The sequence below is a fragment of the Nycticebus coucang genome, chromosome 9, assembly GCF_027406575.1.
Source record: "Nycticebus coucang isolate mNycCou1 chromosome 9, mNycCou1.pri, whole genome shotgun sequence".
Taxonomy (NCBI): Eukaryota; Metazoa; Chordata; class Mammalia; order Primates; family Lorisidae; genus Nycticebus; species Nycticebus coucang.
Genome location: NC_069788.1, coordinates 5,604,605 through 5,676,693, shown reverse-complemented (window position 1 = coordinate 5,676,693; position 72,089 = coordinate 5,604,605). Strand labels below are relative to the sequence as shown.

General features: G+C 38.4%; 1 protein-coding gene and 1 non-coding gene across 2 annotated transcripts; one reads left to right on the top strand and one right to left on the bottom strand.

The window, feature by feature from the left end:
- Positions 1–14,336: 14,336 nt before the first annotated feature.
- On the bottom strand, positions 14,337–53,695 carry LCA5 (lebercilin LCA5). Its single transcript, XM_053603742.1, has 7 exons — positions 53,326–53,695; positions 48,585–49,117; positions 22,853–22,990; positions 21,822–21,918; positions 20,681–20,823; positions 18,496–18,628; positions 14,337–17,129 (listed from the first exon to the last, which is right to left on the bottom strand). Exons 1-7 carry the CDS (start codon positions 53,516–53,518, stop codon positions 16,291–16,293), a joined length of 2,076 nt encoding a protein of 691 aa, XP_053459717.1. The 5' UTR covers positions 53,519–53,695; the 3' UTR covers positions 14,337–16,290.
- Positions 53,696–64,541: 10,846 nt separating this feature from the next.
- LOC128595205 (small nucleolar RNA SNORA15) lies at positions 64,542–64,667 on the top strand. Its single transcript, XR_008382854.1, has one exon. It is a non-coding gene; the product is annotated as a small nucleolar RNA SNORA15 (small nucleolar RNA).
- The last annotated feature ends 7,422 nt before the right edge of the window (positions 64,668–72,089 follow it).

Sequence of the window (72,089 nt, the reverse complement as noted above, 5' to 3'; positions counted from 1 at the left end):
CCCCATGGAACATTCTCCAAAATTGATCATATCCTGGGACACAAAACAAGTATCAACAGAATCAAAAGAATTGAAATCTTACCTTGTATCTTCTCAGACCATAAGGCACTAAAGGTGGAACTCAACTCTAACAAAAACGCTTGACCCCTCACAAAGGCATGGAAATTAAACAATCTTCTGTTGAATAACAGATGGGAGCAGGAAGAAATAAAACAGGAAATCATTAACTTCCTTGAGCATAACAACAATGAAGACACAAGCTACCAAAACCTGTGGGATACTGCAAAAGCAGTTTTGAGAGGAAAATTCATTGCTTTAGATGCCTACATTCGAAAAACAGAAAGAGAGCGCATCAACAATCTCACAAGAGATCTTATGGAATTGGAAAAAGAAGAACAATCTAAGCCTAAACTCAGCAGAAGAAAAGAAATATCCAAAATCAAATCAGAGATCAATGAAATTGAAAACAAAAGAATCATTCAGAAAATTAATGCAACAAGGAGTTGGTTTTTTGAAAAAATAAATAAAATAGATAAACCATTGGCCAGACGACCGAGGAATAGAAAAGTAAAATTTCTAGTAACCTCAATCAGAAATGATAAAGGGGAAATAACAACTGATCCCACAGAGATACAAGAGATCATCTCTGAATACTACCAGAAACTCTATGCCCAGAAATTTGACAATGTGAAGGAAATGCATCAATATTTGGAATCACACCCTCTCCCTAGACTCAGCCAGGAAGAAATAGAGCTCCTGAACAGACCAATTTCAAGCACTGAGATCAAAGAAACAATAAAAAATCTTCCAACCAAAAAATGCCCTGGTCCAGATGGCTTCACTCCAGAATTCTATCAAACCTTCAAGGAAGAGCTTATTCCTGTACTGCAGAAATTATTCCAAAAAATTGAGGAAGAAGGAATCTTCCCCAACACATTCTATGAAGCAAACATCAACCTAATACCAAAACCAGGAAAAGACCCAAACAAAAAGGAGAATTTCAGACCAATCTTACTCATGAATATAGATGCAAAAATTCTCAACAAAATCCTAGCCAATAGATTACAGCTTATCATCAAAAAAGTCATTCATCATGATCAAGTAGGCTTCATCCCAGGGATGCAAGGCTGGTTTAACATATGCAAGTCCATAAACGTTATCCACCATATTAACAGAGGCAAAAATAAAGATCACATGATCCTCTCAATAGATACAGAAAAAGCATTTGATAAAATCCAGCATCCTTTTCTAATTAGAACACTGAAGAGTATAGGCATAGGTGGCACATTTCTAAAACTGATTGAAGCTATCTATGACAAACCCACAGCCAATATTTTACTGAATGGAGTAAAACTGAAAGCTTTTCCTCTTAGAACTGGAACCAGACAAGGTTGTCCTCTGTCACCTTTACTATTCAACATAGTGCTGGAAGTTCTAGCCAATACAATTAGGCAAGACAAGGAAATAAAGGGAATCCATATGGGAGCAGAGGAGGTCAAACTCTCACTCTTTGCTGACGACATGATCTTATACTTAGAGAACCCCAAAGACTCAACCACAAGACTCCTAGAAGTCATCAAAAAATACAGTAATGTTTCAGGATATAAAATCAGTGTCCACAAGTCAGTCGCCTTTGTATACACCAATAACAGTCAAGATGAGAAGCTAATTAAGGACACAACTCCCTTCACCATAGTCTCAAAGAAAATGAAATACCTAGGAATATACCTAATGAAGGAGGTGAAGGACCTCTATAAATAAAATTATGAAATCCTCAGAAAGGAAACAGCAGAGGATATTAACAAATGGAAGAACATACCATGTTCATGGATGGGAAGAATCAACATTGTTAAAATGTCTATACTTCTCAAAGCAATCTACCTATTCAATGCCATTCCTATCAAAATACCAACATCGTACTTTCAAGATTTGGAGAAAATGATTCTGCGTTTTGTATGGAACCGGAAAAAACCCCGTATAGCTAAGGCAGTTCTTAGTAATAAAAATAAAGCTGGGGGCATCAGCATACCAGATATTAGGCTGTACTACAAAGCCATAGTGGTCAAGACAGCATGGTACTGGCACAAAAACAGAGACATAGACACTTGGAATCAAATTGAAGACCAAGAAATGAAACTAACATCTTACAACCACCTAATCTTCGATAAACCAAACAAGAACATACCTTGGGGGGAAAGACTCCCTATTCAATAAATGGTATTGGGAGAACTGGATGTCTACATGTAAAAGACTGAAACTGGACCCACACCTTTCCCCACTCACAAAAATTGATTCAAGATGGATAAAGGACTTAAATTTAAGGCATGAAACAATAAAAATCCTTCAAAGAAAGCATAGGAAAAACACTGGAAGATATTGGCCTAGGGAAAGACTTCATGAAGAAGACTGCCATGGCAATTGCAACAACAACAAAAATAAACAAATGGGACTTCATTAAACTGAAAAGCTTCTGTACAGCTAAGGAGACAATAACCAAAGCAAAGAGACAACCTACACAATGGGAAAGGATATTTGCATATTTTCAATCAGACAAAAGCTTGATAACTAGGATCTATAGAGAACTCAAATTAATCCACATGAAAAAAGCCAACAGTCCCATATATCAATGGGCAAGAGACATGAATAGAACTTTCTCTAAAGATGACAGATGAATGGCTAACAAACACATGAAAAAATGTTCATCATCTCTATATATTAGAGAAATGCAAATCAAAACAACCCTGAGATATCATCTAACCCCAGTGAGAATGGCCCACATCACAAAATCTCAAAACTGCAGATGCTGGCGTGGATGTGGAGAGAAGGGAACACTTTTACACTGCTGGTGGGACTGCAAACTAGTACAACCTTTCTGGAAGGAAGTATGGAGAAACCTCAAAGCACTCAAGCTAGACCTCCCATTTGATCCTGCAATCCCATTACTGGGCATCTACCCAGAAGGAAAAAAATCCTTTTATCATAAGGACACTTGTACTAGACTGCTTATTGCAGCTCAATTTAAAATCGCCAAAATGTGGAAACAGCCTAAATGCCCACCAACCCAGGAATGGATTAACAAGCTGTGGTATATGTACACCATGGAATACTATTCAGCCATTAAAAAAAATGGGGACTTTACATCCTTCGTATTAACCTGGATGGAAGTGGAAGACATTATTCTTAGTAAAGCATCACAAGAATAGAGAAGCATGAATCCTATGTACTCAATTTTGATATGAGGACTATTAATGACAATTAAGGTTATGGGGGGGAAGCAGAAAGAGGGACGGAGGGAGGGGGTGGGGCCTTGGTGTGTGTCACACTTTATGGGGCAAGACATGATTGCAAGAGAGACTTTACCTAACAATTGCAATCAGTGTAACCTGGCTTATTGTACCCTCAATGAATCCCCAAGAATAATAAAAAAAAAAAAAACAGAAAAGAAAAATGGGTATAAACAGCCAGTTCAGAAATGTATGGCTCTCAGGGCAATCTCAATTAAAGGAAATGTGAATTTCCTTACAAATACAATATAACCTCTAAAAGTTGACCACCTAAGGGACAACAATGGGGGTCAACATACGGAGGGGTCAACGTAAGGAGCGAGGCCTACTGTGCTGATACACACGTGTGGTGCGTGTCGGGTCCATAAAATTAGCTCACCTTAAGGAGATGGTCAGCGTAGGGAGGTGGTCAGCTATGGGGGTCCTTCTGTATTATCTGTCTGAAGGGCAAAGCAGGTACTTATATTGCTGAGGAGCATGTAAATTGGTTAAAACCATCAGGGATAAAATTGTAACATCTACTAAAATAACAAATGGGCTGGACTCCCATAGCTCAGTGGTTATAGCACCCGCCCGGTGCACCATGGGTGACAGGTTTGAACTTGGCCTGGACCTGCTTAACAAAAATAAATAAATAAAATAACAAATGATGTACTTTCCAACCCTTCGGTTCCACTTCTAAGAATCTGTCCTACAATTGTACATGTGAGAAACTGATACACAAAGTCATTCAATGAGATATTGTTTGTAAATAGCAAAGATTGACAGCAACCTAAATACCCATCGAAGAAGAACTGGGGAACCAACTCTGGTATATCCATAGAAATGAAATACTATGAAGTTGTTTTAAAAAAGTGGAGACGCTTTGTGTGGAATGACATAAAAAGATCAATGTATTCGTTTTCTAGGGCTGCGGTAACAAATTACCACCAACAGGGTGGCTTTAAAACAACAGGTATTAGAATATTCTCTCACGGGTCTGGAGACTGAAGTCTGAGATCAAGTTGTTGGCAGAGCCACGATCCCTCTGAAGGCTGAGGAAGGACTATTCCAGGCTTCTCATTTAGCTTCTGGTGGTCACTGGAATCCCCCCCGTGTCCCTAGTGTGTGGTCGACACACTCCACTGTCTGCACCCTCACACAGCCTTCTCCAGAATAGCGTTTGGTTAGAGAACTGGGTACTATACCTGGCCAAATTGACCTGTAAAACTAACCATCACAATAAGGAATATGGTAAATAAAACATAAATCAAGGCATACAATAGTGTGTAAAATATGCCATCTTTTATTTACAAAATGGGAAGAATAAGAGTTCATAGTGTTTGTAGAAATTCTGGAGGGATTCCCAAGAAACCAATGAAAAGAGCTCTTTTTAAAAAAAATATGGGCATTTGTAATTGGTTCCATTAGGGACAAGAAAAGGAATAAGAATTTACTGTATAATTTTGATTTTTGAACCATGGAATATATTGCCTAGGAAAAATGTTTAATTAAAAACAGAAAGATACAATGGTTAAGATCTGTTGTACTGGGGCAGGAAAAGGAGGTCATGGGAATAAGCCATAAGGTCTAAAGAGAGAGACACAGTGGCTGTCGGTGTCCGTGAGTTGGTAGAACTGTAGGTTAATTTTGCCTCCTTTCACTTATCTGCACTGTCCATATTCCTTTTGCAGCAACAGAAAAACAACTTTAAATGTCTTTAATTCTTTTTATCAAGTTTTAGCAGAGGTGAACAATTAAGGACCAAAGCCTTCTGAGAATCAAAAGAACTCTTCTTCCTAACAATGTTTAAACGCTGACAGCCTCTCCTATTAAACAAAGGAAGAAAAAGAAAGAAAAGAAGAAGATACTGTTTTTGTTTTTTGTTTTTACTTTGAAGGATTTGAAGAGAAGAAGGAACGGAGAAAGGCCAGCGACTTCGTTAACTGTATTTGTAAAACTCAGACTTAACAGGGAGAAGTGATCTTTATTAAACCTTTGCTGAAACTGCTTGCGCACCAGCAACTCGTTGCAGGAACACCGTGTCCAGAGTGGAAGCTGTTTCCCACCACGTGTCTTTGCTGTTCCTGACTTGTTTGCATTCGTGCCTGGCGCAGACCCACGGCGACAGGTCACACCCGGAGACCAGCGCGGTCCCCCTGGCGCTCCTGCACCTGTCGGCGCGGAAGGCCCACGAGAAACCCGGCGGACGTCTTCAAACCCGGCTCGTCCTCGCCGCCTGCTCCCCAACCTGCTTTTCTCAGGATCCCCATGTCTCCAGTGCCACCGTCGTGTCCTCCGTTACTGGGGACGCTTCTTCCTCTCTCCCATGTCCAATTGATTACCAAGAGCTGTCAATTCTCTCTCAGAAACACCTCTGTGATTTACTCTACACAGAACTCCCCCACTCTCATTATTTCTTATCTGCAACTCCTGAATGGTTTAATCCGTCTTCCACATCAGTACAGAAGTGACTGTTCCTTATGTCATGTTGCCATCTAGAACTCCTCTTATGGCTTCCAGTAAATTGCATCACACATCTAATAGGAGCTCCAGCAATAGGTGATAATGAACGAGGCAGCGCGCCCGCATGGTGCGCAGAAAGTAGACTCCGGCGCCCTTCTTTCTCATCCTCATCAGCCATAAAACAACGGGTAGGAGCAACGCCACCCCGCTGGAGCCATTGGCTAGTCCTGATCCTGGGAAATAACTGTCCAGATCACACCAAACCGTTACAGATGAAGCTCTGTTGTCTTTTTTTTTTTTTTTATGATTATTTTATTAAATAAAGCAGGGAGAATGATTTCAATGTATATGAAATTTTGGAATTGAATACACCAATAAATAATAATCACAATAGGCTTTCCACAGGACTGTAGATACAACTGAGATGTCCATCTACATCAAGCAACCCAGAGGAATGTTTTCCCTAAAATAAAAATGACTAATTCTCATCCACTAAATTGTCATTCAAAACACATTCTTTGTAAGTATACCTAAACCCATTTCTGTAATGCTATAAGCATCCAGAGATAGATAGCAGCACTCATCTTGCTATAAATTTAAATGCAATCCTGACCTGTATTTTTATGAATTAATAAAAATGTTACTTGGGCAATCTGGTTTTTGCAGTTAATCAAGAGAATGGTATCTTTAAGAGAGTATCCTAGCAACCTCTCAGCAGCTCAGGAAAACCCCACTGACAACATATACCGATTTAATTATGCTGTTGGCCTCCATCAAACTTTGCAGTTAATCAAAAAGATACTTAAAAACAGAAATAAAAATTAAGCTACAGGTGAAAATGGGAACTACTCATGAAGGGGGCTGATGGGAGAATTTCATAAGCAAATGAGAACTAATTCTTTACTGTGGAACATGTTTATCAATAAGCAGAGTAGCTAAAATAACTGATAAAGTTATGATTCTAGTAGGTGAGTCGGATCAGATTCAATATGTGAATTACCCTAAGAGACTGCTAGTCCCAGGGCCAAAGTTATATTTGGGTGATCATGGCTTTATAGACAGAGATATTCAAATCTTGCAACCCCCGTCACATTTTCATTGGCCTGTCCACAGGTACATTCCCTAGTGGTGATGTGTTTTAGGGGACTTGATCCCAGGAGAAATATGCTTCTCTCTTTTACGTTTGAAACTATAGTTATTTTCATCACCATCATCAGGCCCTCCCCATCATCAATACCAATATTTCATATGGTCGGATACTTAGCACCTGCACGGATTACACAGAAACAATCTGCCCCAGATAAAAGAGGTTCTGGTTTCTGTTCTTGTGATAGACACAAAAATCAAAGCAGCCAGAGAACGATATGTAGACTCTGTGTAGCAAAGAAAACCCAAACTCAGGAAACAACACGATCGACTTTGTTAGCAAAATAAACAGTTCCTCTGGATGTGAGGAAATTCTTGTTTATAGGCTCATCTTCTTCACAAACGCTGAGGGCTGGACACACGAGAAATCTGAATACTGAACTCTAATTTTTTAATTTAAAACATTCCCGGTATGTATGCTAATTTCTTTTAGATCATTTTAATATTTCTTAAACCTTAAGCACACAGAATACATGCCTGGACCATTAAGTACACACACACACACACACACACATATACACATACACACCATACAGATACACACACACATACACACACGTATACACAAAAAAACACACACACACATACACATACACACACGTATACACACATACACACACATATATACACAACACAGGTACACGCACATACATACCACACAGATACACATACACACACACACATATACACACACTTATACACAAAACACACACATACACACACGTACACATACACATACACACACATATATACAACACAGGTACACACACATACACACCTACACACATATACACACATACACTCGCACACACATATACACATGCACACACACTTATACACAACTACACACATACACACACTTATACACACACACATTTTTTTCAAACTTCCCCAAACCTGAGATTTTAAGGAAAGTATTGCTATAACAAAATTTGTAACACATCCATAAAGAACATAGAATTTAAATCACATTGATTAGTTACTCTTGAGGGAATGCTCCAAGGACAATGTTTTATAGGTTTTTTTCTGGAAGTCTGAGGATCACAAATTATACCAGAAGAATGCCATGTGTCTTTGTGATGTTGGTCATTCCAATGGAATTTTTTTCCTGACTAGTTCAAATTTTCTGATACATTAACCACAGAAAGCGAACAGATCGCACCTGTTTGTGGTCATAAAATTATCTTAAAGTCATCGGGATCACTGAGAGGGTTCAAATACAGATTGCTCCCCCCACCCCGCCCCCACAGTTGCCAGTGTAGTAGTCTGGATGGGAGCCTGATAACTGATGTTTCTATCAAGTTCCCAGAGGACACTTGTGTGGCTCTGGAGGATGTACTCTGAAAACTATCGCCTAAGTATAAAGCGAATTTGTCTACTTAAACAATGCTGGATCTGTTCTTCAAGAGGAAAATAGTGATTATTTTCCAGGGAAACACCAGTATTTCCTGGCTAGCGTGAGGGACAGTGTGATATTTATTCTACGTGGTAAAACTATTACTTCGGAGTTATGGGCTCCGCTGTTCTGTATTCTGGCCCCCAGTCATAATGTGTGAGGCAGTAACAGGTTTTCCTGGCCTCTGTTCTTTACTTCTACTGATTCCATTTCTCTACCAATAATTGTTTTAGATACAGAGCGTGCAGGCTCGTGCTGACTTGCTTGAAGGAGCTTCTCTCTGTGTGTCTAGGCGAGTGCAATATTGTATATGTCACACAGATCACAAGCAAATAATAGGCTGGGCTCAGTAGCTCATGCCTATAACCCCAGCCCTCTGGGAGGCCAAGGCAGGAGGATCACCTGAGCTCAGGAGTCAGCTTGAGCAAGAGTGAGACCCGGTCTCTGCTGAAAAAAAACAAAAATAGAAAAACTAGCCAGGCATCGTGGTGGGCACCTGTAGTCTCAGCTATTGAGGGGGCTGAGGCAAGAGGATCGCGTGAGACCAGGAGTTTGAAGTGAGCTATGATGATGTCACAGCACTCTAGCCTGGGCAACAGCGTGAGACTCTGTCTTAAAAGAAAAAACTAGAAGCAAATAGTGACGTTAAATTTAAGACTTGGGGGAAAATTCTTATAGAAGAGGAAAACAAAGACTTCTAGATGTACCAAGAAGTGTTCAGTATCCATGACCGTCTGTGTCTCGGGTTCCTTAGGGGAGGTTAACACATATATGTACAGATAGGACACCCATGACGTTCTGTTACCGCGTGTGTGAAGAGCAGGCCTAACCTGGATCCATGTGAATGGGACAGGAAATCTGAAGTGTGATATTCAGGCCGGTTAAAAAGAAAAGATAGAGAGTGGCCCTTGTGCAAAGTCACTAGGGCTCTCCCATGGCTGTGCTGCCAGAGAGAGTGGTGGCTCCTGCTGCCCTTCCCCCGACCGGGGCCTGGGCTCTGATTCTCTCCTACAGGCGGCTGGTCCAGAGAAGCAGCAACGCGCCTTCTACGGAAGACAGTAGCCTCTGAATGGGTCTGTAACAAACGGGCCCAATACCATCAAAGATGACAGACTACACGTTCAGTTTTTTTTTTTTTTTTTGTAGAGACAGAGTCTCACTTTATGGCCCTTGGTAGAGTGCCATGGCATCACACAGCTCACAGCAACCTCCAACTCCTGGGCTTAAGTGATTCTCTTGCCTCAGCCTCCCGAGTAGCTGGGACTACAGGCGCCCGCCACAACGCCCGTTCAGTTTTTAAGATTCCATATTGACAAGCGTCTCTCGTTAAAACAAAATTGTGGGGTGTGGATACAGAATTTTTGTAAATGTCTCCCTCTACTGATAATGCCCCATTACACTACCTACTCTCTTCTCTCAACATCTACCGCATCTAGTCCGCACAGTATCCTTGGAAGATATGATCAGCCCCATTCCACTTCTGAAGAACGTTAAGAAAAGTTCAGCATTTGACTAACGTAATTGGTAAGGGGCAAATTCCATCCTAACTCCTGACCCCAAATCAGTGTTGTTTCTTCTCCAGTCTGGCTGCTCGGATCCAGTTTTTATTTTAGATTGAAGTAGCACATACTAGCTTATATATGGATATGCATTTCACAAATGTACAGCTACTATGGGAAAGTACGTATCTGAGTCCTAAACCTTTTCTATGAACTCTGAAATGCAAATCTCTTGCAAATCGATCTTTTAATAATCACTGAACTTTCTAATGCAACACCATGGCTGTAATCGCATCTTATTACTGAAACATCTTGTTATTACCTTAGAATAATGAGCGTGGATTACAAGTAACTAATGTTTATTCCATTAAAAGCCTTTTAATGTTTATTCTGTAAGGGCTATTAGCTTAAAATTTTTAATTAAAAAACGTATTTTTTGTACATCCAGAATTCCTTCATCAGAGGGGCCATCTCTCCTGTTCCACAGAAATCCTGTTAATTCCATGAAGAGGGTTAAGAGCGGGAAGCCCGTCCTTGCCCTGCACAAGACCACCCGCCCTGACGGGGGACACACAGTCTAAAGTGGGCCAATCAGACTCCGCCAGAGCCATAGGAGAGATTTCGGGGGATGCCAACTGAAGGGACCATGTGGGTTTGAGGCTACCCATGGCAGTATTATTACCAAATGTGAAGTGTATCTGAAAACAGACACCCAGCAAGGCCAAAAGGTGTACAGAATAAGCACTGTGAATTGAATCTCCAGATCTAAGCACACTTCCTTGAGCTTTCCAGATTGAAACAAGAGACATTTCCTTGTTTTGCTTAAGTTAGTTTGATTTCAATTTCTGTCACCACTTTTAAAGTACTAATACAAAACTCTTTCTAAAATATTTTTTCAGACTTTCTTTATTGAGACTATTGGATGCAATCCACTGTGTAGCCTAAGGTGTAATCTATCCCTTACGCATTACAATGTATTAGCCTTCGCTGTAAAATGAGAATAACAGAGGATCTACTTCAGTGGTTCTCTACCTCCCTAATGCCGCGACCCTTTAATCCAGTTCCGTGGGCCGTGACCCACAGGTTGAGAACCGCTGATCTACTTGGACACAGCTTTGTGGAGAATAACAGTGCTACTGCACATAAAACACCAGCTACTGTGCCCCACATGCAATAAACACAACTGGTCTCCCCTTTTCTCAATTGTCTTCCAAAGCAATAATGGTGGGCAATATTTGAGCGCTCCCAGTTCTAAGCATTTTTCATGTTTTAGCTCATTTAATGCACGCGACAGCCATGAGTAAGGTGCTCCAATTAGCTTCAGCTTACAGAGGAAGAACAGGGAGTACAATGAGTTTTTGTGACTCATCCAAAGAGACATTCAGGACAGCTGCTGTATAAATGATCATATCACGCAGCCCCCCTTCATATCACTTGAAATTGCTTTCCTTTTATTATTAGCATTTTTATCACACTTTTTTTATCATATTACTAAAAGCTTTTACAGACAGATTCTTTCTTGACATGAAAAGTCCCGTGTTTTCTGGATTCTGTTTTCTCTTTTGCTGTGAGGCTGTTTAACTCTGACCTGTCCTTGGGTCACTGAACCTATCTTCAGAAAATCCTTCCAAGGTTTATTTTTCTACTCTTCTGTGGAATATGAAACAAGTTCATCAGTCTTACTGCACATTTAATACTGAATAAAGTTAGGAAAGTTCTAAGTGCAGAACTAAGAGGCATAATATATTTAATACAATCATTTTATGACAATTTGGAGGAAAAGTTTTTTCTGCTTACGTCTTGTGCAAAGTATATCAATGTATTATTTCTACAGACCTACATTCTATTTTTTTAATTATTCCCTAAAACGAACTTCTATGAAAAACCCTTTAAAAGAAAAACACAAAGTAGATAGTGCTGAACATTTTAGCTCATGGAAGGAGGCTGGGCTGGCTGGGAGTAGGAGTCCCCAAACCACTGTTGCAGTAGTGGGGTGAGTGGAGTTTGGTGAAGTGATACTTCAGGTTTGAGATGGGATTGGATGAGCAAGGCAGGATCCTCTGCCTCTTGCACAGACCTTCTCCCTTCCCTGAGCTCTCACATCCCACCTGTCACAGGGCTGTTGAGGAGGCGCTGAGGGTACCGGGAAACCAACTCACTTGGCAGTCAGAGCCTCATGCTCTGAGGTTCAAGGTGCTCAGGTGGGGAGGGGGGACGCCATTCCAGAGGGAGAGCCACAAAATACCTTAATTCGAGCCCTTACCTACCCCTGCTGATGATTGACTTGAGTGTTGGTTTTCTTTCTTGTCCTTCCCTCCCTTCTATCCTTCCATGAGTGGGGGAAAGGGTGTTTGTGGTACAGCTTGGTTTCCAAAGCATCTGGCTTCTTCACTTCACATTCTCAAGTGGCAGTGTCATTATCTAGAATGCAAGGTGGAACATCTTTGGGATATCTTTTTCTATATATTTCCTAAAGCTTTGCATATGAGAGGGCGTAGGGAGGTGTCTGTAAAACACCTTAGAACCTTTTCCCCTAATTATCAGAAAGCAAAAACATAAGACTACAGTTGAGATTCGCCTTTTAAACCCTCAGGTTTGCCTCTGATCCGGCAACCCTGGTCACTGCCAGAGTACTGAAATGCCGGAAGCAGGAGACCTGGTTCCTTTTTGTGTGTTTGTTCTGGACTCTTGGAGTGGAAATGAGAATGAGCTTATTCCTACTGAGGCCGAGTCTTCCCAAAAGCCCTAGTGCCTCTTGATAATGGCCAGTCTCTCCCAAAGGAAACTTACTCCAAATACTTACCTTTCCCCCGGAGTTCTACACATAAAATGGAACTCTGGTTCATACTGTGGTCCCTTTTGCAACCTCAGGTCTTTAATGTTATCATTTTCATATTTAAAAGATTCAAGGTAGAAATTTTTATTTTATTTTATTTTTATTTATTTATTTTTTTTGCAGTTTTTGGCAGGGGCTGGGTTTGAACCCACCACCTCCAGTATATGGGGCCGGCGCCCTACTCCTTGAGACATAGGTGCTGCCCGGAAATTTTTATTTTTTAAATCAGACAGAGTCACTCTCTCACTCCAGATAGACTACCTAGAGTGCTGTAAGGTCATAGCTCACAACAACCTCAACTCCTGGGCTCAAATGATCCTCTTATCTCAGCCTCCCGAGTAGCTATGACTATGGGTGCCCACAATGCCTGGCTAGTTTTTCTATGTTTAGTAAAGACGGGGGTTGGGGGGGGGTCTCGCTCTTGCTCAGGCTGGTCTCGAACTCCTGAGCCCAAGCGATCCACCTGCCTCAGCCTCCCAGAGTGCTGGGATTAGTGCTGGAGCCGCTATGCTTGGCCTCCAGGTGGAAATATTTTTACTATGCTGATAATTATTCTACTAAATAGCTGAATTCTTAACATTATTATGTTTCAGTATAAGTTGGCTTTATCTTTTGACATCTTTAATCTGTTTTTATCCCTCTAATCAGCAGCCTGGTGTGAGAGTTTTGGGAGGGTGGGAATAATATGTGGGTCTATACATACATGTTTCTCAGCATGCTGTTATTTTGGAAAAATAAGAGGAGGGAGCTTGAGAGATTGGAGGACATAGATGAAGACCTAATCTCCCTTTTTTTCAGTGAATAAATGAAACACCATTTCTAGAAAGAAAGAAAAGGAAGACAAGAAACTCATCCATAATTAGCCATGAGAACAGCACTACTGTTGACCGAATGCTTACAATGTGCCCTGCACCCTGCCACACATTCACCTGAGAATTGCATTACTCATAATCACCACAAGTAGCTTAAAAGACCACAAGGGCCAAGGATGCTGTAGCCCAAGAACGCACAGGATGGGCAGGAGGGTGGGAGGGACCCATGAGCTCTTCACACACTCCGCTTCCTCTCCAAGCCTCCTGCCTCCTCACACAGCTCAGGACACCCAGGAAGCCCACAAATATTTAAGAAATTTTCTTTAGTAAAAGAATAAGTTGAAGTGGTACAAAAGGAGACTTTAACATGGGAGGGGCAGATATTGCGTAGAAGGGGAACAGCTTTTAAAGGCCGATTCCTTCTTGACAATTCATGGTAACTTTAAAAAATCCATATTGTCACTTGGATACAAATTCCCCTTCCTCTTTCATCAGGCTGATTTACGTGTCATAGTCAACTGAAAACCAGCCAGGGATACCAGAGGTTTACCTCCAAAAATGAGATGAAGAGGGTGATCAGAAAAACAGCAGGTCAGCCACAAAATAACTTTATGTTTGTTTTATAATTTGATGGAATCCCCTTGACCCTGACCTTTATTTGGATAAATATTATGAGCAATATGTGCCATTACAATAGCTATTAAGGGTGAGCAGATTAATTAAACTACAATTATCTGATAAGACTAGCGTACTGACTACCCCAAGTTAGGGCAAATTCATCTAATTCAACTAAAAATGCTAGACAGAAAAAAAAAAGGTGAATAAATAAAAATAGGTGAACAATAACATTACAGGTCTTGTTTTCACTATGTATTTTCTAAGTAACCCAAAGTATGAAAACAAAAGAGTCAGTGTGTTTTTAATTTTTATTAGTAAGAGTTCTAAATACAAATAAATTTGACATTTAGAAAAAGATTCACTGTTTTGTTCATAACGAAAAACATGTTCTGTACATTTTAACCTCCAATTTTAGTGCTTAACACCATAATGATTTGAAGAATATAACTTAATTCTAGGCTTAATTTTAATAATTCTGTCTTGTTGCATCTGGCTAAAGAGACCATCAGGTAGAAAAAAAGCAAAAGACTAACTAAAATGACCCGAATAAAAAACCTTACTAAAAAGATTTTTTAAATGCCTCTATAACAACCTGAAAATTAAAATACTTTTGTCAGAAAAATTAGCAACTACGAACAAAATTAACGTTACATAATATTTTATCCAAAACTACATTAAAAATATTGTGTTTTACATATATTAGAATGATTTATAACATAGTACATGCTTACTCATATCAAAAGCATAAAAATCTTTTTACTAAGTAAACTTTTTAATATGGTTTAGCACTTACTTTGGGGAGATTCTGTTTCCAGTAAATGACAGGAACACAATTTAGAAAATGAAGATGATAAGTGGCGCATCTTTAACTAGAGACCTAATGAAGTCAGTCTTGTCTGATAGTCACGCAATGAAAGTCAACACTCAGCATTTACGAGCCCTTGGCATGAAACGGCGCCTCTCCTCATCCGTGTGTGCGCTCGGCATCAGAAACCGCACTACCAACAGATACACAGCAAACTATGTTTTTAAAAAAGCTCACTTGAGAATAAGAGCCAACCTGAATGTTTTATTCTTCCCAGCACACTATCTCTGCCTCTCTTCATTTTAATAGTGTTTTCTCCTTGGTCGGTGGTGCGTTTCTGCTTCGTAAAGACCAATCACAACCAGCATAATCCAAGATCACTAGCTTGTCTACAGGTCGACCGAACGACAAATAGCCGATGCATCTCAACCGAAAGAAAACTGTCCACTCCACTCAGCAAGGCAGAAGCCCCATCTCTAAAGAACTTTTATCCAAAATTACTTTAAAACGAGTCCTGTAAGTCCAATAGTATCACATCATTGCTGTCTCCTTGGTTTGAGGAAAAGTTCAAATCTTAAAAGTACATGTTAAAATTCCCAAATTATATTACTCTGGAAACATAATTGAATTGAAAAATCTTTCTAAATGGGGATAAAGTTTCTTCTATTCCTTGCATTTGCTATGAAATCTTACAGCCAGTCACTGAGACACAAGGGGTGTAGGAGAACAGGAGAAGGATTTCCCTGCACCCCAACTTCTGAGAGCCACAACTCACAGACGGATTCATGGAGGAACTGTCCACGCAAACAGAGAAATGTCTTCTGAATTCAACCTAATATCCTAACAGAGTTATAGGTAAGTGATTTTGGGGAAATTGTAATTAGGAAACGAACCGTATTCAACTGGGGATACTTCCAGGGGAATGGGAAATCCCAAGGCCATGACCACTACTACCCCAGAGCAGCTCAGCCTTGCCTCATCCACACATGGAGGGCTTCCAGGCAACAGTGGTGTTCCACCACCTGGGAGCCACACTTCCCAACATAGAGCCTATTCCCTGGAATTTCCATTTGGCAATCAGTGAGAAGACCATTTAGCCCAGTGAGAATATGATCAAAAATAAATACACAAATAGAGATAAAAGTAGGAAATGAACACAGCCTCCAACAAAGTAAAACTTCCCATAGAGCTGGTTGAAGATGTAAGATCTGTTTGTAAGCAAGGGAAGAAGAGACATCTCTATTTTTAGTTTCATTCTAAAGAGCATCCTTCATTCTTGGCCAGCTAGCTATGTGGTGTGTTTATGATCTATTTCTTTTTAATGACACTGTATTTAGCTATTAAAAGTCATTCCTTACAAGGACTTTTTAACATTTAAAAGTTTATAATAAATACCATATTAAAATATGTGAATATTTACAATGGGAGAAACATCAGTGTTCTCATCAGTCACCTGAGCGCGACTTCTTCGATTTCATCTTCCACAGAATCCACTGCTTTCACTGCTGGTTTGTTGTCGGCATGCTTTAATCGGTGTCGGCTTGGATTAAAACTTCTCCCTTCACCGAGGAAAAAATCTTCTTCTTCATCACGGTCTCTACCCCTGCTGCTTCTCTCCCCAGGGAGAGTATTTTGAGGGCCAAAGTCTCTGCTGGCAGCCAGAGAATTTGGGTCACTGCTTTTAGAAGAAATGGTGCTGCTGGCACTGGCACCAAATAGCTGCTCCATCAGATGAGCTTTTTTCTCTTTTCTTACACTGTCTTTACTAAGTGTTTCCATACTGTCTCTTGGGAAATCCAAAACACTGCTTTTTTGGCTAAAAGGATTTAACTTCTCTGATGTTTTTGCAAATGAAGGTACATAGCCCCCAAACATAAACTCGGTTGCAGAGGCTGGACTTCTACTATTTCCTGGATCCTGACCCTCCCCTCTTGGAGTTAAAAAACTGGTGTCTTGCAAATGACGCCCATTGAATAATCTCTCCGAGGACTCAGAGAACGGGTGTGTTTGGGGGCTTCTCTCTGGGAAGTGCAGTTTTGATCCCAAGTCTGGCAGCAATGGCAGAGGGGGGCCTTTCAGGTTCTGGGCGTCTTGGATCTCCCTGCTGATCTCATCCAGCTTAGCAAGCAGCATTTCCCTCTTCAGCCTTTCTTCCTCCTCCTCCTGCAATCTGTCAATGTTTTGAATGTTGTGTGGTCCCAAGTGGTACCATGCAGTTTCCAGTTCTTCTCTCTCCAGTAAAGACATCTTTTCTTTTTGCTTTTTATCAAGTTCTTCTCTTTCCCACTCTGTATGAAATCAAATTTTTAAAATGGGATTTTATAACAGTCAATATTTTTTAAAAAGGGAAAACTCAACTACCATCTTTAAGAAATAATTGTATTTACCTAGATGGGTATTAACAATTTCATTTCTACACCTGATATTCTGTGTGTATACATATTTAACACACATTGCACTTAAGATTCACATTTATAGAAAAAAATTGGTTCTTCAAGATAGGGGTGGGGAAAGAAGGTTCCCTTATTTTTTTAAACTAATATAGTGCTGCATCCTGAATGGTGGGTGGTGGAGTGATGAACAAATGGATGGAGGAATAGATGGAGCAAAAACGTTTAAACTTCAAAATAAATTAAAATCAGAAGATGCATTAACCTGAATCAGATTAAGAGAAAACTTCATACAAACCCAAAATAAGGACCATTCTATTTTAACAGTGGAACTGTATCACCAAAAGTTTTGTTCTTATTATATATATGATATACATCATATATATGAAAAATATCTATAATATTTCTATGTGTGTGTGTATATATATATATATATAAAACAAAATTCTCCTCCAGATTAAAGGGGACTACACACATACACACACATACGGATAAACACATCTACACACACACACACACATACACACACACTCTAAGCAGACACCCCCCACACATACACACACATATATATACACACACACTCTAAGCAGCAATGGCTTATGATTTTATGTTCCATTAACTTCAGCTAAAAAGAAAAAAAAGGTATTCCTCTATAAGCAGCTATTATATAACTAATAGAATACATTCAAAAATTAGAGTCGGGATCCCTCTTGCCCACACTTGGAAGCCATTTATCCAGACAGAAACAAATTTATTCTTAAAGCTTCATTTCCCTATCTGAAACTCAGTATTGGTTCACTAAACTTCCACATTAATGGCTGAACGTGTTAAAGATTTATATTATACATTAAAACTAATGAAAAACTATAGGAATATATTCAGAACCTCACAATTCATTGATTTTCATGCTTAAGCTGGTGTGGACTAGAGAGTGTCAATAAAGAGGGCTGTCTTTCCATTCAACTAAGCTTTAGTTCATATAAAAAGAATTTTTTCCTTTATCTCAATTTTCCAAAGGTAACATGTCCTTATTCCTTATCCCCAAATAATGACTGACATACAGTCTTCAATTTTCTTTCTTTCCCTAATAACTTTATTCCAATAGTTGTGACTCCTGAAATGCCCACCCACTACCACTGCACCAGCCTTGTCTTGTTCTAGACAACCAATTAACAATGCAGCTGGAAGACGTTCGGGGAGGTGAACCCTTTCTTTCCCAAGGGACACTGACTCATCACTTGCTTAAACAAACTCTTTTTCTTACCATCCTCCAGCTTCTCAATCTCCTGTTTTACCATACGAAGTCCTTGATCTTTTATGAATTTTTCTTCTCTTTCCACAAATGGATTTAGCATCCCTGCTTTTCCAGGTTTATCTCCCTCTTGGGGTTCCAGGTCCTATTACACATTTTTTAAATGCAAGTTCATATATAGAAAAGGGAGGGAAACTATTAAAAATCATAGATTTATCTTCCCATAAATATGATTAGCAAATAAGTTAAAAATTAAAGCAAAATTTCAATTAATAAACCAGTAAATCACAAATTACCACCCTTTGAAAGATACTTCAAAAAATACACAGGATTATTTACTTTAGTTAAAATTTTAAAGGAGTCTTTATAAGACATATTAGAATCAGAACAATCAAAGTAAAGCAAAAGCCCTACATAAAGTTCTGAAGAGACAAGTTTCATTAAGTATCCTTGCTTTGTACATTTTTACAGCAAAACCTGATTAATTCAGTTAACCAGAAATGGCTATTAGCCGGCTCTGGTGGCCGACTGAGATTCTGTTGCACTATAAAGGCAATGACAACCACTTCGACTCTTTCCAGTTTATACTATGTCAAAGCTTCCAGTTAATAAATTTTATAATATTCAAATCAAATCAAAGAGTTATAAACTTAAAATGTCTGTTTCTTATGGACCTTTTCGAAAATGTGTGTGTAATTTTTCTTCATAAAAGTAAAACATCTCTTATTAGTAAAGACTGGTGTAGTAGGGAATGACATCTTAGTATCCATTTCACCTTCTTCCTTTAGCAACAATCTCCTGAGTTTTGACAGGACATGGGGCTGCTCAACTGGAGACTCAACTGCTGGCCTCCCTGCAGCATCTACGTCGGGCCAACGGGAGGTGAGTGGAAGTATGTATGCAACTTCTGGTCACATTTATAAAAACTGAAGGTGCCTGCCCTCCCTGTCCTCACTCCTCCTTCCCACGGGGTAATGAGCCAGCTCCCACCATCAGAAGAGGCCTATGCTCTAAAATGGAAGCTCAGTAAAATAGGAGATGGTTACCATGGAGTAAAGCTGTCTAGAAATCTGGAATTACCCTCTGACTTTAGTCCATTACAAAAGAAAGACTTGTTTCTTATTTAATCCATTATATAGAGTCTCTTTCTAATAGCAACTTAGCCTGTACTCTAAGCTATCATTTGCTGAAGCCCTTTATAATGGGGTGGGTTCAGTCTCAAGAGCTTTATAAACTTAATGATTAGTCATTATCACAATCCTGAAAAGCAGCCTACCCCCATTTTGCAGATGAGAAATCTGAGCTCTAAGGAGTCATACATGTAAATGTTAGAATCAAAATATAACTAAAAAGCAGATCTAACCCCATGTTTCTTCACTACATCAGGTTGTACTTCTCCTGCTGAATCTTAAGAGTATAAAGACTGATTATTTTTAGCCTTATTAAGAATTATAAGACAAAAATAAACAAATAAGAAAACTATATACAGAGGAATGAGGAACCAAATCAGTCCATTCTTTCTGTTTTATACTGCAAAGAGAGATCTCAGGTTCACTGAGAAACTTACAAGGTACAAAAACATATGAAATATTTTGGATCCGTGATATACTGTTTTCTTTGTACTTTAAATTGTAAGCATTAATAATACCCTCTTAGAAAAACAAACCTTCCAGTGATTCAGTACTAAAGTCCTTTTAAATGAAGGTCCAACACAACCCCCCAAATTCCACTCTAAGTTAAATGGTATAAAGTCAGAATCTGCTGCAATTATCTTGTTCAGCATTCTGTAAAATTCTCCTATCCAAGAGGCCAAGAAACATCGATCAAATGCTAACAAATCATTCAAAAACTATGATTTACTTTTAAACATAAAGCACTAAGAGTTTCCCCAGACTATCTGGGTAGATGCAACGTAAGAAATTTTTAGGAAAAAAATTCTTCTCTTCTAACTTCTAACCCAAAAGGTACAATAAATCTTTCTGAAGCTCCTGAAAAATGACACATGAACTAAATGAGTCAATTCCAAGGAATTTTATGAAATACACAGAGGTCGTCTCTTTCCTTTTAAAAGATTAATTGCATATCCATACAGATATAGCACTAGTTTCATTACTGAAATGTTAAAATGTTTGACATTGTGTTCTTAGGAATAAGCTCAAACCTAGAGTTCAACACATAATCATATTGTCAAACTCACCAAAGTGAGATGTTCTCGTTCTCCCCATTTGTTTTCATAAAACGTAATTGTTTCTGGTATCATAGGAAATTCTTCCACCTCTAAGTCTTCAGTGGTTTGTACGCCTTTGGTACACAGGTCTGTAAAATCACTCTGGCATGCAGCTACCATGAAAATTAGAAAAGAATTTTTCTAATCACATTGAACAATGCTAAGAAATATGGAATCCAACTAATATATTTACTACCGAAATGAGATAATACGTGTTTTTGCTCAGCTCAATGAGTACTTACTATTTTTGTTTCTAGTATTTCCCGGCAATTATTGATTTGGGGAACATCCTGATTATAAATGCTATAAAGTTTCTGTAAAGTTTAAGTTAAAAAATTTTTGCCATTCACTTAAGAGAGAAATTATGCCTTTGTTCAAAAGCAAAAGTAAAGCTATGTATAATAACACAAAGTATTTAAAAGTGAAATCAAATAACATTTGAGATTTGCTTTAAAATACTCTAGAAAAAAGTTTAAAAAATAGATTAAATAAAATTGGTGAAAAGCATAATTGCTAAAGCTACGTGGTTCATAAATGAAGATTCATTATCCTATTCTACTTTTGTGTATGTTTATATATTTTCGTAAAAGTTTTTAAAATCACAATAAAGAAATTTCAAGAAATTATGTAAACCACAATTTTTCCCCTCTTTCGAAGAAAAAAACTTAAAAAGTTAACAGGATTTCTGATAATTAACTATAAAATATTTAAGTTGTTAGAAGGATCTCACTCCTGTAATCCTAGTACTCTGGAGGCCCAGGCAGATAGATTGCCTGAGCTCAAGAGTTCGAGACCACTCTGAGCTATCTCCAAAAATAGCCGGGCGTTGTGGTGGCTCCTATAGTCCCAGCTACTTGGGAGGCTGAGGCGAGAGAATCACTTGAGCCCAAGAGTTTGAGGTTGCTGTGAGCTGTGATGCCACAGCACACTACCAAAGGTGACAAAGTGAGGCTCTTGTCTCAAAAACCCTCACAACTTTTAAATTGTAAAAAATACATCCAATTTAAATGTGTTTCAGTGTGGTTTTTTCCTTTTCCTTCCATTTCAGAATTTATTGTATTATTAATAATTAATGGCTATATCAAATTTTCAACAATAATAGCTACTATACCATTTTTTTTTGATGTAAGTTCTTTTTCTTTCTTTGGAGAACACTTTGGCAGACGATTAGAATATATGTTTTTTATATCCAGTTCTCTCTCCTTTTCCTGAAAACAAACTCAATACAATTAAGGGAGTAGAGTCTCAGCTTAAACCCAAAAGACTGACTTTGTCAATTTTTTTTTTTTTTCTCTTTTTACTATACTGAAATATACTTGGCTTAACTTCCTTCTGTAATTATCAGACTATAGAATGTAATATCTCTAATACATTTAGGTTAGGGTAGAGCAGTTATTTTCCCTAAAACATCCAATATGTTCTGGCAGTAAAAAAAATATTACAGCAAACTTAATCTTCTGCCCATTCTTATATGATAGAGCTAGTACTACCTTAACTGGCATCCAGACTTAGCCATGGTGACAAATAATTTAGTTAGCACCTCTCAAAAATGGATCCTGAATTATTGATGAGTTAAAAATTAGACCACTGTATTTAAATATAAGCTTTCTTGGCCATTCTAGAGCTGTTTTTTTTTTCCTTTTCTGAGAACGTGATAAACAAAAATAAAACTCTGCATAAATTTGCATAATTTTGCACAAAATTTCCACCCATCAATGACCCCTAGATAGAATTAAGAACATTTATTTAATAAAATTTAATAATTTGAATGTTCCATCTAAACACTGTGAAAATAAAATGCATATACATATTTGAGACAACTTTAAAATGCTGGATCATGGCGTGAGCTGAGGAAGAATACTGAGTAATTCAACCATGCAGCACAAAAAAGTTAGTTCCCATAATTTTCTTCCGGGATTTTACAGTTTATGTCAGTTACGTCATTTACATTAGTATATTCAGTGGTTCACTTGGTTAGAGTGATTATATCAATAAACCTTTTCTAAATGCCAAGATAATGTAAGAATTTTAAAATTTTATTTTACCAACTTACAAACATGAATAGCAACTGTTCCAAAGTATTTGGCTTTCATATAATATGTATTACAACAAAAATAATGCAATTTAAAATAAAGTTCTGACCTTTAACTTGTGATATAGTTGCTGTAGCTCCTTTTGGAGAATTTTATTTTCGTCACGAGCCTCATATGCCCTTTTCCTTTCAGCAACTAACTGTCGTTGGAAACTGCTAGTACTCAGTTCCAGGTTTTTTGAGAGTTCCTATATGTACAAACACATAAAAAACAGTACTTTAAAAAAAAAAAGAGAGAATCCGACAGTAAAAACTAGCACATAGCAGTGTCAAAATGATGTTTTTAGTGGTACAAAATGTAAATCAGGCTGGCCTTAGCATTCATGAATATAACTGGAAAACAGATTTACCAACAATTTAATAAGGTACCTACCCTATTATTACTTTATTTTCCACAATAATTTGTAAGTAAATTCTTAAGCATTTGACTGAAGCACAGATGGATAGTCATTTAAGTTGAAAGCAAAAGACAGCCAAACAACAAGATGAGAAACACAGGGTGAAAGCTTACTGCTTAACAAATAATTTGATACCAAGTCATCTAAAATTATACAGTGCTTCTCAAGGTTAACAGAATACCTAGTAAAACATCCCTAAATAAAAACAATAGCCATTTCCATGGTCTTCGAACATGTTCCACAAAGTTTATGAAAGAATTTAAGTTAAAATACTTTCTCTTAAAACAACTTAAGTTGTTAAAATACCATTTCTAACTTCTTTTTTTTTTTTTTTGAGACAGAGTCTCACTATGTCACCCTCTGTAGAGTGCTCAAACGTCACAGCTCACAGCAACCTCAAACTCTTGGGCTTAAGCAATTCTCTTGCCTTTCTCCCAAGTAGCTGGGACTACAGGTGCCCACCACAACACTTGGCTATTTTTTTGTTACAGTTGTTATTGTTATTTAGCTGGCCCGGGCCAGGTTTGATCCCACCACCCTCAGTGTATGTGGCTGGCGCCATAACCACTGTGCTATGGGCTCCGAGCCCATTTCTAACTTCTAGATGGGGAAAAGAAAAAAAAAAAAAAACAACTTTTATACTATAAATATTTATTACAAACATATTTATTTTAAAGTATTATGAAATCACAGAGAAAATTATATAATAAAAAGCAGTTAAAATTCTGTTACACTGTGATAATCACTATCAACATTTTGGTATCTATGATTTGAGACTTTTATGTATTTCCCTGACTAAAATACATATATATGTATCTCACAAAATTCAGTGTTAAGAAACCAAAAAGCTCAGTAAAAAAATGGAGGACATATTCAAACACATAATTCAAAGAGATATACAGAGACATGTGGGCATACAAACAAATACTTCAATATTATTAGCTACAAAGGAAATGCAAATTAAAGCCACAATGAAACAATACTATTCATCTATTAGAATGTCTAAAAGTAGAAAAAGAGAGCATACCAAATACTGGCACGGATGAGCAGCAGCCAGCACCACCCTATACTTTTGGCGGTGAGGTAAAATGGCGCGACCACTCTGGAAGAGTTGGGCAGTAAAACACCTTCCAGCCAGGTAACATAATCATTCCACACTTAGGTCTTTACCCTGGTGGGGGTAGGCCTGTGCCCAAAGACTTCTGCAGAAATATTTTTAGCAGCTTTATTTGTAAGAGCCCCAAACTAGAAACAACCCAAATGTCCATCAACAAACTAATGGATAAACAGAACATGGTGCAGATCCATACAGTAAGTATGTTTACTGCTCAGCAATAACAAAGAATGAACAATTGATATATGTAACATGTTTAAATATCAAAACAATTTTGCTGGACAAAAGAAGCTGGGCATGTAAGAATATATACTGTATGACTCCACTTATATAAAATTCTTGACAATGCAAACTAACTTTATATGGACAAAAAGTAGATCGACTGGGGATTAGTGGGCAGGGATTGGCAAGAGGCAGCAAACACAAAGACATTTTAAACATGTTATACATCATAAAAAGCACTAAAATTTAGAAGTTTACAAGTAAAAAAAAAAAATGAAGCTATGGGTTGACAGACATTTGTACAATTTTAAGCCTTTGAGAAGCATAACCAAAATGCCCTTGGGAAGAGCTGTAACATTTACATTCTCTTTGAAAGTCTAGCAGCCTTTATTTCACTCCATTCTTGCAATAGCTGGATATTACAGCTCTTTAATCTAGCAGATTGGCCCAAAAAGGATATAATTACTTTGGCTTGTACTTCTTTGATTACTACTAAAGTTAATTTTCACGTTTATGGGCCATCTATATTCGTTTTGAAATGTGTTTATAATGTAATAGGAATCTAAAATACAATGACAAAGTTTTGGAAAACAAAAACAAAAGGCTAAGGATGTTCAGAACTGATGATTTAAAGAGAGATACGGAATTACAAAAATGACCATGAAAAGACTGGATCAAGAAAGAATCATCAAAGAAAACCAAAACCTGTGGGATACTGCAAAAGCAGTTTTGAGAGGAAAATTCATCGCTTTAGATGCCTACATTCAAAAAACAGAAAGAGAGCACATCAACAATCTCACAAGAGATCTTATGGAATTGGAAAAAGAAGAACAATCTAAGCCTAAACTCAGTAGAAGAAAAGAAATATCCAAAATCAAATCAGAGATCAATGAAATTGGAAACAAAAGAATCATTCAGAAAATTAATGAAACAAGGAGTTGGTTTTTTGAAAAAATAAATAAAATAGATAAACCATTGGCCAGACTAACGAGGAATAGAAAAGTAAAATCTCTAGTAACCTCAATCAGAAATGATCAAGGGGAAATAACAACTGATCCCACAGAGATACAAGAGATCATCTCTGAATACTACCAGAAACTCTATGCCCAGAAATTTGACAATGTGAAGGAAATGCATCAATATTTGGAATCACACCCTCTCCCTAGACTCAGCCAGGAAGAAATAGAGCTCCTAAACAGACCAATTTCAAGCACTGACATCAAACAAACAATAAAAAATCTTCCAACCAAAAAATGCCCTGGTCCAGATAGCTTCACTCCAGAATTCTATCAAACCTTCAAGGAAGAGCTTATTCCTGTACTGCAGAAATTATTCCAAAAAATTGAGGAAGAAGGAATCTTCCCCAACACATTCTATGAAGCAAACATCACCCTGATACCAAAACCAGGAAAAGACCCAAACAAAAAGGAGAATTTCAGACCAATCTCACTCATGAACATAGACGCAAAAATTCTCAACAAAATCCTAGCCAATAGATTACAGCTTATCATCAAAAAAGTCATTCATCATGATCAAGTAGGCTCATCCCAGGGATGCAAGGCTGGTTTAACATACGCAAGTCTATAAACGTTATCCACAATATTAACAGAGGCAAAAATAAAGATCACATGATCCTCTCAATAGATGCAGAAAAAGCATTTGATAAAATCCAGCATCCTTTTCTAATTAGAACACTGAAGAGTATAGACATAGGTGGCACATTTCTAAAACTGATTGAAGCTATCTATGACAAACCCACAGCCAATATTTTACTGAATGGAGTAAAACTGAAAGCTTTTCCTCTTAGAACTGGAACCAGACAAGGTTGTCCTCTGTCACCTTTACTATTCAACGTAATGCTGGAAGTTCTAGCCAATACAATTAGGCAAGACAAGGAAATAAAGGGAATCCACATGGGAGCAGAGGAGGTCAAACTCTCCCTCTTTGCTGACGGCATGATCTTATACTTAGAGAACCCCAAAGACTCAACCACAAGACTCCTAGATGTCATCAAAAAATACAGTAATGTTTCAGGATATAAAATCAATGTCCACAAGTCAGTAGCCTTTGTGTACACCAATAACAGTCAAGATGAGAAGCTAATTAAGGACACAACTCCCTTCACCATAGTCTCAAAGAAAATGAAATACCTAGGAATATACCTAACGAAGGAGGTGAAGGACCTCTATAAAGAAAACTATGAACTCCTCAGAAAGGAAATAGCAGAGGATATTAACAAATGGAAGAACATACCATGCTCATGGATGGAAAGAATCAACATTGTTAAAATGTCTGTACTTCCCAAAGCAATCTACCTATTCAATGCCATTCCTATCAAAATACCAATATCGTACTTTCAAGATTTGGAAAAAATGATTCTGCGTTTTGTATGGAACCAGAAAAAAACCCGTATAGCTAAGGCAGTTCTCTGTAACAAAAATAAAGCTGGGGGCATCAGCATACCAGATTGTAGTCTGTACTACAAAGCCATAGTGCTCAAGACAGCATGGTACTGGCACAAAAACAGAGACATAGACACTTGCAATAGAATTGAAAACCAAGAAATGAAACTAACATCTTACAACCACCTAATCTTTGATAAACCAAACAAGAACATACCTTGGGGGAAAGACTCCCTATTCAATAAATGGTGTTGGGAGAACTGGATGTCTACATGTAAAAGACTGAAACTGGACCCACACCTTTCCCCACTCACAAAAATTGATTCAAGATGGATAAAGGACTTAAATTGAAGGCATGAAACAATAAAAATCCTCCAAGAAAGCATAGGAAAAACACTGGAAGATATTGGCCTAGGGAAAGACTTCATGAAGAAGACTGCCATGGCAATTGCAACAACACCACAAATAAACAAATGGGACTTCATTAAACTGAAAAGCTTCTGTACAGCTAAGGAGACAATAACCAAAGCAAAGAGACAACCTACACAATGGGAAAGGATATTTGCATATTTTCAATCAGACAAAAGCTTGATAACTAGGATCTATAGAGAACTCAAATTAATCCACATGAAAAAAGCCAACAATCCCATATATCAATGGGCAAGAGACATGAATAGAACTTTCTCTAAAGACGACAGACGAATGGCTAACAAACACATGAAAAAATGTTCATCATCTCTGTATATTAGAGAAATGCAAATCAAAACAACCCTGAGATATCATCTAACCCCAGTGAGAATGGCCCACATCACAAAATCTCAAAACTGCAGATGCTGGCGTGGATGTGGAGAGAAGGGAACACTTTTACACTGCTGGTGGGACTGCAAACTAGTACAACCTCTGGAAGGAAGTATGGAGAAACCTCAAAGCACTCAAGCTAGACCTCCCATTTGATCCTGCAATCCCATTACTGGGCATCTACCCAGAAGGAAAGAAATCCTTTTATCATAAGGACACTTGTACTAGACTGTTTATTGCAGCTCAATTTAAAATCGCCAAAATGTGGAAACAGCCTAACTGCCCACCAACCCAGGAATGGATTAACGAGCTGTGGTATATGTATACCATGGAATACTATTCAGCCATTAAAAAAAATGGAGACTTTACATCCTTCGTATTAACCTGGATGTACGTGGAAGACATTATTCTTAGTAAAGCATCACAAGAATGGAGAAGCATGAATCCTATGTACTCAATTTTGATATGAGTACAATTAATGACAATTATGGTTATGGGGGGGGACAGAAAGAGGGAAGGAGGGAGGGGGGTGGGGCCTTGGTGTGTGTCACACTTTATGGGGGCAAGACATGATTGCAAGAGGGACTTTACCTAACAATTGCAATCAGTGTAACCTGGCTTATTGTACCCTCAATGAATCCCCAACAATAAAAAAAAAAAAGAATCATCAAAGAATGCTACATTTTGATGAGAAATGAGATATTTACATATTCCTAAGCATTCCAATACTAAGTGATACAGTGTCCCTCTGTCACCCTGGCTAGAATGCAGTGGCATCATCATAGCTCACTGCAAGCTCAAGCTCCTGAGGTCAGGCAATCCTCCTGTTTCAGCCTCCTGAGTAGCTGGGACTACCGATGCTGACCACCATGCCCAGATAATTTTTCTGTTTTTTGTGGAGACAAGGTCTCACTCTTGCTCAGGCTGGTCTCCAGCTCCTGACTTCAAGAGATCCTCCTTCCTTGACCTTCTAGAATGCTACGATTATGGTCATGATCCATTGTGCCCAGCCAAAAAGTGACATCTTAAGAAGGAAATAACATCGCCTATTCAATATTTACACCAAGAATGCAAAAATCTCAGTCTAATCACAATCAAACATCAGAGAAATACAAAATTAGGACATTCTATTAAATGAAGAGGCGTAGAGAACAATATTCTTCAAAAAAATGGAATATCATAAAAAGATGACAAAAGTACGTATATATGTTCCAGATAAAAGATGGTCAATGACTTGGAAAATTCAACACAGGCCCTGACTCTCACCTGGAGCTTCCACTGCCGGAGGGACGTGCTGTCACCACTGTGCCTGGCATGGTACCTGCTCATGGTACCTATGGCTTCTTTCCATCAAGGATTATTTATTTTCTTACTGAAATATATTTTTCTTTCTTGAGGGCCTCTGAGTGGCAAAATGTTTTAGTCTTTGAAAAGGTAACAAGTGAGGTAACAACTATGGTTAAAAAAATTAAGAAAAGTTTAAGACATTAAGTCAACTGAAAAAACTACTGTGAGTGGTAGATTAGAGGAAAATACCATACAAATATAAATCATAGTACAACCATAATTGTACTACAGTTATATGAGGACTTATCCTTATTCTTAAAAAACACATATTGATATATTTTCAGGTAAAGAGCTGATGTACACACTTCCTGTCAAAAGAAAAATTTCTTGTGAATGTGTATTTGACACAGAGAGGTCCCACAAGAGGACATGTGTACATATGATAACACAAATGGGGTAAAATGTTAACAACAGAAGAATCCGGGTTACGTATGTAGGATTGTTCTTTGTACTGGTTTTAATCTGCAACTCTCTGTAAGCTTGAAATTAGTTCCATATAAAGAGTTAATTTAAAAAATCCTACCCACAGATAATTTTGGTGCAAAACGGAAAACCATTCAACTTAAAGAAAAATATGTTTAAGGATACTAGAGATAATACAATACTCAAATTCCAAATGATCATAACTATCAACCTAGAATCCAAACAAGAACAAGTAAAATCATCATTCAAGAGTAAAGATAGGCCCAGACCTCTGTAAGAGCTGCGCCGCCCAGACCTCAATAAGAACTGTGCCGCGACCTTGATTGGCGCCTGCTTAGACCTGGGTAAGAGCTGTGCCATGACCCCCAACCCATGAGCTGCACAAGCCGGGCCTCCGCACGCCCTCACCAGGAACTGCGGGAGCCGTGCAACCCCGTGTCCTCCCTCCTGTACCCCCTCTGCCTCCACACCAGCCCACTAGTCTGGCCAGGGACTCTGGTAGGCACATGCCCTCCGGAGCCTTCCCTGCCTCTGCGCAGAGCCCTTCTCCTGGCCAGAGACTGCTGGAGTCTTGGGCTCTCTGTGCCAAAGTCACTGGGCACCAGGCACTCCCAGAACCGTGTGCACCACCCCCCGCCCTGTTGCTGGATCGGGGTGTGTCACACTCTGGAGCTGCTTCCACAACCAGAACTCCCTGGCTGGGGCAGCCCCAGAGGAATTACACAGGGTCACTCCCTACAAATATCCAGCAAAAATAGAGTGATCCTGCTGGGGTCTAATCTTGGAGAGACACCTCCCCAACTCTGAGGATGGCCAGAGGCAATGGTGAAAAACAATCATGAGGCGAAATCAACAAAAAAAAATGACAATATGAATAATCAGAATAGATCAACTCCCCCAAGGATCAATGAGGCAGACACAGCACAAGATCCCATCCACAAACAAATAGCTGAGATGTCAGAAATCGAATTCAGAATCTGGATAGCAAATGAAATTGAATTAGAATTCCAAGCAGTAACCCAAAAGATATCTCAAGAATTCAATGAATTCAAAGACCAAATGACCAAAGATACTGACACATTGAGACAAGAAGTTACATCCCTTAAAGACCTGAGAAACAACAGTAGAATCCCTCAGTAACAGAATGGAGCAAGCAGAAGAAAGGATTTCTGACATTGTAGACTAAGCTTTTGAACGCTCCCAAACTCTCAAAGAGGAAGAGAAATGGAGGGCAAAAACAGATCACTCTCTCAAAGAGCTCTGGGATAATTCGAAGAAAACCAATATTCGTCTTAATAGGAATCCTGGAAAGCAACAAAGAGGCTTCACAAGGCACAGAGTCGCTTCTCCATGAGATTATGAAGGAGAACTTTCCAGACATGCCAAGAGATTCTGAAATTCAGATAGCAGACAGTTTCAGAGCTCTAGCACAACTCAACCTAAGACATCCCCCAGACACATCATAATCAATTTCACTAATGTTAATATGAAAGAAAAAATTCTGAAAGCAGCCAGACGAAAGAAAACCATTACCTACAAGGGTAAGAATATTAGAATAACTGCAGATCTCTCTGCTGAAACCTTTCAAGCTAGAAGAGAATGGTCATCGACTTTTAGTCTCCTAAAACAAAATAACTTTCAACCACGGATCCTGTACCCATCTAAACTGAGTTTAATTTATGATGGAGAAATTAAATACTTTAACGACATTCACATGTTGAAGAAATTTGCCATAACTAAGCTAGCTCTCCAGGATATTCTCAGACCTATCCTCCATAAAGACCAGTGTAACCCTCCACCACAAAAGTAAACCCACCCAGAAAATTTTGATCAAATTCCAAATTCTACAGTCGCAAAAGGATTAAAAATGTCCACAGGACTCTTGAAAGGCTTATCATATTCTCAATTAATGTGAATGGTGTAAACTGTCCTCTAAAGAGGCATGGGTTGGCTGACTGGATACAAAAACTCAAGCCAGATATCTGATGCATACAAGAATCTCATCTTACATTAAAAGACAAATATAGACTCAAGGTGAAGGGATGCTCATCTATACTCCAGGCAAATGGAAAACAGAAAAAAGCAGGCATTGCAATCCTATTCGCAGATGCAATCGGCTTTAAACCAACCAAAATAAGGAAGGATAAGGATGGACACTTCCATCCTTGTTAAAGGTAATACTCAGTATGACGAGATTTCAATTATTAACATTTATGCACCCAACCAGAATGCACCTAAATTTATAAGAGAAACTCTAACAGACCTGAACAACTTGATTTCCTCCAGTTCCATAGTAGTTGGAGATTTTAACACCCCTTTAGCAGTGCTGGATAGATCCTCCAAAAAGAAGCTAAGCAAAGAAATTTTAGATTTAAACTTAACCATTCAACATCTGGACTTAATAGACATCTACAGAACATTTCATCCCAACAAAACTGAATACACATTCTTTTCATCAGCCCATGGAACATACTCCAAAATCGACCACATCCTAGGCCACAAATCTAACCTCAGCACATTAAAAAAATAGAAATTATTCCTTGCATCTTCTCAGACCATCATGGAATAAAAGTTGAACTCAATAACAACAGGAATCTGCATACCCAGACAAAAATATGGAAGCTTAAACAACTTTATGCTGAAGGATACATGGATTATAGACGAGATTAAGAAGGAAATCACCAAATTTTTGGAACAAAACAACAATGAAGACACGAATTATCAGAACCTCTGGGATACTGCAAAGGTGGTCCTAAGAGGGAAATTTATAGCACCGCAAGCCTTCCTCAAGAAAATGGAAAGAGAGTAAAAAAAATGGAGACTTTACATCCTTCATATTAACCTGGATGGAAGTGGAAGACATTATTCTTAGTAAAGCATCACAAGAATGGAGAAGCATGAATCCTATGTACTCAATTTTGATATGAGGACAATTAATGACAATTAAGGTTATGGGGGGGGAAGCAGAAAGAGGGACAGAGGGAGGGGGGTGGGGCCTTGGTGTGTGTCACACTTTACGGGGGCAAGACATGATTGCAAGAGGGACTTTACCTAACAATTGCAATCAGTGTAACCTGGCTTATTTGTACCCTCAATGAATCCCCAACAATAAAAAAAAAAAAAAAAGAAAGAAAGAAAATGAAAAGAGAGGAAGTTACTAACTTAATGGGACATCTCAAGCAACTGGAGAAGGAAGAACATTCTAACCCCAAACCCAGCAGAAGAAAAGAAATAACCAAAATCAGAGCACAATTAAATGAAATTGAAAACAAAAGAATTATACAACAGATCAATAAATCCAAAAGTTGGTTTTTTGAAAAGATCAATAAAATAGATAAACCTTGGCCAACCTAACCAGGAAAAAAAGAGTAAAATCCCTAATTTCATCAATCAGAAATGGTAATGATGAAATAACAACAGACCCCTCAGAAATTCAAAAAACCTTAACAAATACTACAAGAAACTCTACTCTCAGAAATATGAAAATCTGAAAGAAATCGACCAATACCCGGAAGTACGCCACCTACCAAGACTCAGCGAGAATGAAGTGGAAATGTTGAACAGGCCTATATCAAGTTCTGAAATAGCATCAACTATACAAAATCTCCCTAAAAAGAAAAGCCCAGAACCAGATGGCTTTACATCAGAATTCTACCAAACCTTTAATGAAGAACTAGTACCTATATTACTAAACCTCTTCCAAAATATAGAAAAAGAAGGAATATTACCCAACACATTCTACAAAGCAAACATCACCTTAATCCCCAAACCAGGGAAAGACCCAACAAGAAAAGAAAATTATAGACCAATATCACTAATGAATATTGATGCTAAAATACTCAATAAGATCCTAATGAACAGAATCCAACAACACATCAAAAAATTATACACCATGACCAAGTGGGATTTATCGCAGGGTCTCAAGGCTGGTTCAATATACGTAAATCTATAAATGTAATTCAGCACATAAACAAACTAAAAAATAAAGACCATATGATTCTCTCAATGGACGCAGAAAAAGCTTTTGATAATATCCAGCATCGCTTCATGATCAGAACACTTAAGAAAATTGGTACAGAAGGGACATTTCTTAAACTGATAGAGGCCATCTACAGCAAACCCACAGCCAATATCATACTGAATGGAGTTAAATTGAAATCATCTCCACTTAGATCAGGAACCAGGCAAGGTTGCCCATTGTCTCCAATGCTCTTTAACATTGTAATGGAAGTTTTAGCCATTGCAATTAGGGAAGAAAAGGTGATCAAGGGTATCCACATAGGGTCAGAAGAGATCAAACTTTCACTCTTCGCAGATGATATGATCGTATATCTGGAAAACACTAGGGATTCTACTACAAAACTTTTAGAAGTGATCAAGGAATCCAGCAATGTCTCAGGCTACAAAATCAACACCCGTAAATCTGTAGCCTTTATTATACCAACAATAACCAAGCCGAAAAAACAGTCAAGGACTCTATTCCTTTCACAGTAGTGCCAAAGAAGATGAAATATTTGGGAGTATACCTAACAAAGGACGTGAAAGATCTCTATAAAGAGAACTATGAAACTTTAAGAAAAGAAATAGCTGAAGATGTTGACAAATGGAAAAACATACCATGCTCATGGCTGGGAAGAATCAACATTGTTAAAATGTCTATACTACCCAAAGCAATATATAATTTTAATGCAATTCCTATCTAAGCTCCATTGTCATATTTTAAAGATCCTGAAAAAATAATACTTCATTTTCTATGGAATCAGAAAAAAACCTTGAATAGCCAAAACATTACTCAGCAATAAAAATAAAGCAGGAGGAATCATGCTACCCAGTCCTGAGACTGTACTATAAATCAACAGTGATCAAAACAGCACGGTACTGGCACAAAAACAGAGAAGTAGATGTCTGGAACAGAATAGAGAACCAAGAGATGAATCCAGCTACTTACCATTACTTGATCTTTGACAAGCCAATTAAAAATGTTCAGTGGAGAAAAGATTCCCTATTTAACAAATGGTGCTGGGTGAACTGGCTGGCGCTCTGTCAAAGACTGAAACTGGACCCACACCTTTCACCTTAAGTAGGATAGACTCTCACTGGATAAAAGATTTAAACTTAAGACATGAAACTATAAAAATACTTGAAGAAAGTGCAGGGAAAACTCTTGAAGGAATCGGCCTGGGTGAATATTTTATGAGAAGGACTCCCCAGGCAACTGAAGCAGTATCAAAAATACATTACTGGGACCTGATCAAACAAAAAAGCTTCTGCACAGCCAAGAACATAGTAAGTAAAGCAAGCAGACAGCCCTCAGAATGGGAGAAAATATTTGCAGGTTATACCTCTGATAAATGTTTAATAACCAGAATCCACAGAGAACTCAAATGTGTTAGCAAGAAAAAAACAAGTGATCCCATCTCAGGGTGGGCAAGGGACTTGAAGAGAAACTTCTCTAAAGAAGACAGACGCACGATCTACAAACACATGAAAAAACGCTCATCATCCTTAATCATCAGAGAAATGCAAATCAAAACTACTCTGAGATATCACCTAACCCCAGTAAGAGTAGCCCACATAACAAAATCCCAAAACCGGAGATGCTGGCGTGGATGTGGAGGAAAGGACACACTTCTACACTGCTGGTGGGAATGCACACTAATACGTTCCTTCTGGAAGGATGTTTGGAGAATACTTAGGGACCTAAAAATAGACCTACCATTCAATCCTATAATTCCTTTACTAGGTTTATACCTGAAGACCAAAAATCACAATATAACAAAGACATCTGTACCAGAATGTTTATTGCAGCCCAATTCACAATTGCTAACTCATGGAAGAAGCCCAAGTGCCCATCAACCCACAAATAGACTAGCAAATTGTGGTACATGTATAGCATGGAGTATTACGCAGCCTTAAAGAAAGATGGAGACTTTACCTCTTTCATGTTTACATGGATGGAGCTGGAACATATTCTTCTTAGCAAAGTATCTCAAGAATGGAAGAAAAAGTATCCAATGTACTCAGACCTACTATGAAGCTAATTTATAGCTTTCACATGAAGGCTATAACCCAACTATAGCACAAGAATATGGGGAAAGGGCCAAGGAAGTGGAAGGGAGAGGGGAGGTCAGGGTGGAGGGAGGGTAATGGGTGGGGCCACACCTACGGTGTATCTTAGAATGGGTACAGGTGAAACTTACTAAAGGCAGAATACAAATGTCTACATACAGTAACTAAGAAAATGCCACGAAGGCTACGTTGAACAGTTTGATGAGAATATTTCAGATTGAATATGAAACCAGCACATTGTACCCCTTGATTGCACTAATGTACACAGCTATGATTTAACAATTAAAAAAAAAAAAAAAGAGTAAAGATAAAATATTTTCAAAGACTAAAAAATTTTGCCACTCAGAAGCTCTCAATATATTTCAGTAGGAGAAAATAATTCCTGAAGGAAAGAAACAATAATGAACAATGGTAACATGCCAGGAACAATGGTAAAACAAGTACCGTAAAAAAATTAAGGAAAGTTTAAAAAGAAACTAAACTAAATCAGACAACAGCAATATGGAAGATAACAGGGGAAGAAACTGCAAAGTGTTCAACTTTCCTAACAGATTAGGAAAAGAGAGTTAATTATTTTAGATTTCCTCAAGACAAGTACACTTAAAAAACTTAAGGCTAAACTCTAAAAGAATGGAAATAGAATGTGTCACTTTGAAAAGCGTAGAAAAGCAGAGTAGAAAGTAAAAGGCAAGAAGGAGAAAAAAAGCAGAGAGAAAAGATTATAAATAATTTTATTTTACAGATTATACGCATAGATCCAAATTATCTCCATAGTCGTGACAAATGTGAATGAATAACTTTGTTGAAAAAGGTAACCTTATATTGTATTCTCTTCTTAAAAATTTAGCCAACTATTATACAAGTACAGAGATGATAACAAAAGTTGAGGGTACAGTGAAAGAAAATAATTTATTAGATGAAAACACTGGCCAAAAGAAAACTAGTGTCTGTGAAATAGGCTTTAAGACAAAAAGCAGAGAGGAATAAGAAGTTATTACTTAATGATTAAAATTAAAATTCACCAGGAAAGTAAAATAACCTTGAACATGTGTCAAGTTTAATTCTGAACCTAAAAATAACACAGTTTCTAAACATAATTGGTTGGCATGTTTTAAAAAGAAGAGACGTATATATTTACTATGTTAGGAATAAAAGTGGGGAATCTATAAAAATGGCAGGTATTTTAAAAATCATAAATAATATGAAACACTTAAGCCAACAAATACAAAATCTGATATGAATAATTTTCCATAAAGATATAAATTATTTCAAGTAACTAAAAAATAACTATAATCCCTAAATCAATCTATAATTATGAAATGAAGCAGATTAAACAGAAACAGAAAAGCAAAAAACAAACTCCCAAATAGACACTACATCTGAATGTTTTCAGAGGTGAAATCTAACAAATTTTAAGAAATACGTATCCCTGTCTTTTAAAATGTGTAAAAAAGAACAGAAAGAATATAAATTTTCCCACACATCATTGTCGAGAATTTACATAATTTTGATGTCAAACTGGATAAGGACAGTTTAAAAAATAAAGTCATAGGCTATTCTTCTATATGAATATTGTTGCAAAAATCCCAAACAAACATTAGCAAAAGAAATTCAGCAATGTATAAAAATTGCATCATGATTAAGCAGCATCTACCCAAAGAAAGAAAAGAATAAGAGTATTTTAAGATTAAAATTATATAAATGTAATTTGTCATGTTAAATAAAAGCATTTGATCAGTTACTAGGCATTTGAGCATTTGATAAAATTCAACACAATCCATGATTTAAAAAAAAAAAAAAAACCCAGCAAGTTAGTAATAGAAAGAAACTTCCTGGTGTATAATATCCATGTGTGTAATAAATTCACACTGAAGAGAAAGATCCAGAAAGATCCACACTAAAATATTAAAAATGGTAAATCTGGATAGTAAGAATACTAAGTTTCTATCTTTGTATTTTCCTCTAATTTTTTATAATGCATATGTATTACTTATAAAAATAAAATATAATTTCTGAAAATTTTAAATATCAAAATAGGTAGAAAACATATCTACCAACTGCATAAAAACAGTCACTTTTGAGGAGAGAGAACAGGAGGCGGTCTGGAGGAAGGATCTGGAAGTCTAATGCAATACGTTATTCTGTAAAATAAGAGGTAAAGCAAAAATTTTTTTAAATCAAATAGGTACAGGAATGTTTTAAATATTCTCTTTACCATGTGTTCAAGATATTTCATAAGGAAAAAAATTAAGACAGAATGATAAGCACAAACAGTAGCTGTCTTTGGTTGTAGGACCATGGATATTTTCCCCACATCACTGTAAATTTTAAAATGTCTTTAAACAAATGTTTCAATAATTTAAAACATATATAAAAATACTTACAACTTTTTTCCAAAAGGAAAATCACAGAACTCTTTAACAGAGAGAAATAAAGAATAAGAAATAATAATTTAATAATTTTCCAAGTAATCCCAAAGACTAACCTTTACTTGTTTTTTATTAATTAACAAAGCAATATATACTTAACAATACTGCCCTTGTTAAAACAGGTCTATAAAGGTCAGTTGTTTTAGTCTCTGCTCAGTGCTGCTACAACTCACTTCTAAAGACTTAGAGCTTTATGTAAGCCAGGACTTTAAAAGGTCATGTCCTCAGTTCCCCTTCTAGGAACACCTCTCACAATATCCCAGCAGGTTAGACACTGAGCTTCGCACAACACTTTCAGTGGGAAAAACCTTCTTAATTCAAAGGGTACTCATAATTCAACAACCTCAGTTATTAGGAAGTTTTCCTCATGAAAAAGTAGAAACAGTTTCCCAGCAATCATCATTAGGTTTGTATTGCCTCAGGAACATCCAGCAAGTTCATTGCTCCTCTTCCAGGGACACTGGCATACATAATAAAGCAAATCACTTTCCCTTCATTTTATCCAGGATTCCACGTTCCTTCCACCGTCTCTTAAACTCCAGTCTTTACACCTCCTGCCTGTCCTGTTCACTCTCCACATGTCAGTTTGTTACCTAAAATTTCATATCCATTATTATAAGTAATATAACCAGTAAAATTAAAGTTATTATTACCTCCTAGGACAGGGGAACCACCATACTTGGTTAGCTATTCTCCCTTTCAGATAACTTTTAAGCAGCAATACAAATGCAGAATCATAAACTGAAACACCTTGATACTTTTCTTTTTAACTTGAATTACCTTCAAACAAGCTCTCCCCATATGATATCCATAAAATAAACAGAAAAAAATGGAGCACCTAACAGTTATCCCGATTAAATTTTGTCTTACTTGTTTTGGGCCAGATTTTGAACCCTGAAGATCAATTCAACCTTGATCTTGTCATCCACTGTAAAGCTGTCCCCTTCTATTTCTGAACCTGTCATGAATGCCATTTTATTTCATCAGTCGGATCTATTCATTCTTTAAGAAACATTAATTTTATGTCACAGTGTGCAAAATGTTGCAAGTACAAAATCAAATAGAACATGCTCTTATCATTAATGACCTTGGTCAAATTCACTGGAAAACATGCTGAAAGGGATAGGGCCTGAGATGGCCCCAGAAACACACACCTAGGAACCTCCTATCCAGGTTACCAGCTACTTACTTATCTGTACCCTTTACTGATCCAATTGTAAAGGAGTTCTTTTCAATGACTCCACATTTCTCCACTAAAAACCAAGCATTAAAGACTTGCTATACTCAACGTATTACATGCGTATCTAATAACTAATGGATACAGCATAGTTATAGCATGTGGATATACGGCACATGTGTCTATATACAGTCCATCCACACGCATGCAGGGGAGTTACATACAGGTGGACAGTATACAGTCCATCCACACGCACGGAGGGGAGTGTCACACAGGTGGACAGTATACAGTACATCCCCACCCACGGAGGGGAGTGTCACACGGGTGTACAGTATACAGTACATCCACACGCACGGAGGGGAGTGTCACACGGGTGTACAGTATACAGTACATCCACACGCACGGAGCGGAGTGTCACACGGGTGGACAGTATACAGTACATCCACACGCACGGAGCGGAGTGTCACACGGGTGGACAGTATACAGTACATCCACACGCACGGAGGGGAGTGTCACACGGGTGGACAGTATACAGTACATCCAGACGCACGGAGGGGAGTGTCACACGGGTGGACTGTATACAGTACATCCAGACGCAAGGAGGGGAGTGTCACACGGGTGGACAGTATACAGTACATCCACACGCACGGAGGGGTGTGTCACACGGGTGGACAGTACACAGTACACCCACACGCACGGAGCGGAGTGTCACACGGGTGGACAGTACACAGTACATCCACACGCACGGAGGGGAGTGTCACACGGGTGGACAGTATACAGTACATCCACACGCATGGAGGGGAGTGTCACACGGGTAGACAGTATACAGTACATCCACACGCACGGAGCGGAGTGTCACACGGGTGGACAGTATACAGTGCATCCACACGCACGGAGGGGAGTGTCACACGGGTGGACAGTATACAGTGCATCCACACGCACGGAGGGGAGTGTCACACGGGTGGACAGTATACAGTACATCCACACGCACGGAGGGGAGTGTCACACAGGTGGACAGTATACAGTACATCCAGACGCACGGAGGGGAGTGTCACACGGGTGGACAGTATACAGTACATCCACACGCACGGAGGGGAGTGTCACACGGGTGCACAGTACACAGTACACCCAGACGCACGGAGGGGAGTGTCACACGGGTGGACAGTATCCAGTACACCCAGACGCACGGAGGGGAGTGTCACACGGGTGGACAGTATACAGTACATCCAGACGCACGGAGGGGAGTGTCACACGGGTGGACAGTATACAGTACATCCACACGCACGGAGGGAGTGTCACACCGGTGCACAGTACACAGTACACCCAGACGCACGGAGGGGAGTGTCACACGGGTGGACAGTATCCAGTACACCCAGACGCACAGAGGGGAGTGTCACACGGGTGGACAGTATACAGTACATCCACACGCACGGAGGGGAGTGTCACACGGGTGGACAGTATACAGTACATCGACACGCACGGAGGGGAGTGTCACACGGGTGGACAGTATACAGTACACCCACACGCACGGAGGGGAGTGTCACACGGGTGGACAGTATACAGTACATCCACACGCACGGAGGGGAGTGTCACACGGGTGGACAGTATACAGTACATCCACACGCACGGAGCGGAGTGTCACACGGGTGGACAGTATACAGTACATCCAGACGCACGGACGGGAGTGTCACACGGGTGGACAGTATACAGTACATCCACACGCACGGAGCGGAGTGTCACACGGGTGGACAGTATACAGTACATCCACACGCACGGAGCGGAGTGTCACACGGGTGGACAGTATACAGTACATCCACACGCACGGAGGGGAGTGTCACACGGGTGGACAGTATACAGTACACCCACACGCACGGAGGGGAGTGTCACACGGGTGGACAGTATACAGTACATCCACACGCACGGAGCGGAGTGTCACACGGGTGGACAGTATACAGTACACACACACACACACGGAGGGGAGAGTCACACGGGTGGACAGTATACAGTACATCCACACGCACGGAGGGGAGTGTCACACGGGTGGACAGTATACAGTACATCCACACGCACGGAGGGGTGTGTCACACGGGTGGACAGTATACAGTACATCCACACGCTCGGAGGGGAGTGTCACACGGGTGGACAGTATACAGTACATCCACACGCACGGAGGGGAGTGTCACACGGGTGGACAGTATACAGTACATCCACACGCACGGAGGGGAGTGTCACACGGGTGGACAGTATACAGTACATCCACACGCACGGAGGGGAGTGTCACACGGGTGGACAGTATACAGTACATCCACACGCACGGAGGGGAGTGTCACACGGGTGGACAGTATACAGTACATCCACACGCACGGAGGGGAGTGTCACACGGGTGGACAGTATACAGTACATCCACACGCACGGAGGGGAGTGTCACACGGGTGGACAGTATACCGTACACACACATAGGTCAGTGTAGCAGATTAATGTACCCGTCTAGCAATCTTAATGGGAAAAAGTAAAAACAATCTAAGTGAGCAATAACTTGCAAATATATTCTAATTTGGTAGGAGCGGCCTCCAGTTTTCTGATTGGTAATATCTAACACATATTTGAATACACTGGTACTTGCTTTTTCTCACTTTTTCATTTCTAGTCTTAGTACACTAACAAAGGCTCTGAAATCACACTTGCAAAGTTCCTCATTCCTCTGAGGTGCACATCATCTGAATCTGGAGACTGAGTTCATTTAAATTAGCTATTTTTGTCTTATTATTTCTTCATTTTCTCTGGGCAAGACAAGATAGAAGCAAAGTTATAATCCAAAAGTTATGCTTCCTCTCTGCATTATACGTCTGCCCTAAGGACCAGGCCTCGTTCCTCTTGTTCTAATGAAATCTGTTTTCTTTGAAAATGTTTGCAAGCCTTTTCTTACTCTGAGCTTTTGTTTTCCAACACAGCTAGATTTTATTCCATGGTATTTATCACAGCAGCAAAAATAAAACAGATTTTAGAAGTGATTCTTGCCCTACATACCACAGATAAACAATTAGATGATATGACAAACTTTGAAAAAATGATTTGTATCTTTTATAGTTTATAGATGATTTTATCAGAAGACCTTGATGAAATAACCAAAATTTCAGTATCTTAATTCATACCACATTCAAAATTGTGAAGAAACACAAAATGTACCAACATGAGATGGCCGCAAAGTTCGTTTGCTGTTTTGAACTGCACACTATTTTAAATTTCACACAAACTTTATGGTCCCCTATGTAAGAAGAAACTATTACTCAGCTTTTAAATATGTGATAAAAATCCAATGATTTTTACAGCAACCAAACAGGAGACAGAAGACTGCAATTCTTCCCACACGTGTGGTTCCAGTCACCTACAATATTCTATGTAACCTCGAAGGCAGAAAGTAACACCTCTGTCTCCGTGTGCTCACAGCTCATTGTTTGCGAGGTGTTTCAGAGGCTGCTTCAGGAAGCTGGCAAGGGAGTTTCTGAAGCCCTCTCTGTAGCCTAACTCATGAATCACCATCACAGAACAGTTCAGCCTTTATCTGGTTGCCTGCGAATAACTGCCAAAATTTGAAAAAAATCAATAAACCAAATCAGTAGTTTCAAACCTTAAAAAAAAACTTCAAGTCCACTGGGCACAATTAAAACCACTGTATTAAACTAGTTCTACGGTCCTTTCAAACTCTAGAATGCTACTACGATTTGATGTATTCACTTTTATTTAATGTACTTTTAGTGCATTTCTTTAGTTTATTTTTTTACTGATATATTAGGTGCCTGATCAGTTCCAGGCACTGAGCCAGACTCATTACGAACTTTATCTCTAATACTGTTTATCACCATTTGCAAAGTTTTACGGACCTGAAACAGGCTCAGATATGGCATATTATAGTACAAAGCTAGAATGGGGTATAACCAGAATGTGAACCTTGTTTGTTTACACAACATCTATATGTACAAAATTCCACATTTCACTGGGAACCTAATAGGTTAAGAGGTAGGTGTTAGTTAATAACATAACTAAAATATAAATAAGTTTTTATTTGACCTTGAATTCTAATCCAATAATTTCTGACTCAACTAATTAGCAAAGCCCATCAATGTTTCCATATTAACAATGCAAATTCTTTAAAAATCTCCTTAAATGATACTAACCATAAGAAAGGCCAATTTAATCTTCCCCAAACAGAAAATTTTAACTTTAATTATTCCAAAAAACAATCCAGTAGCATTATTTAATTATTCTGAAATGCTATCCAGTAGCATTCTTTAGAAATCCTGTATTGATAAATATCCAAAAATGATTTTAAAATACTTTAAATAACTCAGGAACTTCCTCATCCAGGAATTTTCTATTAGGAAAGTTAAATTTAATAGAGTTTAAATGAGCAAAGAATAATTCACAAATTGGGCAGCACAGACCCAAGTAGGTACAGGGTGACTGCAAGAGGGCTAGATGGTCAGATAACATTAAGGACAGAACATGGAGAGAGGGACAGAAACAGTCGGATGGGTTGTAGCTCTGTGCTCGCCTGATTTAAATACAGTTTGACCATCTGGCTACCCAGGATTGGCCAAAACACTATGGTTGTACATGAGTAGGCTGCATTCTGTTCGCACATCCAGTTAGGGTACAGTTCACTATGCACAGAGAAACCTTTAGCCAAACTTAAAGGAGGTAGCTTTACACTAAATTTAATTTAACATTAATAAGGGAAGGGCTCATCTCTTCGTATCTACACAACAGTACACTATGTAGTCTTTAAAAAGTACGAAGCTGACTCTGTGCCTATGTGTAAAAATATGTATGTATATGTAAAAATCACATACACACATAATAACATGTAAAGAGTGTCAAAATACACTTTCCAGTGATAAATGTGTGTTGAGCAGTGTGTACAGAACGCTCACATCTATGGTTAGACAATGAAAAACGGCATTGACACATGGACCTGAGCTTGCACAGGTAGAGACAGTTTCTCAACAGCGATTGCTTCTTGGAAAGGGGCCTAAAAGCAGAACATAAGGAGGAATGTTGCATTGTGTGTCTCTTTGTATTATTTGAACTCTTTAAGCCCCTCTGTAGTGCCTATATTACCTTTTCAACAGAAAAATTATCTTAAATATTAACACAAAGTTGCTTTAACAATGGTTCTACCTAAACAGATAGTTTGGAAGGATCCTGCAAAATTTATTTTCTGAAATGGTTTTAACCTTTACACTTCAATCATAAATCTCATAATTTCACTGTAAATCTTGTCCCTCCAGAAATGATTATATGTATATATATAAATAAAACCTAGCCAATTCTTTGGCTTATTATATAATAAAGAAATTAATAAGATCTCAATGAATAATACTTTACTTCATAAGCAATTCCTTTTCAACATGAGAAATTTTTCATCTCAATACAATATAGATTATAAAAGGACTTAATTGGGGGACAAATATAGTTTAAACTTTTTTGGTACACAAAAGACTTAAAGGCATTAATTTAATCTCATCAGATTTCAGAATTTTCATGAAAGGCACCTCAGAAATCATTCCATTCAATTGTTTAGACGAAGCAACTAAAACCTAAGAGTTCAGAGAACTATATAAGGCTTAAACCCAGTACTCCTACAACTTGAGAGTTAAAACTTCTAAACCCAAGTCATTCGTTGGTGTGAATAAAATGTTCACAACCCCTTGCAAAAATAACTTTTACAACAAAAAATATGTTTTGAAGTTCAGAAACAAAAGTTCAAAAGTAATTTTCTAATTTGTAAAGAAATGATACCATTTATAACTGCTCCAAAGAAAATAAAATATTTAGGTATAAATCTAACAAAACATGTACAGATGTGTATCCTGAAAATTACAGAATGATAATGAAAGAAATCAAAGATGACCTAATAAATCCTATGCTCGAGAAGTGGAAAATTCAACACAGTAAAAGTGTCAATTCTCCATAAATTGATCTACATTTAATGGAATTCTTATCAAAACCCCAGGAAAGTACTTGTAGACATAGTTAAACTTATTCTAAAATTTATATGGAAAGGCAGATCTAGACCAGCTAAAATAGCAGATTGTTTTTTAATCAAGCTTCGTGTGAGAGGAATCACTCTACCTCCTATTACGGCTTACTGCGAAGCCTGGAATCAAGAGAGTGTGGTCACAGCAAAGACACAGACACCCAGATCCACAGCACTGGGGAGAGAACCCAGAAACAAACCCACAAAAACATGCCCAAATCGTTTTTGACAAAGGTGCCGAAGAAAGTCAATGCATGAATTTTTAGCAAGTGATGCTGGAGCAACTGGGCATCCACAGCAAAAAAAAAAAAAAAAGTAAATAAATAAAAATAAAATAAAATAAAAAAATCCGAACATCAACCTAATCTTCCCACCCTGTACAAAAGTTAACTCAAAATGAAAACATGGACTCAGATATAAAGCATAAAATCATAAGGCGTTTTCAAAACATTAAACTGTATACCTTAAATATATACAATTTTTGTTTGTTAATTATATCTCAGTAAGGCTGGAAGAAAACAACTTTTGGAAAAAGCATATGTGAAAATTTCTGGGGCAACAAGCCAAAGACAGTAGGGATAGGCAAATAGTTCTTAGTCTTGCCACCAAAGCACAAGCCATAAAAGAGAATCTGACAAACTGGACAACAATAAAATTAAAAACTTCCTCTGGAAGACCCTGGTAGGAGGACAACAAACCACAGACAGAGAAAATATGTGTAAACCCCATGTCTGTCAGAGAAGTGTACCCAGAATATAGAAAGCACTCTCAAAAGTCAACAATACAAGCACAAACAATCCAAGTAGCAAATGGGCAAAAGTCTGAACAAAGTGAATAGATCTACAGATGGCAAATAACTGCATGAAAAGATGCTCAACATCAGTAGCCATTTGGAAAACGTGAATTAAAATCACAATAAGACAGTGCTACACACCTATCAGAAAGGCTGAAACAGAAAAGAGTGTTAACATCAATGCTGGCAAGGATGCTGAGCACTCTGACCACTTACACACCGCGGGTAGGAGTATAAAATGGTACCACTACTTCAGAAAAGAGAGTGGCAGCTTCTTACAAAACCAAACATACTATTTACACTTCTACTTACAAAGTACACTTCCAGGCACATATCCAAGAGAAATGAAAAATGTATGTTCAAACAAAAATGTGTACATAAAACGGTCAGTTTTATTAGTTAATGGCCAAAAGCTAGAAGCAAATTGGACGTCCTTCAACACAACGTACCCTAACACTGTGTGGCACGTCCATGCCGTGGGGATGGGACCCAGGGAACAAAAGCAACTAGGGACACATGCTACAACTTAGATGAGTAAGTCAGTGAAATCCACCAATGTCAAAAGATTATGTACTGTATGTTTCCATTTATATAACATTCTCCCCCCACCCCTTTTTTAAATGTCAGGTTAATGTGAGGGTGCAGACAACTAGGTTACAATGTTTGCATTTGTTAGGTAGAGTCCCTTTTGTAGTTGTGTCCTGCTATATAACATTCTTGAAATGACAATATTACCGAGATGATGAACAGATCAGTGGACGCCACAGGTTAGAGAGGGAGAAGGTAAGAGGTAGCTGCGGCTGTGAAAGGGTAAGACAGGATCCTGGTGATGGAACTGTCTGTGTGTTGACTGCGGTGGAGCTCACAGAAATCTACACATGTGATAAAATCACAGAGAGCCAAATATATACACAGACACATGTAAAATTAGTGCAAGCTGAGTAAAGTTGATGGGTATCAACCTATCACAACCAACGTATTATAGTTATACAATATGTTTTTACTGGAGGAAACTAGGAGAAAGGTACATGGTATCTTTCTATGTAACTTTCTTATAACTATATATTCATCTACAATGAACTAAAAATAAAAAGTTAATTTAAAAACTTCTTAAAATCCAATATAAAAAAATTGAGGATACTATATGGTTGACTATGTCGAAGACTCACCATCACAGATGACTGGTTCTCATGCACCAAATGAGCAGCCGTATCATTTACCCCCATCCATCAGCCAGAATACGCAGGCCTGTCCCCTTTTCCTCCCTTCCTTCCTTCTCCTCCTGCCCCACCATTCATCAACCCCCTTGATAACAGGCTATAGGAGAGAACTGCGGGATATAGGGAGGGGTGTGTGCATGTGTGCACTGCGGTTTCATGTTCTCTCTATATTTGTAGTTTTATACAGACACATACTTAGTTATTTGCCATATTCATCAGTTAGTATTCTAGACTCTTCATTCCTAACTTCAAATTCCATTGTGTGACACATTTTCCCTTAAAAATAATAAAATATTAAGCTATTTGTTTTTTGTGGTAAGAACTGCTTCTAATCCCCAATCTGATCCTACCTCATGGGTAAGGGGCCCTTAAGAAGTTTCCATACGTTTGCTTTGCACTTTGAGCTGGTCATCAGCAGAGCCTATTTAATAAGTTATCTCTCCTGTGTATCGAACAGAAGATAATAATTGCAAATTTTGGAGAATAAATTAGGGACTTTTCTGGCCACCGATGTACAGTGTATTTAATAAACCACTGACTCTGTGTACCCACTACAATAACAGGCATGGCATATGATACAAACTAAGTAACATGCCATGTACTAAAAATAATCTGATTAATATATCACAGAAATCTAATTTATTTATAGTTCTAAGCTTACTTTGCTCAGAGAACCTTCACAGTAGGCATTATTCCCATACTTCTGCCGACCTTTGCTTTCCAAACTACTTGTCAATTTTAAGCAACAGAACCTGACCCGGGGCTTTGTTTGATCTATATATAGCAGACAGTATCTAATATAAGTTTCCTGTGTAAAAGGCGTGGTATAGAACTCTTCCTCTCTCCATTCAAGAAAGGAACATTTTTAAAAGATCTGTACTCTCACACTACTTCCTCGACATTCTCCTACCCAACCTCCCATCAGTTTTATTTTGGGGAGCAGGAGCACGTCTTGCCCTGAGAGGTGTAGTGTAATCACTCTTTAACAAATAGTATGCAAAGCAAGAAAAACAAAAACCATCACTCATGTGGCATTTCTTACATAACAGCCCCAAAAGGTTGGGTTTACACTATGGCTATTATAGCATCTTTTTCAACTTTAGAGAAATAATCTGATACCGAAATGGAATATTTTCCTAAAATGACTAGATCCAAGGAATTCAACATTCATCCATCAACGTGTCCCATTAACGTACACTGTCTTTCTGTTACAAATACAATCGTAAATGTAACTCTTACTCAGATAATACTAGAAATAGTTTTCATTTCCAGCAAACATTAAACCGCAGCGAGCAGTTTGAACAGAGTACATTAAGTGTCCCACCCAAGACATTAGAGCTGCAGCAAATTTACCTTAATCCTCCTCTCAGTGTCATCTAACTTTAACTCCGCTGAAACGAGTTTCTTTGCCAAATCGTCCCGTTCAGGTAGATGTCTAGCTTCAGAGATCTTTTTCAGTTTCTGTAAGGAACATTTTGTCCTAAATAGTTCACTTTCTGCATCCTTTACCCTTTTCTCAGTTGCCCGCTCTTTCTCTTGAGATTTTCTTAAGCGTTCTTTGAGAGCTGTGATCTCATTGTTATGACGAACTATAAGCTGTGAGATCTCATTTTCTGCATCTTCATACTTATTCAGAGCTCTCTCCTGTCTGTACTGAAGCCTTTTCAAAGATTTATTTTCTTTTAATAGCTCAGCTAACTTGCCCTGGAGTTCACACACTTCATTCTGCAATTCACTGATTTTTAGCAGTCTTGAGGAAAGAACCCGTCTTGTAACAATATCGGCAGCATCTTTCCGATGTGGCTCTCTGTTGAGGCTCTGGGAGCGAAATCCCACTCTGACTTCCTTTCTGTTCGGTAGGCCCTTAGGGCTTGGTTTCCTAGAGACTAAAAAGAAATAGTAGTCATGGAAAGTGAAAGCTATCCCAAATGTAGTGTAACTTATTCATCCTACCACAAATGGGTCCAGAACATTCTTTAGTTATACTTGTCTCTAAAAATGGATTTTACAATATTTCATTAAATATCAGGTTTCATTATGTTTGCCGTCTTTTCTGAAAGGTCAATAATACTCCAATCCATCAAAAATTACATCCCAATAGTTTATATAGAATTATTCCACATTGCTAAAAGATGGTAGTATCATACTGTGGCCATTTTTAACTTTCTAGGTAACATGGCGAGTCAGAATTCAAACACGGAGGGCGCCTAAAGCTCAGTGGTTGGGGCGCCAGCCACATGTTCCAGGACTGGTGGGCTGGAATCTGGCCCAGGCCTGCTAAACAAACAACAAACAAACAAAAAATAGCCAGGCGTTGTGACGGGCGCCTGTAATCCCAGCTACACGGGAGACTGAGGCAAGAGAATCACTTGAGCCCAGGAGTTTGAGATTGCTGTGAGCTGTGACGCCACAGCGCTCTCCCCAGGGCGACAGAGTGGGACTCTATCTCAATTAAAAAAAAAAAAATTCAAACATGGACACATGGACATCATTAGCATTCACATGGTGCATAACAAACATTGGAAAAAACTTTATCACTTGTGCCAAGACATTTGTGATCATTATTTGAAATGTGAAAATGCATATTTTCTCTAAATTAATTACAACTTTATTTGGGGATAGGATAACAGCATATAGTACAGAGCAGAAGATTTGGGACTTAAAGTTATCACTTAGTAACTCCTGGGGCAGTTCAATTAAACCTTTCCAAGTCTATTTTCCCAACCAACATAATGAGGATAGTATCACCAACATAATTAGGTTGTAAGCAGAAAGTTCTACATATTCTCTGTTTAGAACTCCATCTCAGGGCAGCACCTGTGGCTCAGTGAGTAGGGCGCCAGCCCCATATACCGAGGGTGGAGGCTTTAAACCCAGGCCGGCCAAACTGCAACAACAACAAATAGTCGGGCATTGTGGGGGGCACCTGTAGTCCCAGCTACTCAGGAGGCTGAGGCAAGAGAATCGCCTAAGCTCGAGAGCTGGAGGTTGCTGTGAGCTGTGACGCGACATCACTCTACCGAGGGCGGCAAAGTGACACTCTGTCTCTGAAAAAAAAGAACTCCCATCTCATTTTCAGTGGTTCAAAATGTCAAATAGCATTTCAGTTGTGACTAAATGCTTTCTCAGGTTTTTTGTGTGCGATAATCAAATTAAAAATATCTGATATAACTTGAGAAGATGAAAACAAAAAATCATACCCTGAAGAACATAAGCATATGAAATCTTTAAAGTGTAGATCCTAAATCACAACATTTCTCAAAAATCTGGAATGTTTTAATTTTTACCAAAGGTTCATTAAACTTAAACCTGCCCTTTATAAGAGGCATCACAAAATCTGCCACAGTTAAAAATAATGAACTTTAGTCTCCAAGAAGAAAACGCATTCCAGAGTTTAAAAAAAGGAAGAAAAACTAGAATATCAAAACTTTCCCTCCTCATCTTACCAGCCATGAATACTTGATTTTATTATACAAACACATTTAAAAAAAAGTAATTTTTACAATTTAACGTTATAAACTTTTATTAAAAAATAGAGAATTTTATAGAAGTTGTCTTTAATGTATACTGATTTGGGGTTACAGCTTTATAAATGCTTAAATACATGAAAAGTGGTAATAAAAAGAATTGGGAAAATTCTTAGTTTTGAAAACTACACTATCCAATACGGTAGCCACTAGAGATACACAAGGCTACTGAGAAACCTGAAATGCGGGTAATCTAAATTGAGACATGCTGCAACTATGAAATACGTTCTGGACTTTGAACACTTAGTTCCAAAAATGTAAAATATTTCATAAACAATGTTTTGTAATGAGTATATACAGAAATAATATTTTTGATATTTAAATATATTGTTAAAATCAATTTCATTTGTTTTTCTTTTTTCTAATGTGGTTATTAGAAAATATAAAATTCCATTTCACTGGGTGGCCTTCTAAGCTGCTTCTGAGAACAAAGGGAAAATTGAAGTACTGGGTGTCCCCAAGTTACAAATGAGACAGGTTCTGTAGTTTTGTTCTTTCTTTATAGTTTTGTTCTTAAGTAGAATTTGTATGTAAGTTGGAACAGGTACATATACCTATTACCTGTAATAGCCTCATTTCCTGAGTGTGACCTGTGCGTAAGTCAGATGTTTGTAACTCAGGGACTGCCTAGATTCCTTATCAATAATGCCCTATTATTTCTTGGGAAAAATAGGTATTAACCCTAAGATTTTTTTATTTGTTCTTAATCATACAGTAAAAGTTTAATATCATATCAAGGTCTCAGCTACAAAATTATTAACTAGAGCTCCTTACTGAGACAGACTTAGAGATAGAGACCCCTAAATAAATAAATAAATTGAAAATACAAAAAGAAAAAGAAAAACCAGCACCCAGTTGTTAAAAGTGTGGACATCTCTGAGAGGCTAGATTGGGGGCACATGAAAGGTTTCCTTACAAAAGAATATATACTCTGGTAGTTTATAATGAGCAAGTGTTATTTTTCAAAGTAAAAATTTATAAAGGCAAATGATACCCTTGCTTAAATCTTTTCAATGGCTAACTATTCCCCACATAGTCAACATATTAGCATAGGATTCCAAGTTTTCATTACGTGGCCTGTTTTCCATTTTATCCCCCAATTTCATCACTCCCTACCCTGTAATCTAAACTTTCACCATTTTAAGCTACCATTGCTATAACTGCGCCACACTGATTAATACGTACTGTAATTACCTCATTGGCCATAGCCTACGTTGCTATGCTGTACTTGAGAGATCTTTCATACTTTGTTAGTAGGTACAACGGAGTTTTCTTGATCAGAGACTTATTGAGACGAAAAGGAGATTTTCAGAAAATTATGAAATCAAATATGTATTAATATCTCATTCCACACTAGTGTCATTTTAAAAATAAAAATTATTTCTAATGATAAATCCATTTTCCATTATAATAATTAAACAGAAAACAAATTAGGCTTGTGGTCCAAGTCTCCAACCCCATTTTTAGTTTTAATTTGAACTTTTGCAATAAATACTACATTACCTAGAATAAGTAATTTTACTCAATCTATAAAAATGCCCCTTAGCCACTTTATTCAATGCCTTTCACTACTTTTAGAAAATCAAGATACAGAAAGTACAAATATTTTATAACTTTTTTGCCTTTATAATACATCAGAATCCCAAAGAAAAGTATTTATTTAGGAAGAAGAGACAAAACAAGAAGCCTTAGCTATGTTATTTTCTCATATTTATTTATATACATATGTGTGTGTGTATGTGTGTGTGTATATATATATATTTTTTTTTTTTTTTTTTTTTTGAGACAGAGTCTTACTCTGTCACTCTGGGTAGAAGGCCATGGCATCACAGCTCACAGCAACCTCAAACTCTTGGGCTTAAGTGATTCCCTTGCCTCAGCCTCCCAAGTAGCTGGGACTACAGATGCCTGCCACAATGCCTGGCTATTTTTTTGTTGTAGTTGTCATTGTTGTTCAGCAGGCCCAGGCTAGGTTTGAACGCGCCAGCCCCAGTGTATGTGGCCGGAGCCCTAACCACTGAACTACGGGGACCGAGCCATTTTTCTTTCTTTCTTTTTTTCTTTTTTTTTTTTTTTTTGAGACAGAGCCTCACTCTGTTACTCTGGGTACAGTGCCATTGTGTCATAGCTCACAGCAACCTCAAACTCCTGGGTTCAGGTGATCCCCCTACCTTAATCTCCCCAGTAGCTAGGACTAAAGGAGCCTGCCACAGCACCCAGCTATTATTTTAAAGACATGGGTCTCACTCTTGCTCAGGCTGGTCTCAAACTCCTGAGCTCAAGCTATTCTCCCACCTCTGCCTACCAGAGTGCTAGGATTACAGGTGTGAGCTACCACACCTGGCTTCTTCTATATAATTCGTAATTCTTATAACAAAGGGTATTACATAATACCATAAGCAACACTTATATAAGTTTATAAACATATAACCTATCTAATATGTAAATTAGCCTCCTTCCATGTATATGACATTCATCTTAAAAGAAATTTGTTTTATCATACAAATTTTCTTTAAGTACAAAAATGAATCTTCTAAGTCCACCAGACCCTTTTAAAGAAAACTTACCTTGGTGATACACCTGGCTATCTGAAGCCTGTTTTTTAGAATTTTTTCCCCTAATACGGGGAGGTGAAGAATCAACCAGTGATGATCGGCCAGAAGACTGTGGTGTAGTTCCAAAATCAGAAAAATAATAATAATGGCGTTTGTCTGTCTGTCTGTCTTCATCACTATCTGAACTTCTTGCTTTTTCCCCCATTGTTTTGAAAAATGGTCTCTTTTCACATAATTTCAAAGATTCTTTCCTCCAGAAATGTCTATGACAACACTGAAGAACAATTTCATAAGATCCTGGTAAGAATATTCATTTCTGTACAATTTGTTTTCTCCACAATATATCCGTAGAACACGATTCTCATTAGCAGCCCAAAGATAACAGTTTTTTACCCTACAATTAAAGAAGGGAAAGGGAGACTCATCACATATAGTCATGAAACAGATTTCTACCATTAATTGCAATGAAAGATACTAACAGCAAAACAGGCTGGGCTCAGTGGCTCACACCTGTAATCCAGCACTCTGGGAGGCTGAGGCAGGTGGATTGCCTGAGCTCAGGAGTTCAAGACCAGTCTGAGCAAGACCCCCATCTCTACTAACAATAGGAGAAACTAGCTGGGCACGGTGGCACATGCCTGTAGTTCTAGCTACTCAGGAGGCTGAGGCAAGGGGATTGCTTGAACCCAGGAGTTTGAAGTTGTTGTGAGCTATGATGACCACTGCACTCTACCCAGGGTAAAAGACTGAGCCTCTGTCTCTAAATAAATAAATAAGAACAAAATAATATAAAACTTATAATTTTAAAAAGAAGCTATAATTTATCAATATTTTCACACGTAAGTTATTTACAGTATTTGAAGAAAAGACAGATTCGGTCATAGTTTAGATAACATGTAAAGTACTTGACATATAATTGCTTCTGAATAAATGTTAAGTAAATTTGATTCCTTTGCATCTTAAGAGTTATTGATATATATATAATAAACACAAATGCTAAATTTTAACAAGGCAATAATGATCAAATTGCAAGTTTTTTTTCTTTTGGGGGGGACAGTAAGAGGTGGTGTGGTGGTAAACAACAAACCTGCTAATAAAAACAAAGAAAAATATCTAAGTTTGACCACATAAAAACGTCATACTAGAGTATATTTCAAAAGCAACTAAATTAAAAGAAAAAAATTTTTGACAGAAAACATTTGCAAACATTACAGGAAAATGTATCATTCTTGATACATAAATAAAGTACATAATAACATCCCATAAGAAAAATGGATGAGGTCAAAATCAAAATGTGTAAAATACATGACAAGACCCAGGAAAGGTGATACGACGACAGACACAGAGCAGTATTCAACCACAACTATGAGAGGGAGTCGAACAGATGCCAACACCGTGACCTACTTGTTTATATCCTCACATTAACCTGAAATTAAATAAGTAAATAATTAAAAAAATAAAAGTATTCAACCTCAGATGCCATGCTTAAAGATATGGAATTAGCCAAGATTTTCTAAAAGAATAATATCCAACACAGCCAGAGTAGCTGTCAGGAAAAGACCCATAGAGTTTTTGGGGAAAAAAGTTGGCAAAAGGTATTAAGACATTAGTCTTTTAACCTTTGATCCAGTATTTCTATTCCTAGACCGAACAGAAAATAGAAAATAGAGGGGGAAGTTATCTGCAGATGCTTAATACAGGACATAATTTAAAAAAACAAACAAATTAAAAAAAAAAAAAAAAACCAGGAAGCAATCTGAATGTCTACCGTCACAGACTGAGAGAAGAATTGTAAAAACCCCGCAGGGGTGTCCCACCTGCAGCCCGCAGGCTGCACACTGATTTTGTGAAGACTGTTTTTGCTTATCTGTGGTGTCAGATATCATGAAAAGTATGCACGGACTTTGTTTTTTTTTTTACTAATCAGCTTTCCTTAGTGGTATATTTAACGTATGGTCCAAGACAACTTTTGCTCTTCTGATGAGAAAAAGAGAGAGAGAAAAAAGAAAAAGGGTTGGACATCCCTGCGTACAGCATATCATGAAATGGCTAGAAATGTTTACCAAAAAATTGTATTCAAGAAAAATGCTTATGCTGTCATGGTAAAGGAAAAACTCAACTTAGGGCATATAGTACATCTCCACAGGTATTTATCTCTTATCTCTGTATGCGATCTCTACACATACTTATTGAAAAAATATTGAGTATGCTTCCTATCTGAATTCAGGTCTGAAAAAAATTTGCAGAGCAAGGAACACACCAATACCAGAACAGCGTCTACCTGAACGGCACAGGCTTCAGATGGTTCAGTGCACAGGCTCCATCAATATATTCTTGCTTTCTGGCCGGGCGCGGGGGCTCACCCCTGTAATCCCAGCACTCTGGGAGGCCAAAGAAGGTGGATTGTAGGAGCTCACAAGTTCAAGACCAGCCTGAGCAAAAAGGGAGACCCTGTCTCTACTAAAAATAGAAAAAAATGAGGCAAGAGGATCGTTTGAGCCCAGGAGTTGGAGGTTGCTGTGAAATATGATGATGCCTCCACAAGGGACAGCTTGAGACTCTGTCTTTAAAAAAAAGAAAAGAAAAGAAAAAAATACAAATACACACATACTTGTTTTCTAATACAATGAAACTGGATTACTTTCATAAGTAGAATAATTATTTTTAATATTTGGGAGAAATAAAAATCCTACTGATGAAATTGGTATTAAAAGCGTAGTGGTGGGAGGCACCTGCGGCTCAGTGAGTGGGGCGCCGGCCCCATATACCAAGGGTGGCAGGTTCGAACCCTGCCCAGGCCAAACTGCAACAAAAAAATAGCCGGACATTGTGGCGGGCACCTGTAGTCCCAGCTGCTCGGGAGACTGAGGCAGGAGAATCGCCTAGGCCCAAGAGCTGGAGGTTGCTGTGAGCTGCGTGAGGCCACGGCACTCTACCAGGGCGATCAAGTGAGACTCTGTCTCTATTTTAAATAAATAAATAAAAGCGTAGTGGTCTGGTAAAGCATGAGGAGATGCGCATGAGACACCACCACTCACTGCAGCACCTTGGGGAGTAAAAGACCAAGCCCCGCAGTCGGCCTCGGCGGGCGGCCCTGGGCAGCTCGGACACCCCGACGGCTCGCACTCTGTCCCTCTGCAGCACCGAGTTACCTCCAGGACAGCGCGCTGCCACTTATCAACAAGGGGATAATCTACATAATTTTATGTACTTTTAAAAAGTAGAAGGACAAATCAAACACAATGGAAAAAATGGCTTCTCTAGGGTAGCAATGTCTAGTAGAACTTTCTGCCAGGACGGAAACATTCTGTGTGTGTATATATATATATATATATTTTTTTTTTTTTTTTTTTTTTTTGAGACAGAGTCTCACTTTGCCACCCTGTTTTGAGTGCAGTGGTGTCATACCTCTCAGCAACTTCAAACTCTTGGGCTCAAGTGATCCTCTTGCCTTAATTTTTCATTTTGAGTAGAGATAGTGTCCCACTCTTGCTCAGACCGGTCTCCAACTCCTGAGCTCAAGCGATCCACCTGCCTCAGCCTCCCAGAGTGCTAAAGTTACAGGCATGAGCCACATGTGGCCACTGAGCATTGAAATGTCACTACTGTGCCTAAGGAACTAATTTTTAATTTTATGTAATTTTAATTAATTTAAATGTTAAACGCTACATGTGCTGATGGTTAGCCTTTTGAAAAACAAAGCTATAGGAGAAAGGAAAAAGCAGAGTTTAGGGAGGGTGAAAGAAGCTTGACTTTGTACATAACTATTCTATAGTTTGACTTTGGGAATTATAGTTTTTAGAAATTAAATTTTTAAAAAACAATTCCCATAAATTAAAGGAAAATGATACAAATCAATCTAACTGTACACATGGTTGGTAACAAACCCACACAAATTAAACAGTTCAAATGATTTTTCTATCTCTAGTCATATATAGCCTAATGACAAAAAATCAGCAAAAAAAAATTATAAAGCCGCTTATACTGTTATATACTTATAAAATACAGTAACCATATTTTAATAGTTATTCTCAGACTAACACATGTGCATTTTGAGACAAAGTAAATGAACAATTACTACTGGTGCAGTTGGGCACCGGAATTTTTTTTTTTTTTTTGTAGAGACAGAGTCTCACTTTATGGCCCTCAGTAGAGTGCCGTGGACTCACACAGCTCACAGCAACCTCCAACTCCTGGGCTTCAGCAATTCTCTTGCCTCAGCCTCCCAAGTAGCTGGGACTACAGGCACCCGCCACAACGCCCAGCTATTTTTTTTTTTGGTTACAGTACTTTGTCGCCCTCACAGCAACCTCCAGCTCTTGGACTTAGGCGATTCTCTTGCCTCAGCCTCCTGAGTAGCCTGGACTAAGGCACCCACAACAGCCAGCTATTTTTTTTGTTGCAGTTTGGCCAGGGCGGCTTCAAACCCACCACCCTCGGTATATGGGGCTGACACCCTATTCACTGAGCCACAGGCGTTGCCCAAGCACCAGAATTTTTAACATGGAAGAAACAAATATAAGTTAATAAGAGTTTTAAAAATGTAAAGTCCAAAAAAAAAAAAAAACTGTAAAGTCCAAAATTTGAATTAGGAGTATCACTATAAATTTATGATAACTTTTTTTTTGAGACAAAGTGTCAGTATGTCACCCTCAGTAGAGTGCTGTGGCACCACAGCTCACAGCTACCTCAAGCTCTTGGGCTTAAGCTATTCTCTTGCCTCAGCCTCCGGAGTAGCTGGGACTGCAGGTGCCTGCCACAATGCCCGGCTATTTTATTTTTTTGTTGCTGCAGTTGTCATTGCTATTTAGCAGGCCCGGGCCAGGTTTGAACCCGCCTGCCTCAGTGTATGTGGTAACTTATGATTTGTGATAATTTATAACTTTTATCTTTTTATGAGATTATTTCTTAGCTCTGTCCATTGAAAAATATTAGAAATAAGGAACAAACTATGAACGTTCCCAGCACCCAGATATAGTGTTTAAATACCATTTCCCAAAAGAAACTAAAATTCCTTGTAAAATAACTAATTTCATGTCTCAGGAAGGAAACATTCACGATAAACCTAAGCATCTAGAAATCTGATCATACTAGAAAAGAAAGCAGGGAAGCTGCCAGACACGCCTAATGGCATGTCAGAAGGGCTCAGGGGTAAATCTGAAGAGCCTCCCGATAGCCAAAGACAGGACAACTTCATCACCAACAGCAAGGGATCAAAACACATGAAATATGGTTAAATCATGAGTCTGTGTATTTTTTTAAAACCAAATTATTCACTCTTGGAAGATGCTAGGGAACCAACTCAATATGAAAATTGATACATAAAAAAAATTAAGCATGTATCTTGCCTATACTGTTAAATGCTTTATCCCAAAATAACAAAATAGTAGATGTGGGAAAGTATTTCTTTATAGAATTATTCTGGTCAGTAAGTGATAAAGGAAAATATTGCCATTTTGTAACGAGGCTAGACAATGATCACCAATGGCTGTAATAGTACAGCACAGAAACACGCAGACATGTGCTTCTGACAGGACATGTAATACCTCTGAAGTAATCTGCACCTCCAGATTAAATCTGAGTCTAATGAAGTTTTTAAATGTAAGTGGCACTGAAAATACAAGGGACAGAGGTACAAAGAAGCAATCAGCAAAATCCAGACTATGGAAAACCCTACAAGAAAAATGAATTTAATGAATAGATTGCAAGCAGAATAAGATAAAGAGGAAGAAATTATCTGTATATGAACAAACTCTTAAAATGCAACAACCAATTGCAATCTAAGAACCTTATTTCAATCCTGAGTCAAACTGTATAAAAAACTGTAACATAATTGAGAAAATGTAAACATTGACTAGATATTTAATAGTACAGAATTACTATTACTTTAGGTAAGACAGTAATATTGTGGTGTTTTTTTAAAAAGAATCCTTATCGGGTGGCTCCTGTGGCTCAAAGGGGTAGGGCGCCATCCCCATATGCTGGAGGTGACGGGTTCGAACCCAGCCCAGGCCAAAAACTGCAAAAAAAAAAAAAAAAATGCTCTAAAAAGAATCCTTATCTTTTAGAGAAATATGTTGAAATATTTATACACAAAATTAAATAACTTCTGGAGTTAGCTTCAAAATGACCCAAAGGGAAGACGGAAGGCTGGAGATGAAGCAAGACTGACCGTGAGCTGGTGACTGTGAACTGCATGGTGGAGAGTTGGGGCTTATCACTCTAGTATCTTTACTTCTGTATTTGTTTGAAGTTTTCCTTAGTGAAAAAGTTTTTTTAAAGGCAAAATAAACAATCTTAGAGCTTTGATTTTACTTTAACGTATTAGTGTCTAGCAATCTTAGTTCCTCTTAAATATTGTAGCTAAAATCAGCAATTCCAATGGCAAACACTAATATTAAATATACATATATACAATGGCCTGAATGTTACTCTGAAATCATGAAAAAAGATGTTTACACATGAAAACATTATCTAGAAAAAAGGATAATGATAACAGCAAGTGGCTCTACCGCTCAATAGCTATGTAAATCTGTCAAATTTACCTAACCTCTCAGTCTAAATCTAAATATTTTAATCTTTAAAATGCGAATAGTAATAGTAACTACCTTAGGGAACTGTTGTGAGGATTAAATGGGATAATTCAAAAACTGCAAAAGCAAATACTTGGTAAATATCAAAAATTATATTAGCAATTCAAACACATGTGATGCTCAGTAATTATGAATGATGTTCCTTGTCAAAGACTTTCAGTTTAAATTCCATTAATATAATTGAAAGTTGATTGTACGGTAAAGATGAAGATCATTTAGTTTTCATTCACACAGCAGATGTGGCACTCTACAATCCAAGCTACCTAAATCAGAGGGGCCAGCCAACTTTTCACCACAAAGAGGAAGAAGCCTCCAAACAGTGCTCTCTTCTCCTCCCAAATATATCCAGAGCTAAGAAAAAGAAGGAAACCCCCACTGCCCCATTATCCAAGTCCTGCTCCCTGGGACAACTATTTTAATGACATACACCTTTATGTTTATACTGTTTCTTGATTTAGCAATTTTAGTCTCTAAAAATCAGTATTTCATTCACCCTTCATTTTAGATGATTATAACATGCAATTACGTGTTGGTTGTTTGCAGGGATTTCTTTTTTCCTTAAAATTTCTAATTACCTTGTTTTCTTACTGAGATTTGGGAAAAAGCATGTTTCTTACGTATCACCAGTATTTACCAGCTTCTTAATAACAGAAAATCCACACCATTCTTTCCCTTAAAGACATTTTTCCTAGATTTTCTATTCTTATTTGAAACAGCTACTTTTCTAGACCTGTTGCATTGTGGTCATTCTGGAATTATTTTTATTCAATTCCTGAGTTAATGTGCTTTGTCATCATCTTTGTTAGTTTTCAGCATCAGTTCACTGGTCCACGTCCTTAAGCAACACCTTCACAAAGGCCATATAGTTTAAGAAGTAAATAGTATTATATTCCTCACCTGCCTGGGAATGTCTGGGTTTTACCTCACACTTGCTAATTTTCATAGGTTCCAAGTTCTCTCAGAACTCTGAAGATACTTGCTGCCTTTTAAACTCTCAGTGTTGCTTGTGAGACATTTGTAATAGTTATTCTTTTATTCTAATTTTATCTTTTGAGCTGTATATGAACAGTAATGAATAACAAAAACTGCCTGCCCTTAGGGATTTTGCCCCAGTCATACTCATCTGATTCCCACTCCTTCACGGTGGCACTCCCCTACCTTTGTGGCACCATGGAAGACGTTTTTTCCAGTCCTGGAGCGGGGAGAGGGGAGCTGCTGTAAGTACAGACAAAGGCTCCCCTTCTGCTGTATGGCCCGGTTCCTAACAGGCCATGGACCAATACCAATACCGCTCTGCCGCCTCGGGAGCCACAGCTTTATAGAATACCTTTTTTCATTTTTTCCTCCATAAGAGTTTTAGAACTTTGCCTCCTGTTCTACTGAAATTTCACAGTGATATGTATGGGGTGGGGGGGCTTTCCTCTTTCTCCCTCACTTCCTCCCAATCTGGAAATGTGCATCTTTAAACATTAGAGATTTCCTTATATTACTATTCTGATAATTGATCCTTTCCATTTTTTCTTTTTGAAATTTGTACTTATTTTATAGCAAACCTGCTTTGTCTTTTTGCTCTATTTTCAAAGAGTTTTACTCAATTTATCTTCTAAACCATCATTTTTTAAATTATCCCAATATCTACATCCCTTTTAATTCTGATTTTTAAAAAATTATTCTGCTCTTGCTTTATTGAGGATTTTTTTTTTCTCTAAGAATATTAAACAGACATTTTCTTTTTAAGGTCTCTATTGATCCAAGAATTATCTGCTTCACGTGGTGTCAGTTTTTCTGGTTTTATTTATATACTGCTGGTTTTATTTCTTTGAAGGTAATTTTTGGTTGACCATCAATACTTAAGAGAACGAGTGAATGGAAACACGGCTTCCTGATGGGACGCCTGCAGAGAACCAGGCATTAGCAAGCTACATATCACACAGGGAGTTCCCTAAAAGCTAGAGCGGAGAGACGCCCCCCGCGGCAATGCTACTTTTCCTTCAGTCTTCGTTTTTATTGACAGAAGAAATAACCTCTGTATATTTTGATGGGAAAGGGAGGAAGGGCTGAGTGAAGAGAAACAGGGTATGTGACAGTAACTGTCACTGCACAATTTGGGTGGGAAAGGAGGCACAACTGTGCACACTTCCATTACTCTTCTCTTCCCGTTTTCACCCATCCTCTGTCTGAGATTCTAATGGTCACGTGAGAATCTTCCTTTGCTGCACCCCCCTCTCGAATGTGTTGGGACACAGTTTTCTCCGTTGAAATGTTTCATCCATCACTACTCTTTGTCTCTTTCAGAAATGTTCCGATCTCTCATCTACTGCAAGTACTCTGTCTTCTCTTCAATGTGATAGGATTATTCTTTTTTTTTCTTTTGTATTACTTTAATACACTTGGTCAGACCTACACCTTTCACAGCAAATGTACCTCATTTTAAGTCAATTATTTCTAACAATTATTCTCATCCTTTCAGACAACTTGTTTAAACAACCAATGCTCCCAAGTCCATGAAGCTACTGCTCCATTCACGCATCCATCCGATCAATAAAAATCACTGATGATACAGATGCCATTTTAGACAACGACGGAACCAGAAAGCAATAATATACTATGGGCTTTTACAGCAGGGTCTCAGGGACAGCTCCCCCCACAATTCTATCCAGTCAGACCATCCTATTATTTTGCTTTATTTTCTTCATAGACCTTGGTACTATTGAAAAAAAATCATACACTATCTTACCTATGAGAATAGAAATCTCATTTGTATAGTCCACTGTAGTAACCACAACAATCATTCATTAATTATATACAAAAAGATTATTCTATACTATTATTCCAAATAGAATATTAACAGTCTTGTTTTCTAAAATTTCCCTTTTTGTTTTAAAGAAAATGTTAAGTCTTCCCTCTTTCAAAATAGTTACATAAGGCTTACTTAAATCTCTAAAATCCCAAGAGGGAAAAGTCAGCAAATGAAAAAATTTGTTCAGATCCATTGCTATTGTAAAGATGAAATATTTTTTCTGGGTTTATTTTAAATAACTTTTCTGTCCTAACAAGCTTCAGAGAAAATAACTTGTACATGCAGTTAAACCAATAATTTTCTATTTGACTAACATAATCAAATCATAATGTTATTATGTGAATACAATTACACTCTTGAAAAAGTAACCTATATTAATGGATAGAACCTAAGAATTTATATTCTGTGTACAGTTCTCCAGTTTAACCTAATTCATAGTAACCAAGAATAAATCAATTCACAGTTGTTCATCTGTTTCCCGCGTGTCTGTGTTGAGGGGAGGAAGGTCACATGCATTCCTTCAGCTCTCTCAACAATAAGCAAAAAATTAACTAGATAAAAGCAAAAAATAAAAATCACAAGTCTTGCCCAATTTCAATTTGTAAGAACTGTTAATTTTCTAAACATGGCCAAGAGTGCTTCTATAGCAACGATAGACAGCTATCCAATCTAATATTTGTCATTTTCATGAAAAAATAAACTTTCCTTTTAAGAAAAAGTCCTGAACAGTATAGGATACACATAATAAGTCAGAAAAGAGACAACAGAAAGATTCTTCAGAGCTAGAATATTTCATTTATGTCTACTTACAAATGAATAAGAAAGTAAATCTAAGCTCCTAAGTCCACTTCCACCATATATAGAAAATCATGATCATCTGACGTATGTGACTCTAAGAAAGGCTCTTAGTTTTAAGGAAAAAAACTGTATAAAATCAACTGTTAATTTCCTGACATGCCCCTGTGCTCAGCTTCTCTGTATGTAACACTGCTGACTAGCTACCTTTACTACTAGCAAAACGATTCCCACAACAGGCAGCTAGGCAAGTAAAATGAAAATAAACTAAGAGCGATAGAAATAAGGAGTTAAAGTTAAAAAATATGTTTCTACATTAAAACAAAGGGCAAAAGATTAAGAAATAAAACCAAGTTTTTTTAGTCCCCTATTACAGCAATTTCTTTATCCTACAACATTTACTTGCACGACACCTACTCTTGCTTAGAAATCAAACTATTTGGTGAAAAATAAAATGAAGCTTAAGAAATCAAAAGAAACTATGTTTGCATTTTAAGTATACTATGTATTACTAGTCAGACTATATAGTAAATGCTAGACTTAAAATCTATGGCATAATCAGCTTCTTTTAAATAGCACTTTCAAACAATAGGTCAAATCAAAACATCTTAGCTACACCATGTATACCAAATTTTAGTCAAATGAAACATCACAAAATGTTCACTCATTCGATTTACTGACTAGTTGCTGTCAGGCACTGAACTACAGATGATGCTGGAGATACAAAAATCAGTGTGATAAAACAGGTGCCCTGCCCTTAAGGAATTCCCAGCCAAGAGAAGAAAGATAATGCAAAAGAGTCTAAGTTATAATGGTAAAAGGCAGAGGAGGCTAAGTAAACTCAGAACTAAGATTGCAAGAGAGAGGGAGTTTGAGATGGTTTCCAGAGAAGATAATGCCTAAAATGAGTCTTAAGGTATTAGCAAAGTGTAATCGTGTGTGCGCACACGTGCACACACACGTGTGTTTGGAAGGTAGAGTTGGTAAATGAGGTTAGAAAAAGAAGGCAGTTAGTGAAGTAAGCCCCTGCTTCATTAAGAGGATGCAGCTTCTTTTATCAGTAGTTTACACAGCCAGACACCATGCAAAAGCAGTCTTCCCTTTTAAATGACTGATGATATGCTAAGTTATTTCATAGCATATCATTGTTAAAGGTGAACACAAATATGAAAAAAAAAAAAAGAGGATGCAGCTTGTGCAAAAGTAGAGGGCATTAGATAAGCCTGGAGTACTGTCAACTGCAAACTGTGCTGTCCCACAGGATAACTTCTGAGCACAGGAAATGTCAGAATAGGTATATGCTGAAAGTATAAAATGCGTGTGGCAGTTTAAAAATGTAGTACATAAAACAACATAAAACATCTTTTCGATAATCTTTTTAATATTTTAAATACATTGAGTTAAATGAAATATACTAAAATTAATTTCACCAGTTTGTATTTTCTTGCGCAGATACTGAAAAAAATATGTATATGACTTACTTTATATTTCTATTGACAATGCTGGTTTAAACTGCATTTGAGTTTGAGCTGAGGTAGTAACAAGAGATAAGAGTTGGTTAGAAACAAAGATCTTCAATAGAGCTGAAATGATCACATCTGACATTTACAAACATTCATGCCCAACCAAGAACTGGAGGGCAAGTGGTGCCTGTGGCTCAGTGAGTAGGGCGACAGCCCCATGTGCCGAGGGTGGCGAGTTCAAACCTGGCCCAGGCCAAACTGCAACAAAAATAGCCAGGCGTTGTGGCAGGCGCCTGTAGTCCCAGCTATTCGAGACGCTGAGGCAGGAGAATCGCCTAAACCCAGGAGCTGGAGGTTGCTGTGAGCTGTGACACCACGGCACTCTACCGAAGTGGGATGCTGTCTCTAGGAAAAAAATTTAAAAAAGAACTGGAGGGCAGTAAGTCTGGAGGAAGAACACCAGCTGGTCTTGATATCAGCTGACAGATGACAGCAGTGTGGCTAAGGTAGCATAACTAGAGATACACAGTACAGAATTGATTCCAGAAACATTTATCAGGTAAAATAAACTAGATGTGGTGATGGATTAAATGAGAGAAGAACATGAATAAATTCCAAAGTTTGGGGCTTGCAAAACTAGAATATGGTACAACTGGGGATGCTCTAACGAGGAAAGGTGACGGGTAAGTACCACACAGTTAGGAGAGGGTGTGGGTGGACCACAGGTGAGTTAGAGATGTCTGCGGTGACTTATGTGGAAACACCAAAAACTAGCTACAAAAGTTTGAAGGTAACTCAAGTGTTTCAGGACAGAGATTTAAAAAACTGGGAGGGTGTTAATAAAATATAGATAGTAGAAGCTAAGAGAGAGAAGAAACTCAGCTAAGAAAAAGACACAGTAAAAAGACAAGACTGAGTTGTGGGGAAAACCAATAATGAAAAGGGGGGAAGAAGAAGAGGATCCTGCAGAGGAGTTGAAGAACGGAGGAAAGAACCAGAAGAGAAGGGTAGCATCTTTATTGTCGTGAGTTGCTGTTGTATCTTACAGAGTGATGGTTTCTTGATTTTTAACAAGAGATGTGACTCTGACAAAAGCAAAATCTTTTCCAAGGTCATCAATTACTTTTGATGTTTTAAAAATATTATTAGAAACGACATTTTATGGACTTGGAAAAACAAACTATTACTTTCCATTATGGGTTCGGACAGGCATGTTAGTCAACATGGAACAAATCACACAGTGACATATTTAAAATAGTAATATAAAATTCAGATATGGAACTACAACTGGAAAAAGTAAAGATTAAAACTGTGAGAGAGAGAAAAAGAGAACTGGAACTTTATCGGTTTTACCGTTTTCTGAAATACATATAGCCAACCAAAATCGTTCTAATGATGACTTCTGATCCTAAAGAGTTATCTAATACAAATTCTTAACCTGGAGATAAAGGACAGACATAAACAGGTGTGTGGCCATGTATCCAAGTGTACTTTCTTTCCTAAGGAGAGGAGCCAAAACCTTCTTTAGACTTTGGGGATAACAGGGTTATCCCTGGTGGAAAAATATTAAGAAAATCGCCAGTCAATGCCTCACACAAACCAAATACTCTGAAAATAAGCCCACGTTAACGAACCATTTTTTTCACGTAATATGAGCATTTTGATAAAATGAATCCTCACAAATCTATCCCAGATACAAAAAATGACGCTAGTAATTTGTTACTAGTTGATATTAGTAATTTGTGCAAGGCCACAAAGTGAACAAAAGAGGGGTTTATACTCAGGTGGACGGGGCCAGTGCTCATCCCCACTGCTAAACACTGTCCTGTGGTCCACCCACACCCTCTCCAACTCACAGGTCCCAAGAAGGCACGTTTTGGCTAACCATCTTTACTTTTCTCGTTCCGTCCCTTAAGTGTGTGTAAAGTTTTCACTGCCTAGACACATGTGCCTCTTGCACTGTAACCACAGTCTAAAAATAAACCTATTATTTATCCCAGAGCTATCAAAAGCCTCCTTCCGCTTCTCGGCCCTAGGCCCGGTCCCTCCTCTCTCGTCCTCAGCCTCCACAGGCTTCAAGGGGGGTTGCTTTGTTTTTAATAACGCTTGACCCCCTCCCAGAGCCGCCTGCACCGTGCTCCCTTCCTCCTCTTCCCGGGCACAGGACAGAACCCTTTCCCAGCCCTTCTCCCAACTTCCCGGTCTTCCCCTCCTCTGCTCCACTTATTTTCCCAGGATTTTCTCTCCCCCCACCCCAAGTCCGCATGCCCTCCCCTCCCCCTAATCCTTTCATCCTCTAGCTTTAATAACTCCACCCACAGGCCCCCATTCTCGAACGCCCCCGTAGCCAGCCTCCCACCACCACGCCCCTCACCCGGCCCCACCCCGACCTCCGCCACCCCCAGGGTCTCCACGGCCCGCCCCGGCCCGCCCCGGCCCGCAGCCCCGCCGACGGCGCGTCCCAACTCCTTGCCTTCCCTCCCCGGACCGAACTGCCCACCAGGGCCTCCGCGTCCGGCCGTCCCTTAGGCGGGTGCCTGGCTCCAGTGGAAGCTGGGGAGTGGGTGCTGAGGCTGCTCAGGTGCGGAAAGTTTGAACTCTGGGACGGGACAGGGGCGGGGACCGTGGCTCCTAGGCGGCAGCGGCGCGGCGACCTGGGCTCCAGGGTAACGGAGGCGGAGATCCAGACTGCACCGCGGGACAGTCCCAGCCAATGAGCGCGCCGCTCCCGGAGCCTCCATTGGCCTCTGTTTGCAAACGCCCTTTTCATTGGGTCCAGTAGAAGTGGAAGGCGGGAAGACGAGTGCGGGAGGAGGCGGCCATTGGTCCGCCGCTCTAGCTGTAGCTAGACCGCGAGCAGGGAAGCTGTTCGCCGCGAAGCTCGGAGCGCGCCCTGCTCTTTAGGGCTGTGCTCAGCGAAGGGCGACCACTGAGCGTCCGGGTCCCTGTGAAGAAAGGCGCGGGCTCAGGGGAAAGAGGGTTCGTGAAACGAATTGTAAAATTGGCGCCTGCTCAATTAAAAACATGCACAATTGTCTCGACTCCTTTTTGGTAATTGGTTGGTTTTAAATTAAAAAGGAATTGTAAACCAATGGCTGGTACTTCTCGGTCTTTCTACTGAAATGGCTGATTTTTAGGAAGATGGGTTGGTGTACGGACGCTGCTTGGAGGTCCCGGCCTTCGTGGGTCACGGACGCGCCGTGAGCTTGGCTTGCAAATGGCATTTAGGTTTCGGAACGAGCAGGGGGTGGAAGGGCGTTTGAAACATCAGCCAAAAAATTCTGTCTAAGAAAACGCCTTTGATGCACGTCAGCGTCTTATTGAGAGCTGCTGTGTGACATATTGTACCCCTTTAAAAATTGCCAGTGCATTAAACGGCATTAATTGCAGGACCAGGGAAGGGAAAAAGAAAATCCTCTTTTACAAGAAGGTTTTAAGCCGCTCTGAGCCTACTGATTATCGAGACGGTTTAACTCATTCTCTGCTGATCTCGCTGTTTTTACTTCTTGACGACAAATGCGTTTTTCTGACCGTGAAGACTGGTAATTCCTGCCTCTCGCTTGACCTTGTTTTCCCACCTCTCCACTCTTTCAAAGCTTTCATTTTAACCTGTCGAGATATTCTACTTCGATTTATGGATTGCCCTCCTAAACAATATTATAATTAAATATGATTTTCTGTGCGGGCAATACATCTCTTAAGCTGGCAGCCATCTGTTAGTGAAAATAAACCGAGTGAGCCCTAAATTGCACTGAAATGGTTTTCAGTTAATTCTTTAATCTCTCTCTGCTAATACTGTTTAAATAGCTCACTGTGAATATTGACTCTGTTAATAGTATGTAGTTTAATAGATGTATGGGTTGATTCCTTTGGAAGGACGTTGCTAGGAAGTCAGGAAACATCTGTGTTTCTGTGGACAAACACCTCTCACCAGAGTCGTACAGGGATGGTTGGCGCTCAAGGACAGCTGAGGATGGAGTTACCATTTATTCAGCACTCTGAATGTCCTGGCAGTGTAATCTCATTCCATCTTCATTCATGACTCTAGGCAGGTGTTGTTAGTCACCGTTTATACTCGAGAAAAGATTCAGAGTGGCTAACGAATCTACCATGAGACGCTTAAGTGAAACCAGGATACAAGCCCAGGTCTGCTAAATCTCAAATTTTGCAGTTTCAAATTGCACGATTTTGTTGTGTTACCCTACATCTTTAAAAGAGTTACCACTAAGCAAAAAAGATTTAAAAGATTCAGACAATTCAAAAAAATTGTCTAGTAGTATGTAACATATTCTCAAGATCCTTGCAATATGCAATTTTGTTCACCCTATCACGTTCTTAACAGTGTAACAGTGATTTATCAATTTATAACACTTGACCTTGAAAAAAAAGACCAAAATAATTTGTAAGCTTATGGAAGTGAAAATCAGTTTTTTGAATTAATGTTTTTAAAAGGTTAGTTCAAAATACGAGGTAACAATGTCAAAAATTTTTATGTTGCTATTATGGGGTTTTAATATAATCCTTATTGACCGGGCTAGAACTTTCTAAGATTATACTATTTGATATTTCATGTCGCTATATGCTATATAGTATTTTGCTTTTCAGAAAAAAAAAATCAAAATCACATTTTTATATTTCTGCCACTTGAAACTATATTTAACAGAAATCAGGTTCCTTGTTGTTTTAAAAGATACCTTTGTGTATGATGCCCCATGATCATATCAATGTATACAGTTATGATTTAATAAAAAAAAAAGATACCTTTGTGGAATAAATACTAATGGTCATTAAGCACCATGGAGTTTTATTTTTAATATTCCCGGGCTTCCATTAGTATTGCAATATCTCTATATTTGTGATACTGCTAACTTCATTTTCTGTGGGACTTGGTCTTGTTTAATGCTATGTGGCACTGATACTATACAGGGTGGACATAAAGTTTGTGTGTAGTTTACTACGTTAAACTTTTAGATGCTTACTAATAGGATTATTTCATATTCCTTATGGGGAAACGTACAGCATTTGATTTGTCAGAATTTCCATAAAAATTCACAAGTAGAATAATAAGACTTTCCAACTGTAGACGATCCAGAAATCAGAGTGACTAATTTTAAAAGGGATGGCATACTATGTACAATACCTTGGGAAGCCCACAAGCATAATTTTCCCTAGCTAAAGTTCAGTTACCCATTTTATACCATTCTAGAAAAAAAGTACTATTACAATTTTGTATATTTTCCCTAAATATGTGATAAGAATAAAAATTTAACAATTTCAAATTTGAGTGGTGTCTGTGGCTCATGGAGTAGGGTGCCAGCCCCACATATGGGAGGTGGTAGGTTCAAAGCCTGCCCTGGCCAAAAACTACAACAACAGAAAAAAAAACATAATAATTTCAAATTTAACTTACTGGTATTGCTTACATTTTTAAAATTTATTAATAGAGTCCAGGTAAATAGTAGGTTGTTAGCATATAATACTAACTTTTTTCAAGTATCTAATATGCTAGATGTTTAAAAGAAATTGAGCAGCTTAGGAAATCTTGAGTTTGGTGTAAAGAATAGTATAATCAGAGACAGAAAGTGGGCTGCTCTTATAAAAACAAATTTAATCTAATCTGGTTGTTATTATTTGGCTTTGCAATATAGAAAGCTGATATTCTTTGATTATTACTCTATTTAAAGGATAAAATTTTTAAGCACTTGATCAAATTTATGAGTTAATTATTTTGTTAGTAGAGAAAGAAATGAAACCATTGAAATCTTTATTGGTAATTTTCTTGCTTCATAATTGGTGGGTGAATCATCAATAAAATTTGAATGTTACAGAGTTTAATTTGGGGGACTTCTGCTTTTGTTTTATTTAAAAAGAACTAAACCAAAAGGTTTTGGTTAAAGCTATAAATACATACCCCGTTTCCCCAAAAATAAGACAGTGTCTTATTTTAAGGTGTGCTCCCAAAGATGCGCTAGGTCTTATTTTCAGGGCACGTCTTATCTTTCCTGTAAGTAGGTCTTATTTTCAGAGGATGTCTTATTTTCGGGAAAACAGGGTACTTTCAGATTTTGTGACTCCTCAATTACAGCAGACTCCTGTCAAAGACAGGCCTAGAACCAGTTTCAGCAATAATTTCTGGAACTTCCCAGGGTATCTCATACTTGCAAACCTACCTACCTTTACTGGTAGCCCCTGCTAGGCAAGATAGGAGGACTGCTTCTCTGCCAGGCAGCTGTCCAAGCCACTTCTCTCCAGAACTCAGCAACTTCCCCTGATGGCTGTCACTTATACCAGTGAACTGGAATTGTGCCAGTTATGTGCCTACTGTTTCTCAGCTCCTAGCCGGCGTTTCTAGTATAGATTCTGTTCTATGGTGCTGGAGCTGGGACTTGGAAACATTTCCCAGACTCCCCTGCTGGTTGGCTCATCAGTATGTTCTGCTGAAATGAAGCACTTACAGAGAGGTTGGAAGGTGGGAGGTGGGGAGAATGAAGTTCCTTCTTGACGTCCCTGTTTCTATCCAGCAGCAGTTGGCTCTAGTCTAACATGTCCTTTGCTTGCAGAATATAAATGAGGAGAATGAATGAATGTGTCTGTTGTTATATTTGTAACCTACACTATTGCTTTACCTCCTCCTTCACCAAAAAAAAAAAAAAAAAAAAAAACCCACACATAGAAAACAGCAAAAGAAAAAAGCTCCATAAAACTTTCTCCACCTTACAGGGAACAACTAACGCAGCTGATGATCCCATGAGATGTCTTGAAACTTGCTCTTATTTTTGCATAGTACTCTGCAGAGTACTTTTCCTGAAAATCCCCTTGTATGATCTTAACCCTGAGAAATAGGAATGAAACTTATTTTCCACTTTCAATAGATGAGGAAACGGATGTTGAGGTTTAAACCAGATTTGTCTAATAGAAATAGAATGTGAGCCACGTTTATTTAATTTTAAATTTTCTACTGGTCACACTATAACAGCGGTTCTCAACCTGTGGGTCATGACCCACAGAACTGTATTAAAGGGCTGCAGCATTAGGAAGGTTGAGAACCACTGCACTACAGTAAAATCAGTTTATACAATATACGGTGGAACCTCTGTAAGTTGATCACTTGAGGGACGGTTAACA

Bases quoted from the DNA above. Each gene is read 5' to 3' on its own strand.
- LCA5 (XM_053603742.1), bottom strand. From the start codon at position 53,518: ATGGGGGAAAAAGCAAGAAGTTCAGATAGTGATGAAGACAGACAGACA. The intron at 22,991-48,584 runs GTAAATTTGCTG...TTGTACATATAG, and splicing joins ACACTGAGAGGAGGATTAAG to GAACTCTCAAAAAACCTGGA. The intron at 18,629-20,680 runs GTGAGTTTGACA...AATGTGTAATAG, and splicing joins AACGAGAACATCTCACTTTG to GACCTGGAACCCCAAGAGGG.